Below are 72,089 nucleotides of genomic sequence, written 5' to 3'. Positions count from 1 at the left end.
GCCAGACCTACCACTCGAAGGCTCATTCTTTCGCGATATTTTCTTCCCGATCCTGTTTACCCCTATTGTTTACCATCGTATGGTGTGATATGCTCGTACTTGCTTGTTTTTCGTGGGTAGTGGATTTTATGAGGGTTTTTGTTTTACTCTTTATTGTACAAACCATACACCGTCGAAGATTGTTTTTGGCTTGCCAGCACCGTGCGATGGTATCGTACATGGGCGCCATTTGTAGGATGTGCATGTGGGAGTGTTTCTTCCATTAGTCCGCTGCCGTGAAACCTGTCGTTTGCCGGTGGACCTGGCTTTCAGCGGCTGCTCGCTGCCGGTACGCTGATAGAAAATCCGAAGGGGAAATGAAGCGTAACCAGTGAAGAGTGCCGTTTTTCCAACTGACATTTATACGCATGACTGAATCCGCAGTCAAATCGTGGCGGCGACGCATTCCTTGATACCGCGGGTGCGCCGTCTTGTTCTGACACAGCGATTGTTTGGCCGCGGCGCTGTTCACCACAACCGGGAAGGGAACAACCAAAGGTGGATCCTGTGGGAAGGGAGGGGGGAATAGGACATCACACATGAGCGCAGGGAAGGGGCAAAAACCCGTCGAGAAACACTGGAAAGAAAAGAACTGGCAAACTGTGTAGATAGCGCGACGGACGGAGGGCAAACCCCGATCGACAAGCTGCGGCCTCGATGTATACCCATTGGTCGACGGTTTGGCTACGTTTCCCAGCACGGATACACCCTGTCCCTCCCGCCTGCACACCCGCACCGTCGGGTGAGGATATAAGAATTTTCCAGATTTTTGGTCAGTGCCGCAACTGTTGGCCGAAGGTTGGGGATGGTGCCCGGGCCTTGCGCATGTAGCGTGTACCCGAAAATGATAAGGACGGTTACGGTTGGTTGGAAATATTAGACAAACACGCGCGCACACAGCGAACAGCACGGCGCAGACCATGGAGGTGGTAAAGCACGAGGTATGTACGTGCAATGGGCTGCCGTTGTAGATGAAAACTAAAATGGCGAACGGTTGTTGTTTCTTGCTGCGTATTTTCATGATGCTCCTGCTATTGGGGTGGAGATAAGAAAACACGATATGAAATGGTCGGTACGTTTGCTGCATTGCAGTTTTTGGACTCCTGCACATAACTGGACCATAAATGATAAGAAGATATTTATTAAAAATATCTCAACATATTTTATGCGATTTAAAAGTATGCTGTCCTGAGTTCCTCTTTAAAAGAGTCATGCTAACATAAACAATACCTTATCGACGTTGAAGCATAAGATATTCTTCTATAATACATATTTTAGATACTTCTTTTTGTTGAGCTAAATGAAGCATTATCATAAGTTACCAAAGGTCACTTAGGACTTCATAAATATAATAAATGTAAGAGATGCAATGCAGCGTGCAGAGTTGCAGGCGCTAGAAACATTTAAAAAGTCAATAAGTAATGATAAGAGTACAGTATATAACATAGCTAAAGCGTCTTTAGTTTTAGAAAAAAAAACAGTAAGTAACAGAGAAATTATTATAATTTTTTTCCCATCAAAAATATAAAGAATCAGTTTTTTTTTGTATGTGCGTTTAATTAAGTATATTTTTCGCCAATTGCAACAGTCAGTCCTTGCTACGGGAGTGTGGTCCGGATGGGATTTTGGTCCGGTACATTCGTGTAAAGATCGGCACCATTACCATCATGCCACCGAGGAAAAAATCAATACAATAATTCTTGCAGTTATGCTTGAGACTATATAAAAAAGGAGGAACAAATACTGTTTATCTTGCTCTCCTGTTACAAAAACTTGTTAAATAAGTCAATAAATTTTGCCCCCAATCATTATAATTCGCATATAATCACAGTTGATATAAAGCTATAAAAATAACAAGTAAATTAATCATTCCATCAAGTCAAAGAATAACTAAAAGAGTTACGAAAAAACATTGAAAAGAGATTACGTCCTAGAAAACCTTAAATTTATTCAAAACAAAAGATTTGTTGGATAATTTTCAAGCTGTTCTTTGCTTTTGATCTACACAAACTTACAACAGTTCGCAATAAATTTACAGGTTTTAATCCAATTCTTGCAAAGGTTTCACTGGGAGCGCACTCCCTACACTCAGCTAGCACGTGTGATCAATCGTCGAACGAGAGCAATAATGATTCATTTATTATACATTAAGATATTATCGTCATCGTCATCATCATCGTCAGATTTATCCGTTTTCCTTTTTATCACTTTTATTCATCCTTCCATTCCCTTGAAAAATCCTCCATTTCCCGTACCCTTTGTAGCCCCTTGTAGTGGCTGGATGAATGGGAACAAACAGGGAAAGAGTTTATAGATGGCTCGCTAGGGATGGCAAAAGTAGAACGCACGAAGAAATCGTTAGCACGGTACCAACGGTAGGAAGATCGAAAAATTTCCGCTCCGTGAGCAGTGGGGAAAATTTGTAAATTCAATAACGATTGTCTCGACACGTGACCGCTTTTTTTTTTTTTGTTGGCCCGTCCCGCTTGACGGAAATGCGTACTTGCTGCCATTTCTCGAATGGTCGTCTTTCCGGTCACCCTACCGTTCGAGATTCGGGCCCGGTATCGACGGTGGTTGGTGTCCCTCTTCAGTGTACTCTCATGAGTCTTATCCGCCGAGGTGACGAGGATGCTTTCGGCGAACCGGATTGTGACCGGGGATTTTGTGAGTATTGTCATGTCAGAGAACCAACACGGCACACACAAAAAAATACTGCACACATCCGCCAAAGACAATGAGTTAAAGTACTGGTGTGATGCAATCTTTACTTACAAAGTCCTTCGGCGGGTGGGAATAACTATTGTTTTGCTGCTTTCTTTACGACAATTACAACGTCAGCACACGTCATGTCCGGTTATTGAGTTTACGAAGGGTACGAAGGGCTGTATTTCGTCACCCTAAACGACGCTCGAATAGTTTGTGGTTACGTTACCAAAACGATTTCATTGATTAAAGTTCATTTTACATAAATCATACCCATTGCATAACACTGGTGCATATGAGGGAAATATTTCGCAGCTAATCATCAGAAGAAAAAAATGCAACAACGAGTGCTTTACACCCACTGCACGCTGCATGCCGAACATGCAAATCTATCGGACATGCATAAACCTGTCAGAAACAACAAGATTAATATGCATTAATCCTTCACTGTAGCCGGCCAGCGTTATTCTCGCCCGCGGTTGTCTAGGCACGCGGGCAACGTTCGATGACAAGAAGCGTCCGATAAAGTCGTTACGTTGCAGATGCATAAATTTGCATAACTGGCAAACATGCAGATTCTGATCATCAATTACAGAGTCAACATTCACCGGGAAATGGGTTGGCTTTGCTGGGAACGGGGACGAATATATCCTTAGCAGTGTGGTTACAGGCAGAATGCTTACCACCAATACAAAGTTTCTACGTTTTAATTAGACATGTTTTACCCCAAATTTCAAGTGTTTTAGTTACAGTAGCTTATCAGCACATTTTTATTCATAAACGTAAAATGGTAACATCATTTACAGCTTAAATCGAACTTAAAGGCCCGTTATGGAATTCCTCCATTTCTACATGGAAGTGCCGTTCTGCCAATTTATTACGAACACATGGCTACGCCATGCCTAAATTGTCTCGATGCTCCCTAGAAATAGCGCACATCCGGAAAAAAAAGTTTAATGACGAAAATGGGGACAAAAATTTTCCAAAAAGCCATTACGCAGGGCTGCAAAGTTCTTTCTTCTTACGGAAGATATTAACGACTACGGCAAATTACCTAGTGACGGAATGTTATTTTCGCAGCAAGAGAGAAAACTGCCGTTTCACCACTAATGTGTGTCTGTTCGTTTGGTATCGGTATTGAAGGAAGCATCTTCTACCAACTTTCTTTTAGACGATTTTGGTTCCCTGCAAGTGGCCCTAGTGTATTCGAGTAGAGCTGGATGTTTTATAAAATTATTTATTACAGTTTAAATGTTTACTCATTAACAACTAGAAGGAAATTATCGAGAGTGTTTAGTGCTCCATTACATTAACTTCTCCTTTCGATAGTTGCCTATCTGTTATGTATTACCCTATAACATGTTTTATAACAACTACACAAGAATTCTACAATGATGGAACAGCTACCATATGTGTATTAGTTTTGAACCCTTAAATTACAGCATGATCAGAGCTCAATGAGCTGAATTCCGATGAGATCTTTTCGAATTCTTGAGGCAACATTCCTGCTTGGCAACATGATTCGAGATTCGGATGTGAATATTTCTGGTACTATCTACCGTAAGTCGGTCTTATATCTTGAAATCCGACAATGACAATGACACAATACATCATTGGTGTCTCCTGTGTAGCAGATGTTTAGCAAAGTATTGTTCAAGCAGAGGATATTAAACCAAATGTCTATTAACGTAGGAAGGATAGTACAGAACGATGATTGTACACCTTATGAAGTTATCGTTTGAAATGATTATTCATATTGGGGCTCCAAGAATCTCCACAAAACCAAGTTATTCAGAAGAAGACTAGTTGTAGTACTCTTCAATGCACCTAAACTTCCTCTCTCCTAAGTTGACTCTTAAAACCTGCTGCCCAGGAATTCAAGGACAAGATGAGTATGAATGCCTTACAGTTGAAGAATGACTTATGTTCGTTAGATTCCGTTGAGCTTATCAGCAACCTAACTCTGTAAGTATTCTTTGGTTGAGTAAGTAAGTAGCAGATGGAGTAATAGTAAGGAGCAGAGTAAGTAAAGATCCCAAAGCTGTTTCAGTCCCAAATAGGTATAATTGTACATACTATATTAGAAGGAAAAATTTAGTTTAACTATACTTATAGTATTATTTCTATAAAGTACTATAGTTACATCTACTTCTTATCTACAGAACACCAGCATCATCCACACCCACAAAACAAATGCTAAAATGTCCATCAACACCTCTCACCGAAATCCCTCACCGAAGCCTGACAGCTATCGAATCCATCCTCACCCAATATATGTGCTATTTCTGCATCGCCTTCTGGCACTGTATCTGTACCACTGTCAGATTAGCATTCAGCACCACGGAAGGTAATTAAGGGGAAAAATGTCGTTTTCGATCAAGCACGACAGTCGACCTTCAATCAGGCTCGTGGGAATTCGGCATCATTGAGGTTGCCTGTCCAGGTGCTTCAACCAGACACGACAAGACATCGTGTCCATTCCCATTGTTTTGATGTGGGTTGTGCACCATCAACAAGACAGCTCTCAATTGCTCTAAAAATCGATCTTTTACAAGTTCTTTTTTCCCAGACATCTCTAAAGACATTGGTAATTTACAACGGTTTGTGACTAGTTTTGATAGTATTTGTACTAATTTTGTACACCATTGAAACCTTACAAATATTTTAGATTTCGATTACGTTTAGATATTTTCCTGGATGGCTTATCTCCGTAGTTCTAGCTGCAAATCAACCCTTGAAACCTATATTTATTCCCACCTTCAAACACTGTCGCCGTGAACTTTGCTCGCGATAACTCCGGTGAGGATTTAAAGATTTGGTAGCTGGGATGTGTTGTTGCTTTCCCCGTCAGTCAATCAATCCGTCTGGCATGGCCCGATGAAAGATAAGATTTTTCGCTTGCATACGAATGTAGCGGGTGCGCAATGTCTCTTAAAGCCACTGTACCAAGCAGCTGCATGGTATCCTGCATGTCCACCAGAAAGCAGCAGATTTGTCAAGCAGCGACCGACAAGTTGTTAGTGTTCTTGCCTTTGGGGAGTTTTGTTTACATGCGGTTTAACCACGGAAGACAACTGCTGATGATGATGGTTCTATAAGCAGCGTCGAATTATTCATGAGCCGCTTCGTGAATGGATCACCCAGCAGGACTTGTACGGAGAGGAATGTCACGATCGGAAAAAAAATCGACGACAATACCGGCGGTTCTGATGTTTGTCACGATTGTCAGCATGTACTTGAAGCGCAAAAAGGCGGCTAGTTCGCGTATTAAACTGTGATAATACTTTTTCAAAAATGTCATCAATATAAGTTGTACAAAATAAATTATTTAGCCTCCAATCAAACAAAGTTCAAGTTGCTAGAAGTAAACGTCCTTTAGCTTGGCATCACAGCCAACTCGTACGTACGGCTGTTACAAGCATTGTGCCGCCTTATGTCACACCGTGTATCCCTAGGTGTATCCATTCGTTTGTTCTGTTTCTATCCGTTCGAAACACGAGTACAAGGAATGGCGTAGGAAAAACAGTTCCGCACAGGTTTCCCCATCTGCCAACGGTCAAACCCCGGTGGCCGGGCGGCTCCATCGGTTTATCTCGTCTCGAATCCCCCGTGCCCCGTCAGCATCATTCCAGCTGTCAGCCGATCTCTCCAGCTCACGGTTTGCTCCGAAGACCATCCGAAGGCGTGGTCAAACAAGCGAAACCAAACCCCATTTACATACACAGCAAACAAACAGTGAACAACGCCAACAGCAGCAACAATACCCCCCCCCGAAACAGAAGTTCCACATTTTATGCTCTCTTGCCAGGATCGTGCTCTGTTTTAGTGCTTCCACTCCGAGTTCGGTGGAACACTCAAGGCTTACAGCAGCTCTCGTGCTGGAAAGCCTTCGTCTCACCGTCGGCTAGTGTCCTCTGTGGCTCGCACGACTGGTTGGTCCCTGGAACCTCGCTGGACCCGTGTTTGGTGCGGTACGATGTGTAAACCTGTGGCGCACCTCGACTTTCTATTCCAACACAATCTACACAGCGTTCTGTAGCTATCGTCCGAAAATCGATTTCTTTACTTAGTGTCTACTTAAAGCTTACAGCAACTTGACAATGCTTATGGTTACCTGCAGTTCGTACTACTTGTTTATTTGTTTGTAGTGCATTAGTTAGAGCTTTGCCAATGTAAGTAAGCCATATTGTAGTGCTTTGAATGGATCTGCTTATAAACTTGCAAATGGGGTAAAATTATACATAATAAATCCAGTTGACTTGCACCGTATACCATCCTGTAACCAGTCAGTACTACACATGCATTACACAGTTTACACACTGCTTTCCCTGCCGAAAGTTGGTCCTTCTTCCGCCTGGTAGGACAAGGGAGACGCTAGGTAGTGTACAAAACCTTGCACAAACAAACAAAACCCCATCGTAACATGGGTCTCTTACAGGGATGGTCTGTCTTCATCACGAGCCTGTCAAGGAACGGTGCAATACAAAGTGGGTTTCTCTCTCCCTCTGAAAACAAACTCAGATGATGGTCCTGATGCCGCTTTCAACAGCAACGAACGCACATCACACACAACGGTGGTGGCTTCCTTCTGCCGAGTACACCGTTAGGCAGTGTACCGCAACAGACACCCCGGCAGGTTGTGCAAGGAGCGTTGTTTTATGCCGTTTCTTGTTTGTATGTTTATTTTGGCAGTTACGCGTAGACATGGTTGCCTGTTGCAGGCAAAGGGAGCGCAAGAACCTGTGTTGTCCGTAACACGATCGACGGGAACTCCCTGTATTGGTATTAGCTGATATCTTCTACGCGCCGTGGGATGCAAAGTTAGAGAGTACTGTTAAAGCATCATTTAATCTGATCAGTGTATACAGGGCACTATAAATATTGGCCTCCATTCAACTTGTGTTTAATTCTATATTTTATTAAGAACTCCGTTGTGATAGCACTCCAGAGGTGCATCCATATTGCCCCAAAGAGTGACATCTTGAAATCTATTACGATTGTCTGATTTTGAGGCTATAGCGGATGAGGTCGAGCTCTCAATTTAGGGATGTTTTGATTTATCCATTTACTTCTCTAATTTTTCGACCGTTCTTTATTCTAATAACTATTCTTTTAAGACTCTCTGGAGGTTATGTTAGCTGTTGCCTGTGGACAAAGAAGCTCATAGTACATGATTTCAAGCTGGTCTAATAGACAGGGTCCAATAGACGGATGATTTGTCTTCCGACTATACCAACATACTTTCGAACCTGGAACTTACTCACTTTTACTGGAAGCTCCGTGTATTCCAACCCTTCTACACTGAGCCATGGACTGTTGTTCCGATCCGGATCCGATATTGTAAAATAATGATACTTTCGACGAGAATACTTACTCTTAAAATTTCTAGTTCAAGAGGTTTTGAAATTAACGTGCGTCATTTAAGCCTTAGGAAGATTTTGGTCTATTCAAGTACCTGGATATCCCTATTTGTTTTCCAAGTTAATCTCGGTATCTACTTCTTTTATTCCCTCTTTTTATTCTCCTTGTTCTTCCTAACCTTTTTCTGGTTCTTCTTCTTCTTCAGTAACACCAACTACCAACAACCTCAAGAGATCTAAGGTCTACCGGAAGCCTGTCGGTCTTTCGGAAGATTGTTCCATCTGGGACTTTGAACCGGTCCTGTAGTGTGGAACTTGTGTCGCTACTACACCGGGTCGCTGGTGATCTTTACACCATGAGGTCTAAATCGAAGATCTTCAGAACATGAGTGTCGCATGATTAGACTGTGCTTATTTAGGTTCAAAGACATGGAGATTAAGAATATAATTTGGTAGTCTAAGTATTGATATCTTTGAAGAAACAGTCTACATTAACCCGAATAAGCACATGAAGTTCACACGAACCGAACACGAAGAATTTATGTAGAAAAAATGTCATGCTTAGTAGGCCAGATTTATTGAAAATGACAACCTCGATGGTTGGGAGCGAAGTCTGTCTAGGATACAGGTTGATGCATAGCCCAGATCTAGTTGGTCATTTGATTTGATTTGAGCTTGATTTTGATGAAAAAAAATTTAGATGAAAAAGTGCGGAGGATTCCAACTAAGCAGAAAGCTTATTACAATACATTGAAATTTCATATTTCTTAAAGGCTCTCCAATCGAACATTATTGTCCCCAGAAGAATTCCCTTCGTATTCTACCACGAGTTTTCTGCTCTACAACATCACCCACCATCACACCAAGCACTAATTTTAAACAATAGGGAAAAAAAGCTATACTACAGCACGAAATAACTTTTCAAATCGGCTTAAACTAGTGAATGAACGTGACTTATTTTACGCCTGCCTGCTTCACACACCGGTCGGCAGTTTTAATACGTTCGTTGTGTTAAAAATATTCATTCCCCATATTGCCGCCTCCATTATATTCGTGTTCTGCTTTGCCAGCCTAATCCTGGCTGGTGTGGGCGGCATGAAACGGACGTTTTGTTTTGTTTGATTTGTTTGTTTCACTTTTAAACAGCAGCGTATGTGGATGGCCATTCGGGTGGTCGTTTTGACCGTGCATTGTGCGTGTCTCGTTCGCAACCCGGTACGCAGATGAACATCCAGAAACGCACCGTGTACCATTTTTCTGCACAATTGTTGTCCATCGCAGCAGCCGGTGTACGGAACGAAACGCTGGAAAGGATGGAAAGTTTGGGATAATGATACACATGCCAATGCGATCGGTTTCTTTATTGTTCGATCGCGCCATTGTGTGGTGCCTTTTGCGTGTGCGGCAGGATTTCCGCTCGCGTTTGTGCCGGTGAACTGTGCCGTATGGTTGTTGTGTTGTGCTACCGTGCAACGTGCAAGCGTGTGGGCGGATCAGCGACATATCAGGCGAACGGGCGGGAAAGCCCACAATCAATATCGTGCACCGAACGAACCGACAGAAAGGATTATCTGGAAGGATTTTTTTTTTCGCCCGTGTTTGTGCTTTGTTCCGCACAGCAACTTATGCTGTGTATGGAAATTGTGCATCATTTCCTGTGCCGTAGCTTTCATCGCGTTTCAAATCCCGCTTACTGATTATTTATGTTTTCTTTAGTTATTTTTGTTGTTGCGATAATCGTTTAAAGCGTTTGTTTTCGGTGTGTGTTTCTCTCATTTTTGCCCCGTCGTTAATCGCAAAATCCATATCAGAGACATGAGATATGAGCTGGAAATCAATTTGTTGCGTTATCATTTAAACATGGCGCTTGATGGAATGTTTCGCTTTAAGGCGCTCTTACACTTACTTACTTAAAAAAAAAGAAAATATAATTTAAAACCATATGTTGTAACTTGCTACAGCGTTCTTTTTTATTACATAAAACACTAACTGCTTAAACATAAAAAACACACTGAAAGGACTTCTTTTAGCAAACTTTATTTAGAGGAGCTAAAAAATCACGTCCTCGTTCGCCGGGTCAGCATTTTTAAGTCCCTTTCTCCAGATAATTGATCCTCTTAGTTCGTGCATGATCGCCCCGATCGGTTTCAGCGCTCTAAATAGCGCCCTCTACGACCAAACAGTCGAAGCTCGCAGTCGCATTCGAATCGACCGTTAAATAATATTTAACACCATTTGAAAAATAGATTTTAGTAAAAGCTATAAACTAAACGATTCTTTGACAAATGAACCTCATTCGACTTTAATCGATCGTGATTCATCTGTTTTTTTTAAGTAATCCTGTTACGAACAAACGAAAGAACAACAACACCACCCATTTCTTCCACGGCGCTTCTTGCCTGACAGCACAATTTCGCCTGCAAGCTGGAAGTTTATTGATATTTTTAATTTGTTTTACAACATTTCGTGTTCATTTGAAGCGTAAATTTGTGCTACTGTACTGCTGCTGTTGCTGCTTTGCATCCGTGTCCGTTTATGAAATTTTCTGTGGCCGTGCCGTGCCGATGAGGTCGACGCAAAGCGTCCGGATACGGCCGGGACGGGAGGTCACGGGTGTGTGCGCCGGGCGGAAAAATATTACCAAAGAGATCAAAGGCGAACCGGAAAATCAAAGGCATTTCTCGTTTTATACTGCTCGCTCAAATTGCTCCTTAAGGACCGTACACGCTTGGCAGTGACGATGCCGGCAACCTGTTCCACGGCTGGCGTCCTCCGGCCCCTTCGGTTTTTAGGACTCGTACATCGTACAAGGGCTCTTTTAAACGACCGTACCGTTGCCACAACCCCAATCTGGTCCTTTCGTCTCGGTTGCTACTGTGATGGAGCATGGACTATGATTCATACACCGTGGAGGATCGTTAAATGCGTACAATCTCGTTATGGATGTTCAAAGTTTTCCATACGAACGCGGTGACTATGCTGTTGCTGCTGCTGATGATGTTGCTGTTGATGGTGGTGAGGAATGATCCTTCGCGCTCACGCGGGTGGCTCTTGCTGCCGCTTCACCTTGATCCATGCAATCCATCGAACTGATGAAGAAAGCTTTCGCAAACCTCACCTCCATCCCCTGGTAATGCTTCCCTCCGCCGTGCGCAACTCGTTGAAATGGGACCGACCGGTGTGGCGATGGTATCCTGGCGCTTTGCAGTAGCGTGTGTGCGAGTATGCCCGTTTTGTCCTTTGTGTTGCCCGTTTCCTGTTTATGTTATCCCATTAAATTTTATGATTGATGTTGTCGCTGTTGTCTACACGATGACAGACGCCGTCTTGCGCAGGCCAGGGAGATTCGCCGGTTGGCTACCCGGTACAAACCTTTGCCCGATCTTGTGGATGAAATGTGGAGCGTTCCTCTTACATGGTGGCGAAGATCAATGTGCATGTATGTGGTGTCTTTTTTGCTAACTGAGCAAATAAATGTATTTTATAAAATAAATCGTTCAATTGTATTTTAAAATATTGTTTTACATCATATCGAATAAGTTGAAGATTTCCCATTCTTCACATATCCCGCTTTTGGACTAGTAAATATGTATTAAATATAAATGTTGGGCACTAACACATTCGAACTAGAGAGGAGCACCGTTTAATCGGGTACCGTTGAACTGAGCCGTCCGTTTATCCGTGCCACTTGGAAATAACAGCTCCAAACGCGATTTGACATCTTAACTTCCGATTGACGATGTTACTCAGAGGATCAGAGGATTTAGATTTTCAACCTTTATTACAAGAAACTCTTTAACTTGTGTGTATGTGTTAGTTTCAAAAGTAGTTTCTCGGATAATCGCATCGCACGGACAGCCAGAAGTTAAGTTTATAAGGCCGCGTTCGCTTCTTTCGCATTGTGCGAACACCGGTGAAGGGAAACATAGTAGACTGTCGCTTACGCGTTCGACTAGGAGTCAGTGAATCTATTTTTTTAATCTATACTAGTTTAATATGAGATGCCGATAATGCGCAGAGAAATCCGCGTATCTCGAATATCCGTGTAGCTCGAGTTTCCTTCGAAACATCATTTATATGTCGTATTAAGGGATCGAATACTTATTTCAACGTTACGAAGTACATTCAACATTAATATTTCTACGATTATTTCAAGGTTTACAATAAAGTTTTGTGAACAGTATTTTTTTATAATAATAATAAGTAATGCGTGTTGTTCGGACTATTTGAAATTTGCTTATTCGACATTAAATTTACAAATTTTTTTTCTATATTTTTTCATAAAATCCTCGTATCTCCGAGCTCAGATTTTGACTGTAATGATATTTATTAAGTCTCTAAAAAAGAAAACATAATAATATTCACAATTCACACCGGATTGTGAGTGCAATCCTCTAATAGGATTGTGAAATGTCCTCCAATATATACAGGCACCTAATGTAAAACAAATATCCAAAATTTATTAACTTATTTCATAATTGTGTATGTGTTTGAAAAATTTGCAAAACAGTATCCAAATAAAGCGCACCCCAAGACTAGTCCACACACGCTGTCAATTTAATGACGGTGCCACTTTAATTCCATCTCCATCACATGCACTGCAGCGATGTAACAACCGTTGGAAAAGGGCTCGCCGGGTCGGCTACGGGGCAAACGGTTGCAATCGGATCGGATTAAATTGAAATTCGCCCCTCCCCCCCTCCCTTTTCTCCTTTGATGCACCTCCTTTCGCTGCCACCGGTTCTGTCAGATATGCAACAACGGCAAAATGCCCTCGAACGATGCAAACCCCATCACGCGCATACGCAACCGGGTGCTGATTGCGATCAGAAGTGAAATGAATTACATGGTATTATATTAATAAATCGAGTTGTAAACAAATAACGAAAATATTTATGCCATTTAAATATATTATTCAAATTGCACTACCGCACGACACACCAACCACCACGTGCAAAGTTCCGAAGCAGGTGCGAGTGTGGGGGTTTTGTGGGACCGGTAAGGTACATGCTGGGAGAAAATATTTATCGTACCATTTCGATGCACACCGGCCGATGATAGGATGATACCGCACTATCAGCCACATTTCCAGTCCCGGCACGGCAATGAGCTATACATATTGTTATTTCCCAACCAACATGGACGACCATGCGGGTGCCATGGTGCACCGTAAGGGTAGAAGGTGGAGTTGGAGATTGGTTTTCAAACAAACCAATATCATTAAACGGATGCGCACTGGGCCGCGGAAGCGGGAGCGCGAGGGGGTGAAGAATGCGTTGAGGACACAAATTATGACTGCTTCAACATAATAATGTTGACATTAAAATTTTAAAACGACATAAACATATCTGACAGCTATTACGATTTAATATCGGGTCCGGATTTTACGCATCCATCGGATTCATGATGGAAGGCTGTATTGGGAGGTCCGTGGGGTCTTGCGATCATTAAATGCTGGAGTACGTCTGCCGGTCGAATGGGAGGTGCCCATTGTAGTGGGCCCCCCCCCCCCCCCCGCTGTATTACCGCACCGGGGCAAGTTGATTACTGATGCCCGTGCATAACTTGCCTCCATCAGCGATGTAAATGCACTCCGTCGGGCAGGTGGCCAATGTGCGCTCCATCGTGGTTTATCGAGCCGGGGGATGTTCACTTTTGTACGTTACAGTATAATTAATTCATAAAAGAGTCATTATGATAGAAGTAATTTCTCGTTCAACCCATCCAATCCCGACCAATCGATGTTCGATGTGATGAATAGAATATATTCGGTCTTGTATGGGATGCAATAATTGCACGGGGAGGGTTGGTTTTCGTTTTGTTTCAATCGCAGTACAAAAAGTCATTAATTTGTGTATCATTTTTTGCGAAGGATTGCAGCAAAATTTAAATCCCTTACAATCCAATTATGATGAGTTCGATTAAATTCACATACAATAAACTCCTATTTGTTGTACATTTGTTTGATTGGTCCGGATTGGTCCGTTGATGGGGGTGTTGAGCGTTAAAAACTGGCGAAAACAAGGCGAAAACAAGGCGAAACACACTATGGTCTAATTACGACAGCTCATTATGGTACGCAAACGAGGATGTTTTGAGGGTTGTTGAGCAGTCTTAGTTGAGGTACGTCCCAAAACTACCCGAATTGAAATATGAGCACAAGCCACCGCAAAACAGCTTTTATCAAAAACTACTCTTTCCGGTGTAGTTTTTGTGGTGTAGCGAAGGAATACCTTTGACTATTCGCACCCATCGTGCAGTTGCCCACGACCCTTACCATTATCGTACGCCATCACATGTGTTTCGCAACCCTTCAAAACCCGGAACCAAACGGGACCATCTGTGTGCCACCTTTTATCTAGCCAACCCGGCGGTCCATCCACAGGAATGGAGTTTTTGCAAATGGACGACACGAACAGGGTCGGGTTTATCATCGGTACCTTTATCTACCGGCACCCAAGCGTGGTACTAGTGGGCCCGGAGCGAGCTAAAAACTAAACACACATCCTTTTCATATCCTTGCACGGTACTCCGGGAGATCCTGCCTAGAGAACGTCCCGAACTTGGGGAGCAAGGGGAGATTCATCCTCCCCCCGGGGGGCAGGGTGATAAGGAGCCCGCTTCCATTGGGTCATCTTTCATGCGCATCTCTTTCAAACCGTCGGCCTTCCGCTCCCTGTCGGCACGTGCACATTCTAGCGAGTGTACTGTACCGCTCGTTTATTCCTACTCGCTACAAAAACCGTATGGAATGCCATTTTTTAATATTTTTCCATAACGAGCAACACTGAACAAACTGCCTTTTATGTGCGGCTTGCAGCGTTGCTAACTTTATTGCATGGTCGGGGTCATAAAAAAGTGCTCCCAGTGCTGTTGGATTTCTGCTTTCCAACGCTGGTCTCCTTTGCTTCCCGGGGTGGGGCGTTATTTTCCATACCGGCCAAGCCATTTTTTTTTAAATCCTGTGTTCGGTACGATTGCTCCTTTTTATTTACCGTGGGACCACGGGTTATTTCCATAGTTTGCATCTTTTTCCGAGCGGTGCAGTTCTTTGCCCAACCATTGCCAAGTTCTTTTCTGTTCCTTTGCAGTCAACTAAAAGCAGCTCAACGATGTGGCTGCTACCGACGCCATAGAGTTGATGGGTTTTGTTTGTACGATTCCGATTAGTTTCGCTGGTGTACGAACGTGGTACCGTGCCATCATGGCGTACGCCACCGTGTAATGACACTGGAAGTACGATAGCAAAAAAAAAACGGCCCATGATGATGGCATTCGTTTGGCAAAGGTTACGCACTATTTGCGGCATCCATGAAGTATGTAACGATTAAGCTGCGTGTCCTGAATTTCTTGTTATGTATGATTAATTTTAGTAAAACTATTGGCCATGGAACTGTTACTAAATTCCGAGATGGGTAGGAGACAAATGCAACTAGCACAAAAATAGCTTAAACTTAAGATTGCCTTGATCAGAAGTATTTAGAGTCACCAGAAACAGACTTTAGGTATCTGGACCACTAAGTATCTGGCCACTAAATTCTATCATTGCTCAGGGTTGGGGGTGGAGATAGACGTAAATTTTAATGAGTTATATGAGCTTATATTTACGTCTTATCAGAGAATAAACCGGTCCGAAACGATAGTAAAAAGTTGGCCTTCAAATTCTTGTAGTGAACATCAACTCCAAGTTCTTGGTACCAATTAGACAACCGTGCATTGTGACGCTGCACCATGCAGAGTGCTTAAAGTTCTTGTGCAGGAAGTAATAATAGAAAATAAACAAAGTCGTAAAACTCCGATTCTCCGAAGGGGACATTCCATCCAGCAGACCATAATGTCGAAAAGCATTCAAGGGAACCAATTCTTCCACGTCCAGACAACGACACGTCATGCCATTTTGAAGAGTTAGATAATGCGTTTGACTACACTTACGTTCGTATCTTGCAAGAACACCAAAGGAAATAACGTGACGGATTAACTCGAATCGTTCTTCAGATAGAATAGCTACTCCGGCAGTGATCTTGCCTATATATAAACATTTCGCCAGATGTCTGTCAGCTTCGTCAAACAATTCCTCTTGAAAGTATTTAGCAGTATCAGTTTTTTTTACCTCTTGCCTGTTTGTGAGCTCTCTAATGTCCGAGGCATGATTGTCATTCTACCCGACAACAGCTCGATCCTTGTCATCCAGTTGAATCGCCTGGATCGATGTTTTGAAACTCAATATCGCTCAAAAAACTAGATAATATGCATTAGAACCTTTAGAATATATACCTTTAGAAAAAAAAAACCCGCTCTCCGCATTACGCGAATTTTATCCGAGATTTGAGAATTACCGTCTTGAACTGGTCCATATTGATGTCCAAATTCAGGGAGCTGGGATTCTACAAAGTTTTGCCCAAGAAGTCACTGAAATCGTCCAGAAACCAGGTTTTATACCAAATTCCACTGTGTTCTGGTGCGCCATCCTGCTGGAACCGATAGTGCCAATCGTCGTAGAGGTTTTGAAGGTTAGAGGCAACAAACTACACCAAAAACTAAGTCTAAGAGTATGTCGCCTTAAAATTTTGCCTCGTTAAATTTGTAAACTACTCACCCAAACCGTCATTGACGAAGCCTGTGGGATGCTTGACATGCTCTTATTGGAATGCTGTCCCATTGGAAGCTGCTGTAGAACGAACAGTTGCTCGTCCAAAAAAAAAAAATGAATTTCACACGAGAAAACTCCACAATGCCCTCATACCTCTTTGTACTGACCCCTCCGATAGAACAACAACTGACAGGGGTTCAACACCTTGCCCGTTTCAAAGCTAATCTGTATTTAGGTAGAACTAAATCCGGATGGTAATGTACCAGCCTAAGGATGGCCTGTTAGAACGCCAAGTGCCTTAAGGTGTATGGGCAATTGTAAGGAATTTTTACCAGAAGGATAGCAAAATTTAACTGAGCAAAAGAAGGAAATATCGTATAATTAAAAGAATATCTTACTTAATATTTTTTATCTCACAAATTTGCTGTCGTAATTGATCTGCATTCAAGAACTCTTTAAGCGTTACTCCATAACCGGTACCTGCCCCAATCCCTTTACTGCACAGTTCGATTTTCTCCAATTTCCTCCCAATCCTAACGCCCATTCGTATCAGCAAAATGGAAAACAACCGTCCAACCATCAAAACCGTCGTTACTCGTTTGCGATATTGTGCGCGGCAAAGCGTTCATTGTGCGGTGAAACAATGCGGACAATGCGCTCCACAAGCAGCGCGCTTGCACCACCGCACAAGGGAAAAGTGCATTGTAAAACTTTCCATTCAACTCCGGGTGTCAATCGGCACAAAATTGGCGCGTGCAATAATGTCAACCGAAAGTACACACATTCGGGCTTAACGTTTTACCGGAGGCCATGTTTCTGGCAGGCCAGAAGTGGAGGCGGGTCATTGTTAGTGTTGTCACCATCGTCTCAATAGGACGGTTGGGCGGATTATGGATCATTTTTAACTGCATTACCTTGGTGCCTTTTTTTTGCCGGTGCGCCCATTTAGACGTACCAGAATGTCATCCATTAGGTGAATGAATTGTCAAATTGTGCGGTACATTAATTGTGAAACGATTCTATAGGTCGTCGATGTGTGCAGGCAGACTCGTTTGCTTGTGTTTAATCACCTTCAAAACGGACTCATTATTCAAATAGGTACATGTGTTTTTTTATTATTAAATAATTTCACCTGATTCTGATAAGATATTGCATGTTTTGATTGCTAGTCAATCACTTGAGCATGCGAGCACGCGATCGAGAGGCTGGGCACAAACACTACAGCGACAGAGATATATTTATGTAAATTAAACACATAATGCCCTATCTTCCACTTCACGCTGAAGCACCATTGAATGTACTCAGCACCGAATTACAAGTATTATTTGCCGGCACACAAAACAAAAATTCGCTACAACAGGCCCAAAACAGTTGCAAGGGGGAATAGAGTCAACAAGATGTTTCCCCTTTTTTTGCTGCCTGCCATTTGTAAGACAGAACCGCGTCTGCCGAACTGTTTTCGTTAGCGAAAGGTTAGCAGAAACAATTTTGCTCCCGCACCCTAAACGGGCCAGGCGAACGATTGTGTCCGTTGTGCGGTGGGTGCATGTTTTGGTACACGGTGTAATAAACACATTTGGGTTGAGTTGATTACAGGCCGGAGCCGAGGGGACTGTACGGTCCGGTACGACATTAATAAAGACATTTGTTTCTGTTACCATTCGGGGTTACCCACGCGAGAGTGCTCGCGTGGTGGTCATCGGGTGGGAAAATGTATATACATACCAACGTGCTTGCCCCTTGCTCATCCTCCGGAGCACATGGCTGAGCTTAATTACCATAAATTAAAAATTGATAATTCTTGCGCCTTTTTTGTGGTGTGGCTGCAAGTCTAGCTTGGGACTCTTGGTGGGTGAAAGCATTTATTTATCATCGTGTCGCGTTGCGATGTTTTGATGAGCGAAGATGTTTTGACATCTTGACATTTATATGCATTTTAATGAAGATATGTAAACATTGCGTAAGAGAGCTATATGAGGAAGAATTAGTTAAAATTAGATTAATTGAAATGAAAAACGAGTTTAAATTTACAGAGGTTTTTGTAATACTTTGCTGTAGCTATTCAATAACAATATTTTTCGTAGAATTGAACCGGTAAATTTGATTCAGATTCGAAAACCTTGATGAAGCTTCGAACTGAATGAATCTGAATCTCAATTCTATAGAGCCAGGAATCCTTTAAGATTTATGAATCATCCAGGATTAGTGACCTTCAAGGAGCTTGTCCACTACGGAGTCGCCCCTCCTTGCCTAAGTACCATTTTGGTTAGGGCCTCTAAAGACCACCACTGCTCTGAGGATTCATGAATCTTTTGAGAGTCAATAACTGACTCCAATGACTACTCGATTCATATGAATAATTCTTCTCGAACGACAATCTGGATGATTAGAAATCGAAAATCGGGATGAATCTTCGAACTGAATGAATCTCGAATCTTTATTCTATAGATCCATGAATCCTTCAAGATTCATGAGTCATCCAGGATTAATTAACTCTAAGGAGCTCGTCCGCTACGGAGTCCCTAACTACCATTTCGCTTAGAATCTCTAAAGACCGCCAATTTGAAGAATCTTGAATCTTTTGAGAGTCAATATCTAACTCCAATGACTTCTCGCTTAAGATTCATATGAATAACTCTTCTCAAAAAATTCATTAAGCACAACCCTAGTCAAAAACATAAGACCTACGGTTCCGCGATCAATGTATCATTTATCGGTGTGATCCTCAGACACTTCGTGGATCCTTTAAGCAGAGTAGATAAAACTATTATAATGTTTTAAAGAGCATTAATGTAAATAAAAAACAGTATCCCATACTTCGGTCCGATTGAATCATCTCAAAATAAGAAGATTTCATCAAATTCCATCCCGATGACTCGACGGCCATACGCGAGTTCCCAAATCGCACAATGGGAATCTTCCAATCGGGTTTCAAGTATATTAACCACTCGAGGATGCTAGAAAGGCCAAAAGGAGAGTAAATTAAAAATGAATAATATCATCCAACTGTTTATTTGGCAAAAACAACTCACACTCGGGGGATGAAAAAAATACCCAGTCTCACCCGGTTTGCATAGATCGGACTGCTTCCCACCTTTAGACTACTGTGTCTTGCTTCCCTAAAACCGTTACTAATTGAATTTGCATACGGTTCCGCAGCCACTTCGACATTCGGATGGTACATTCCACACTGCGCACCTCAACGTCCCACCCGCAACCTCAACCTTTTATATTCCGCCCGTGTTTTTGGGAGCAAGCATGTTCTAACGTCGCGCCATCACCCCTCCCACCGTCATTGGTAACCCGGGTCTGGCATCTTTCATTCCAAAAGGGTACACCGGTAGTGTTTTCCCGGGGTTTAGGCATCGCTCAAGCCGTACGCACTCAGTTGCGCTATCCCGCCAGCCAGTTGACGGGGGCCGGTTTGATATCGATTTCGGTGGACATGATGCGTAACGGTTGTTGGTCCTGCGCCGTCGGTCCATCCCGTAGCAGTTCGTTGGGTTAGGGTGCTACCGAGCACCGGGCTGCTAGTGATGCTTAAAGTACACACACACACACACACGTACAATTCTGGCATTCGATTCTGCCGCCTGCGAACTGAGGCTGCGAAATTCGTTTCCGCAAATCATACGACCAACAATCTGCACGCCACAAACGGCAACGCTTGCCACCATAAATTCCACACATTCTCGAAAGGTTGAACCCCGGCATAAGGGGGTAGGATGGACAAAATGTCCTTTCGCGTGGTGTTTTCCCTTTACTGAGGTTTGTTCTTCTTACCGCTGGAAAAATGCTGACTTTAAAACTATTATGACATTTGGGTGAATTATTACCTTCCAACCCTGGTTTTGGTGGTCGATGAAGAATAGCATTGTAAATTTACATGTACTCTACACGCCTGCTATTGCGTATTGCAATTTCTTACCCAACCGTCAGTTCCGAATCGTAGTTCGCTATCTTTCTTGGCATTTTGGGGTTGGGTTTTCGTGTTGCTTGTCTCGCGAAATCCTCGACTTCCTTTCGCGTAACAATTTCGCATCAACACGTTGCAGGCACAAGATTTATCGATTTCCTTAAAGCGAAGAGTGTGCGCGACGCGACCCCCGCGGAAGAAGGTGTCGTCTAAATGAAGGCAATATTTTAACCAACTTTTCTCACTAGTGAGCTCGTGAAGCGAGTGGTTTATTTGTCTACGGGCTAGCTAGTAAATGGTGGATTATTTTAACACATCGATTGGATCAAAACAGATTTTCGGAAAACTCTAGTAAAATGTTTGTTTTTTTTTTGTTCTAAATAATTTCAGGTGTACTCGTTCGATGTTACAGATTTTGAATAGACGGCAGATTGAAGCAGATTTTTGGAAACCATCTCTACTGGTGAAACTGTGAAGTGTACTAACCATCATGGGACATTTGCGAAACAAGCAACGCCGGAATCAGGCAAAGGAGGCAGCATTGCAGCGAGAGGAACGGTTGCGACGGTTGGAAGAAATGGATCTGGAAAATATGGTGAGTTGAAGTTTGATTCATTCATACTTCTTGTTCTTTAATGCTTTAAGTTCTTATTGTTATTTAAGAATTTTATAATATTATAATATGAGCGATTGCTATAATTCTTTATTACAGCCAGAGAGGTCTTATTTAGTACAAATAGTACTAAATGTTAAGCGAATTTAATGTTTCTTTTCACTCTTTTACAATAAGAATTGCTCATTTTCAGCATTATTTCATTTTATTCACACTCATTTACTGTCCTAATTGCATTGAATCCAGAGAGAAATAGTCCCGGCGTGTGAAAACTGACAATGCTAGTACTAAAAACACTTAGTACATACTTTGTGCTTTACTTTTATATTTACCTTTTGGAATTAGTGCTTTACGAGTCACTCACAGTGAGTGGCACAATGACCAACTCACTCATTCATACTGATTCAATGTGCACCTCACCATTCGCCTCGATGGGGTGTACTAAAAATCGATGGACACTCTTACCGAAGAGCTGACAAACATAATTTTAATTTACAATGTCCAATCGTGCTTAAGTGCTTTAGTAAAGTGGTATAACTCACATAGCCTTTATTGATAGCTGCTGTTTCACACAGTCAGCACTGCGGGACACTTGATTTTGTGTGTGTACGGAAAGACGCGGTTCGCTTTGACCTACCGCGCAACAAACGCAAAACAAAAGGATAGGCCACGTGCCCTGTGACGGCTGTAGATTTGTGGCTGTCGTTGCGTTGTTGCAATATGGTTCCCCTTTTTTCGCTAGATAATGCCTTCCGCTGAGATCACAAGAACTGAAACGGTTTAATGGTGAAATTCTAAAGACAGTATCCTATCGTCACCTCACACTTATGCAACACGGTACACGGCGTTTGCCGATTGCTTTGTTATTCACAACACCTTTTCCACCGCGAGATGTGTTGCTAAAGGCGGTGGGTGAAAAGATTTACGATTCTTTTATGCACAGGGTGTTTGAGTTCTTTGGTGCTTTATAGCAAATAGTCGGGACACTCACATAACATAACAGGCGTGTAAGAGATAAGGTAGTAATTATCGCAACAACTAACAACCCAAAGATCGTGTGGGACTAAGATCGTTCATTTTCAATTAGGACGATATTTCAATCTAGTTTCAATCCAACTACCTTCATTTAACTATCTACACCACGTGAATTATCCCGGCACTCAACGGCAATCGGAGTGAGCAAATTAAATCATTTGTTTTTATTGTGCTAACTTATCACATTACACCGGCGGGGCCGTGGTTCGCACACAACCGAGCCCATTAGGACAGACCGTCCCTGACGAACGGGCGGTCCCACTCCTCGAGGCCGCCTCGCCGGGCCGGAAAACTTCCGGAAAACAGGGAACAGAGGTTTGCGCTACGCGGTAAAGGCGTTCAACGCCTACTTTCCCCCCCCCCCTTCCCCCCGCCCACACCCACAAGTCAAGTGCTGCAACCCGAGAATCTTTCACACCGTGTGGCGTGGGCACTTCTCGGATTTCATCGGATTGGTGTTTTTGTTTGTGCTCGCAAGGGTATCAAACCTTCAGCAATCCGATCGGCACGCTAGCGCGCGCGCGGGTGGTTTTTGCGGTGTACATCGGCAACCCCAGCAAACCCTCCCCGAGCAAAACCCCCCAGCAGGAATCACGCACCCGTCTCAATGTGCTCGTCCGTAATACGAGCAGTACCTTTCGAGGTTTTCTTTTGTTTTTCCCTGCCGTGCACAAATTGAAAATAGCTGTTTCCACAGGTGATTTTTGTACGGCCCCTCTTTTGTTGCCGGGATGTGTGTGCGTGTGTGTGTGTGTGTGTGGGATAGGTTGTGGTTCTCCGTTGTCGTAAGTCGAGGGGTTGAAACGGTGTGCGCCACTTTTTAGTACAAGCAATTTGTTGAGACATTTGCTGTACAAGGACGATGGGATAAAGTTCTCAAATAACACTCAGCTTGGTGTGTAATGCTAGGTGGTGTGGACTCGGGAGTACGCCACAATCGTTCGTGGTGGTAATGGATTCCCATTTGAATTCGATTACTTACGCCTAGTGGGTGGGGATGGATTTGTTTATACACGCATAGCAGAAAAATGATTACTTTTCACTAAAATCTGCGATTAAGTTTGAGTAGAATAACTGAAGATTTTTGGACGATACCTCCCACCGATGTTACTTTCGTCCTACCGCGATAACCAACCGAACTCGACTCGGTTAACGTTAGTCAATGTGAGGGGACAGTCCCAAAAAGCCTGCTACCATGGCGATGCTTAGAAACGGTGCAGACGCACAGGAACAATTTCTTTCTGCTACCCAAACCAGGGGACACCAACCAGAAGGACGCAAGCGAAATCGGATAAATGTGTGCATTGATCTAATCTTGATTGTGCCGCCAATTGACAGGAAGGGCGGCAAATGAGCGATGTGAAATGGGTGCCGCACACTACCGAAGGGGATGGCCGCAGGGCTGGTATCAATTTGCGTTAATACGATTTATCAGCGGACAGCGCTGCGGGAGGGAACAGCCAACAGCACGGTAACGGCCGCAGGCGATGGCCGTTTTTGGATAGTGTCAGAAAAGCCGTCAGCAGACGCGGAACAATGCGGATGATCCTGAAGGACCGATAAGCGGATGGTTTCCGGCAGGAGCACATTGTTACAAATGGTTTAGATAAAAAAAGGATAGATAGAAGAGTGCCTCATGTTCGATGAATTTGCTACTTGTATTCTTGTAAAATATGTGTGCGAGATAGTTTGCTATAAAAATTGTTGTACTAAAATACTACTGCTGTACTATGTACTCTGTTTTCAACACGTTCCAATACGCCCGAAGCATCAAACTTCAAAAGTGTGTCCGTCTGCTGCTGGAAGTTCCCGCAATCGTCCATGACAGTGGTTTCCCAAGATCGTATGGCTACGACACAGAATAAACAAGTACTGCAGGTAAAATAGCGGTCCCTTCCCGGCTAACCTCACCCAATTGCGTGTTACTGACAGATAACTCTGAACGGTTTACACAAGTTTTCTTTGGTGAAAACCTCACACGCATGCAAAAGGATGCCATGACTTTTGCAGGGTTACCAGGCTCGACCAGGTTTGAGGTTATCCGTATGAAACCACGTGGCACCCGAGGGGTCACGTGCCGACGATCAACACCTTCAGCCAAGAATCAGATATCCAAGCTGTGCATGTCGGTGCTGACAGGAACACAGCTAACTTACCCCGGTGGTGTATCACTCATTCAAGCGGCCCTTTTTTTCTGCTGGTGCCCTTTTTGTTCCCAACAGCGCCCATGTCCGATGCTGATTCGGCAGATCTAAGTAAGTCACACGAACAAAAGGAACACGAACGACCGACATTTGCCGTCAAAGTTGCTTTCGGGGATGTAATGTTTTCGACTTTATTTAATTAGTTTCATCGACGAAATCTGCCCGGCTCTCAGGCTATTGTCGATTCTTTCATGTTCTACGTTTGTCTATGTGCTCAGTACTCTTTGTGCGAGTGTAAAACATGAGGAACCGGCATTGTAACGGCAATTGGGTAGATCTGTTCCCTTAGTGAGGCTGCAGTGATTATGGTATTTGTTTGTGTTTCTTTTCTGTTGCGAATGTTTTGTGATACTAATTGGATTGGGGCAAAGAACAGCTTCCATCTTTAACTTAGTTCATCTGTATCATGTACTTGTGTGTGAGCTGGTATCAGTTTTAGTTCGTCTTATCTGGAATATCATACAAACGAAATCAAAAGCCAACAAGAGTGAAACACTACAGATGTGCGCACACAAACTACTATCGAGTGTGTGTGTGTGTGTGTGTGTGTGTGTGTGGAAAACATTCCATCGGGGCTGGAAATGGATAACGGAAGCATTCCTTGGATTCCCAGTTGCTTAACACGACCAGTGTCAATATTGAAAGCCACACACTCGCTCTCTGTGCGGCTCACCAGGGGCGAAGCACCACATCCAGCGTGTGTGTGTGTGTGATGTTAGACGAGCAAAGGTTTGGAAGGTATTGAATTCCACACTAATGCGAATATTTCAGCTTTGCTCAGGCAGAACGTTTTAGTCGGCCCCCTTTTTCCGATAATTGGCATTGGCATCGTGTAATGCATTTACTATTTAAATGGCGGCTTGTGCAATGTGATGGAGTCATGGAGGAAGCACCTTTTGATGGCTACATACGAACGATACGAACCTTAAGGTTGATTGCATCTGCATACTGACCTGAGACTATCGACAGTTTTGTTACGTGATGTATTGAACGTCAAGCTATTGAGGTTTGATGGCAAAGGAAAATATTGCTTCATAATTGTAGAGCTTATTTTTGTTCCAAGAGAGTCTGAATCTGAATCTCTATTTGAAAGATTCGTGAATTATCCCAGATATATGACCTCCATGTAGGAGTTTGTTCCTCCACCTCCAACTAGTTTAATACCATTCCACTGTAGACCTCCAAGGGACATGATCCGCCACAGCTCTGAGGATTCATGAGGAATCTTTCGACAGTCGATTCCTGATTTAAATGACTCCTCACTAAAGATTCATAAGAATGACTCTTCTCAAAAGATTCTTTAAGCACAACACTACAGTAGACCACCTCTTAGCAGGATCAATTCTGATTGTTTGGAGGATATATACAAATTTGTAGAGCGAAATGATTCTTGCTGTACGTCTCATGCATTGCCAAGGAGTGATTGGACTCCTCTGTCTTTCAGAGTCTTACCACAAAGACTTATTTGATTTAAGACTTGCAAGACCAGGATGAGATTTACTATTGGACTTCAAAACCTTAATTAATGGCAAGAAGATATAGCTAAACTTGACAGTTTACTTAAATTTTGCCCAGAATGTTATCCAGAAGTTCCAGAAAACCTTTGTACCTGTTGGGTAATGTTGACATTGCTATTATTTCTCTATTTACAACATTGAATTTTGTTAAAACGATAAGAACTCAATAGGTTTCACAAAGAACAAGAATTCATATTAGCAAAAAGGATACGATCTTAACCAACTTCATTGCCTGTTGCAACTTTAAACTTGGCGCAACGTCACCTATCAGACCCACAGGCGCCACACACCACCTTTAATACATTAAACACACCCGAACAACAATGGAACCACCAGCACCGAGTCGCGCTGTCCTTGCCCAAAATTACATTATTAAACAATCTTAAACCCTTCCTCCCCAGCGGGTCCAACGTCCAAACACACCTTTTCGAGTACGAGAGTTTCGCACTGCACCTGTCAACAATGTGGCAAACTTACCGCACTGCCCTCAGGGTACATTGGACAGCTACTGCGCGACAGTGCGGGTGTAGCATTCATTGTCGTTCGCAAAGAAGCTCAGGCTGCATTTGCACCGGGTACGCCCGAAAGCACCGGGTGAAGGGTTTTGTTACCCATTATGTTCCCGGGGCGAACAATGTAAAATCGATTATGCTGCAGCAACATTGTTACGCCGGTGGTTGCGAAACGTACCGTGCCGGCAAGCGAGTTTTGCAAATTTAACAATGCCATTGTCGTTCATTGGTCCGACTTCTTCCCTGGTGCCCACAGCACTCAGCCATCCGCTGCTGGTTCGGGAGTCAGTGTATGTTTTTTTTCTCTCTCTCTTTGTTAGTTCTTTGTCAATCCACGCTATTCAACCCGGGAGCCCGTTTCTACCGAAAACCGGAACGCAAAGCGCCCGCGAAGAATTGAGCGACAAGGATCCTCAAGTGTCAACACTTGAACGGGGTTTTTTACAGTGTACAGCAAAGCACGAAAGCACCATCAAACAACCGAAACAACACGGACACGCTTAGCACGCTGCTCACAATTCGTGAAAAGCGTTCCCTGGTACCGCTTCGCAGTCCGCGAAGTTTGCGTTCGTGCGAGGTAGAATTTGGTTTGGCCCTACCCATTGGACCATCCGGCATGGCCCTTAACCGGAAGTTGCCGTGTGGCGGCTTTTAACAAGCTGCTTAATTGGAAAAGTTCCAACAAAATCGGGCGAAAGTCGTATATTCCGTTTTGCCGCCACTTGCCACCTTTACCTTTTAGCAAAACACTGATCTTTCCATCCGATTCTGGGGGGATATAAAAGCGGCAAGCAGTAAAGTTTCCGTGTCTACGCCAAGATGCTCCATCTTTCTTCGTTCTTTTTGCTGGCGTTTTTTTTTGTTGTAATGGATGCATTCAGGCGCTGGTTTGGCGCTGGCAGCAACGCCAAATGGTCGATACTTTAACGGTAAATGGCGATAAATTTCATTAAAGTGACACTAAATTACCGGACGGTGGCCGGAAAAATCTGAAGTACCTCCACGTCCTGAGTGACTTTAGTTGGTTTGGTGATGCCGTTTATAATGGAGTTGCAAAAAATATTTTTTTTAAATACATTAAAATTAACGATGGGTTACAAAGCCCGGCCGGTTAGATGTGGTGTGCCCGATAGAAGCGTAAACATGTGCTCTGGTGATTCTAGATGCTACCACCTAGAACTTTACCTGAGGAGAACAGCATCGAAAGTAAGTGAAGTAATTCTCCAACTGTTCCAAAGTTTGAATGTTAAAAGCAGCTATTTAAAACCATCGTATAACACCACCTACTCGCTGTTTCGTAAAAGATCACATAACAATCAACTCCAAACCGACCAGATCACCGGCGTAATGGAGTAAATGTTTCGGAATTCGTGCAAGTCGCAGCATCCATTGCCACCTGCAGCGTTGCAGTACTGCAGCTGTACCAACGTTTATCCCGCTGGGTCGTCAGCAAGGGCCTTTATCGTTCGGTGGTGTTCTTTCTTTCCTCTCAGGCCTTTTAAACGTACTTTGAATGGGGTGCACAAGCAATACAAAGGAGGAACGCACAGAATGGACAGTAAAAGATACAATTAAGCAAAAATCTCTCATAAGCCGTAGGAGAACGCGTTCCAGCCAACGTCGCCTGTCAACGTGTCAATTTTGCACCGAGAGGTAAAGGAAGAGGAACAAAAACATCATGAAAAACAGTATTATTTTGATATCGTATAAAAACCTGCCACCAAAAAAAAAACCTGTCCTCTCCCAGGGAGAGACACACAACGCATCAGTAGGTGCAGCAGAACGGATTATTTCTTTCCTTCATTTACTGTCCCATTTTTGATTTAATAAATTATGTTGCATTTATCCCGTCTCTTATTAGCGAAGAATATTTATAATTACTACAAAACGTAATGAAAATGAACATGTTGCAGAATAGCACATCAACAATGATTAGAACGCAGGTACGACTTTGCTCTAATGATCAGTTGTCGGTTGTCAACACCGGCCCAACCGATTTGGCTGACAGAGTGTCAGAGCCTCCAGCAGGAGACACCTCCTTGTCGCGGTCCATAGTTCGGTTTATTACGGGCGGGACACACGAGAACCTTTCAATTCCCATGATGTTGCCCTCGATCCAACGCCTCCAACCAATGTCCAGTGTCTCCATCAGCCTCCATGTCTCCATCTTCTGGCTGACAGGCACGGTACGAGTGGTCGCAAACGAATGTACAGCACGCAGAGATATCAAATAACCGTTCGCCGTAATGTCTTGTTATTTGCCTGAGGTCTTCAAACGAAAGCGAATTTTGACGTCAGTTATGGGTATTGCCAGTGTCAGTACCACCCAACGTGACAATTGATACGTACTCGGACAGCTTCTAAAACGTCTTGCGTTAACATTCTTGCAGGCATTATGAAGGTTTTTTGCCGTTATGCAAGCATTGGCCTAATTACAAAGAATGGAACACTAGAGATTCGAGAAACGATCGTATCGGTGAATGGTACAGCAAATAAGACTCATTAAAGAATAAGATATAATGAAATTTAATTATATTAATATTTTCAGAATTACAATCTTCACAAAATTCCCCCAAAACACCAGCGTCATTGCTTTGAGACATGATGCACTCAGGTTTTACACTCCTTTTGTCTCTGGATTTGTGTGGATTTTAGTAATTTTAATTTTAATTCCTATTAAAATAATTCTTTGTAACATTTTAGAGAGTAGTTAACATACTAAAAAGTCTTTTACTCTTACCATTCGGCCTTAAATTCCCATTTGATCCACTAGTAACGAGCTTTTATTCCGTTACAAATTCAAATTCAAATAATGTTCGAACTTCGAACAGCAGTACCGAGAAAAAAGAAGGCGGAGTCAAGTCGATCGAAAACCCATACTACGGGCGAATAAGTTCCACTTTTGGCCAAAATGCACTTTGGGAGTGCTGCTTGGCCAAAACCGGGAGAATCTTCCGCACTGACATATGTCAAATCGTCATTCTTCGTAATGTCATTCATAGATGTCATCATACCTAGCCACGTCGAAACCGTGTTTTCATGTTGGTGCTGAATTTTGGGAAAAATCCTGTGTTAAACTGTTCGTGAACGTAGTACAATTATCCGAAAATGGTTAGTAAGCTTCTAGCGGATCGATTGTTGCACGATTTGCAAATGCTGTTCGTGCGCATTTGGCGTGTTTCTTTTAATATGATACTCCAACCCAACCCAACCCGGTGACTTACACAATGAAAGAGGCCGAAATGGATGGCTGCAAAAGTGGCAAAGATTGCTTCGTTGATGCAATGTACTCATACGTGTGATTTGTGTGAAAATCTGCCTATATTTGCTACTAACACGACCAATCTAATGGGCCGTAATGCCAAAACCGTTTAGTGACCGTCTGTACCACTCCATCCGAATCAAAAATTGACCTCAAAAGTGAAGACATCGTCATCACTTTTGCCGGAACATGCTCCCTGAATGATGTTGTTGTCGAGTGTGATAAGTGATGTGGAAATATGTTGGATTCCGTCAACCATCCGATGGACTGTTTTTCGATGCTGTTTATATGCTAGTGCTTCTCTGTATGTTTACGGTGTATGGTTGCACGGATGGTGATGGGTGATGAGAAGCACACAAACATACAGTGTGACAGTGAAAATCATAATTACGTGGTCACTATTAGAATCGTTCCAATTTATCGCAGCGTCTAGGATGGTTGTGAAATCTTTTCTTATTCTTGTTAAAATGACTATGCCACTAATTTTATGGTTGTTAAATCTTTACTCCATGTAAAAAACATTCGTAATTCGGACTGCATCAATGACGTGTTGTCGTTGTGAGTAAATGCACCGTCGGCACTTTTCTTATTGAACTCGTCCTGACTGAATATGTGGCATGTTTCTTTCCAATCATACGTGCATTGCACTATAGATGATTACTTTGATCAAGAAAACTATTAATTCTTATTTACCCATAAGTTATTACACTGATGAGTTAAAATACACAGCCGGACTTCCCGGAGTTTGCAAAACACGCACTCATAAATTTAGCTTTTGATTAAACATTCTTTTTCTGTTTTCCTTCTCTTCCACACAAACGCACACAGCCACTAAGGTTGGACATCAAAAGAAGGCTAACGTCGCGGTCGGACCGAGTAAAATCGGTTGATCTGCACCCGACGGAACCATGGATGCTATGCGCCTTGTACAATGGCCACGTGCACGTGATGAACTACGAAAACCAACAGCTGGTAAAAGATTTCGAAGTCTGTGATCTGCCGGTACGGTGCGCCCGTTTTGTAGCCCGCAAGAACTGGATCCTTACCGGTTCCGACGACATGCAGGTGCGCGTGTTCAATTACAACACCCTCGAGAAGGTGCACTCGTTCGAGGCGCACACTGATTACGTCCGATGCATTGCGGTCCACCCAACGCAGCCGCTTATTCTTACGTGCAGTGGTAAGTGCAATTACAACTCCCTTCGAGCTAAAACCGGTGTGAAAGAATCCCGGTAAAAGAATGTGTTATAATACGCGTCGGGTTTCGTTTTTGCAGATGACATGTTGGTGAAGCTGTGGAACTGGGAAAAGATGTGGGCGGTACAGCGCGTCTTCGAGGGCCACACGCACTACGTCATGCAGGTCGTGTTTAATCCGAAAGATAACAACACATTCGCCAGTGCATCGCTTGACCGTACGGTGAAAGTGTGGCAGCTGGGATCGAACGTTCCCAACTTCACGCTCGAAGGCCACGAGAAGGGTGTAAACTGTGTGGATTATTATCATGGCGGTGACAAACCGTACCTCATTTCGGGGGCTGACGATCGGCTGGTGAAAATCTGGGACTACCAGAACAAAACCTGTGTCCAAACGCTCGAAGGGCACGCACAGAACGTTTCAGCCGTTTACTTCCATCCGGAGCTTCCGATTCTGCTCACGGGTTCGGAGGATGGTACAATCCGGATTTGGCATTCGGGCACTTACCGACTGGAAACGTCGCTAAATTATGGTTTTGAACGGGTGTGGACGATTGCTTGCATGCGTGGCACAAACAACGTGGCGTTAGGGTATGTTGTAATGCTTTTCATTTTTTGTTTTTGTCAATCTGCCCTTGTGTGTGCATTTAAACTATGCATCGCAATGCAAAATCTGGTTGTAACACTGCTGGCATCATTCTCTCTTCCCATGCTGCTGTATAGCTACGACGAAGGTTCCATCATTATAAAGGTTGGCCGCGAGGAACCCGCCATGTCGATGGATGTGAACGGAGGCAAAATCGTATGGGCTAGACACTCCGAAATGCAGCAAGTTAATCTGAAAGCACTCCCAGAAGGTAAGTGGTGAAAGGTTGAGCGTGAGGGCAAACGTTTCCCGTCCGCACGGTGTTGCCGTACAAATCACGGGGTCCAAGGGTAAAAGTGAAATAACGCATAACGATAAAAGATTCCAGCAACATTTATTTGTACCATTCTTCATCATGTACGACGTAGAAAATGCACTTTTGTGTTTTATTTTCCGTACAGATGATATCCGGAAGTAACAATCAGACATCAGAACTGAGAATATGTCGCCTTTAGCATTCCCTCTCCCTATCCTAAAAACGGAACTCATCTCCATTAGAATGATTAAACACCCAACTCTCCCCTCTATCCTTGTGATGTACGCGAATCGAGTGCAAAAGGGTTGAACCTGAGTGCGAGAGGTCAGAACGACAGGCCTTTTTCCGTATTTATCAGTGCACACCAGGCATTCCCAGGCACCAGGCTCTGACACTCCTATGTTGCCCCCTACATACCCTTTATGTTGCCATTGTGTTTCGAGCGGAAGTGCAAGTGCAAGTGCATTTTAGAAGTTAAATTCCCGAATGCTTCACATCTCATTAGCGTAATTGATGTGGGATATTATGTGTTTTTTTTGCATTTGTTAGCATTTTGGAAACAAGGAACTACTGTATTGTTATGGAAATGTTTTTATATTCAACCAAGATAGCCAAGATTTTGTTTTTGCAAGGCTTGAATTTAGAAAAATGAACTGATTTTTGAGATTTGTCATACGAGTTCCTGGGCAACTAGTGGTAAATCAAGAATTGTTATGTATTTATTAGTCTTATTTCCAACAGTTAACTACACAAACAGTAAGGCTTCTCCTTTAACAGCTATATTCGTAATGCAGTCGCATCGCAGGGAAGAAGTTTTACACGGGGAGATATATTATGTGTCCGTCGGATATAATTGATCTGGGATCTATTATATCTTCTACCCTCTGGTAGTGTCAAACGGAAGTCCTGTGTGTCCAACAGTTAACATCGCATTTTCGAATCTAAAGATGAAGATCGATTGAAAATCGATTGGTCTCTTCGCTTCCATTTAAAATTGAGGCAATTAGTCAAACAGTGACTTTACTATGTAGAAGTATTAGTAAATTCCGGTCGCATATGATCAACAGGCAATTACCTCAAAGACTGTCACCCCGTCGTAAAGGCACTCAGATGCAATGCAATATACTGTTTAGGGCAATCGCCCTAATAGGTCACGAAAAAGTTTAGCTAATATTTTTTTTCGTTGGCCTGTGCTACAGTTCTGGCCAATCTGTTTTCATGAACTAAATTGCCTGCTTTCTAACATTAATAGACTTGTTAACCAGATTGCATGGAAAGTGGTTTGCAGGAGGAAACAAAAGTGCAGTCAAAACCGTGGTGCGATATCTAGAACAATCACAGTTCGATGCTAATGTTGCAAATGAATAATTCAAAATACAGTCTTTGCCTAACAAACGTCCAAACATCAGACAAAAAGCGTTGGCTTTAATCGATTACGTTGAGTATATTTTCATTCTCCCATTTTCCTTCTTCACTAACACAGGAACAGAAATCAAGGACGGTGAACGGCTGCCGGTAGCGGTTAAGGACATGGGTGCATGCGAAATTTATCCACAAACAATTGCCCACAACCCTAACGGAAGGTAAGGTTTCGGGATTTCTCTCCCCCCTTCTGATTAGCACGCATATTTCGGTACCTCAAGTGCGGGAACTTCACAACTCAACCGCACCGTTTGGTGTCTGTCTGCTTCATTCGTTCAACAGGTTTGTGGTGGTGTGCGGTGACGGTGAATACATCATCTACACGTCGATGGCCCTACGCAATAAAGCATTCGGTTCCGCGCAGGAGTTTGTGTGGGCATCGGAAAACAGCGAGTATGCAGTGCGTGAATCGAGCGGCACGGTGAAGCTGTTCCGTAACTTTAAGGAACGCAAAAGCTTCACCCCGGACTACGGTGCAGAAGGTAAGCCACGGGGACCGGTTTCACGGTAAAAAAATCCACTAAATTCAACGCTGTCGGGGACGATAACACATTGAAATTTGAGAGTAAAGAATGTCCTTTATAGTAGATAACATCAAAAACAAAACAAAAAAAAGCCATAAATTCTCCGCTTGCCGTTTGTCTAAAGCGATCTATTTTCTACTCTTTCCCCCCTTTTCATCGCTGCGAATGCGCTCTGTGTGTTGTACTATGCTACTGTTGTAAAAAAAACCCCGTATTTAACTGTTCCACAGAAGGTACATTCATATATGAGATTCTTTTAATTCTAAAAAGAGCAAATTCTTTGTTGTTACTTGCATGGTTTATGTTGTTGCTTATCGTCAGTAGTTTTGTTTTCATCGTTTTGTTACAACCATATAACTTTTTTTTTGTTATTATTCCTCCCCTTAAACTCGTTTAGGTATCTTTGGTGGGCAGTTGCTTGGTGTGAAAACTTCGTCCGGATTAACGTTTTACGATTGGGAAAATTTGGAGCTAATCAGACGAATCGAAGTGCAGCCAAGGTATGTGTGCAAAGGAAAGCCTTAACAAACAACTACGTCTGGTGACATCTTGTAAACATCTTTTTATCAACTAATCTTCAGGCACGTATTTTGGAATGAAGCCGGCACGCTGGTGTGCTTGGCCACCGAGGATTCATATTTCATACTGAAGGTTGACATCGGCATGATTCAAAATGCTCTTGCTACGAAGCAACAGTTAAATGAAGATGGTATCGAAGAAGCTTTCGATGTACGTATTGCGTGTATGAGCTTGTTCAAATAGTAGTGGGATGAAATATGTTACTAACTGAACCTCTCCTCCCCAAAAGGTTCTGGGCGAAGTGAACGAACTGGTGCGTACCGGTCTCTGGGTGGGCGATTGTTTCATCTACACCAACTCTGTAAACCGAATCAACTACTACGTTGGCGGTGAAATCGTCACTGTTTCGCATCTCGATCGGACCATGTATCTGCTTGGTTACGTGCCGAAAGATAACAGGTAATTTGGAGGGGTTTTTAACTACTCATTATACATGTTTCAATAATTTTTTGCTTATTAATTTCTCTTACCACCAGGCTATATTTGGGCGACAAAGAATTGAACGTGACCAGCTTTGCCCTGCTGCTGTCCGTGCTCGAATACCAGACAGCTGTTATGCGACGCGACTTTGATACGGCGGACCGTGTATTGCCGACCATCCCGAAGGAGCATCGTACCCGGGTGGCCCACTTCCTGGAGATGCAAGGATTCCGCCAGCAGGCGCTACAAGTCTCGATCGATCCGGAGCATCGGTTCGAGCTGGCACTGAAGATAGGCGATCTGGATACGGCCCTAGTGCTGGCCCGTGAATCCGACAGCCCACAGAAATGGAGTCAGCTTGCCGGTATTGCCACCAGCAAGAACAAGTTCGATCTCGTAAAGGAATGCCTGACGAATGCAAACGATTACGGTGGTCTCCTGCTGCTGGCAACCAGCACGGGTAAGCATTTTCATTGCAAATCAAACAGTCGGGCTTTCAAAATAATTGTATTCATTAGCACCCCAAAAACGGGAGAATAACTTTGCGGCCCCGGCAATGGTTCCAAGCGTGCAATAAATTGTCCTGATGAGAAATCAAGCAGTGGTGGCAAGATAAAAGGATAAAACATTGTCACTCCATATTGCATGCTTTGGTGCGCTCGCGAAAGCGATAATGCTAATAATATACAGCACATAAACTGTAATCAAGTTGGACGGTGGGACATTGTTGTGTCGATTGTTTCTAATGCGGAACCAAACGGCGTGCCAATCGCTGGCCGATATTTAGCACTGACAGTGGATTGTATATATATGTGTTTAACATTCCCCTTTCTTGTTTTGCTCCCATTTAATACACGCAGGCGATTCGGACATGTTGCGGAATCTGGGCGAAAATGGTGTCACACAGGGCAAGTTTAACATTTCCTTCCTGTCCATGTTTTTGCTGGGTGATTTAGAGAAATGTCTAGAAATTCTGATTCAAACCAATCGGATACCGGAAGCTGCATTCTTTGCTCGGTGAGTAATGCGACGGTTTCGTGCGTAAAACGGAATTATTCAACATTTCATCCCGTCTTCATAACTGCAGGACGTACTTACCAAGCAAAATTTCACACGTGCTCGACATTTGGCGTACCGAGTTGGCCAAAATCAATGAAAAGGCCGGCCAAAGCTTAGCTGATCCGCAGCAGTATGAGAATCTGTTTCCCGGATTTTACGATTCGGTTAAAACACAGCAATTTCTGCTACCGGAACGAAGCACCCTGCTACCCGCCAATGTCGCTACCAAAGTAATTATTAAATTTTTGACTTTTGGATCATGTTCGGGAGCTTTTTTTTAATGTATATTCATCATTTCAGGTACCACTTAACATTGACCGCACGCCTATCGATGAGATGAAAATGGCGGAAAATGAGGGAAAGTTTGATTACAATCCAAGTGCAAGCAGCGAAGCAATCGTAACGTTAACGAATGGAAACGTTAGCGATAGTGTAAGTAACGCCGTTTGGTTATCGTTACTGTTGTGTTGAATGAATCTTTTGAGCAGAGCCATTCAATGTTTGTCTCTTTCTATAACATTTGTACAGGCCCCATCGGTTTCAAAACATCCCGAACCAACCATCGCGAACAGCGTCAACTCCTCGGACAGCAGTACCACGCAGCTACCACCTGTAAGTGTACCGCCGACGATAAATACCGGTGCGACGGTTGGCAATGTATCGGCAGCGCAAGTCAAACGGAAAAGTTCGCTCGATGATTTCGAGTCGGAAATAGAAGCGTTGATGGATGATAATATTGACACTTCGGTAAGTACGATCGTGATCGTGTCGATGGGGGAGGGGACACCGGACGGAATATGTATAATGATCACGCTTTTCCTTATATCATAGGATGTAAATATAGACGACGTGGAGTTGAGCGATGATTGAGCGTACGGAGCCGGACATTCGCCAATCTCAATAGCCAAGCGGCGGTCACACTGAGACAAGGAAGGTTTAGCAAAAGTATTGTTTTTTTTTTGTTTTTTTTTTACTTCACCCGCGCATCCATAACGTGCAGCAGGAGATGCACTAGTTTGGTGACGTTAAGTCACTGGTAACTAAAAGGTACTAGAACGGCAGAACCACAGGCCACAGCAGCAGCACTATTCTCCGTTATATCTCGAGTTAACGAGGGTATAAACGATTATTATATTCCATTATAAAGCATTGGTACATTTATGTTGTGAGTTGAATCGATCGAAGCCTCGATTAGGATAAAAAGGATGGAAATAAAACCAACAGATCATTGTTCGGGCATAATAGTTATCGGAACAAACCACACGACTTTTCAGGGTAGTTAAACAAGAAACAAGACGACAAGAAGTATGATTTAATTATAAAAATGTTCTCTTTCTTTTCTAGTAAAGTATTCGCCAATGTCTCGTAATGCAATAACAGAAGACATAGTTGAATAGTTTTGCATGTTTGTTTATCAGACATTCTTTATCTGCCACAAAAGCGATAATTTTATAAAACAGTTGTATAGCTTGTCTCAATTAGAGCTTTGTTTTTAGTTCTCAAGCCCGAAAGGAAAAGTTTTGTTTCATTTTGAAGAAACTGTTTGAAGAGAATTGCTGCTTTTGGTGAACATAAGTTCATTGCAACCCAACAATCCACCCATGGCAAGTCGCTTTTGGAAAGTTTCTATCATTCGAAGACGATGTCGGTGGTCAACGCATTTCATCTTGTCACTGTCCATAATTGCGAAACAAAACAATGCAAGGAATGTGGAAGAATTCATATATTTTGCTCAGCGCTAACAGTTCTGCTTACAGTTGCAACATTCCTGAGAAATTAAGTTTGTGAATGGTAGCATTTTGGATTTATCCTTTGTCTGAAAATCTTCCGCATACCCATGAGAGAAGTGGTCCCGAAATAGTTTTTTTCCTTCTTATTTTTGAATTGTTAAGGCTAAAAGGGATGAAAATGTTATACTTTTTCTCGAGGGACTTTATGTAACCGGAACACACACAAACCACTGCAAGTATGTTTGTTCAACACCCTCACTATATCGATATATATAAATAATAACAATTAATTATAAGTAAATATTATAAAACAGGTGGTTTAATTGCAGCTTTTTTGAAAGAAATTTATATCTGATGTATGGTTCTAAAGCGCCTTAAGTATTAAAACCTCCCTAAAAAAAATTAATTCCTTCTTGAAAATTACTCATCTGGAATTCATAAACAGTTTACAAGTCATAAAATGTTCCGCAAACTAGACAGGTGTTTTCTTTCTTATTTATGTACTTATTGTATGTTGCTTACAAAAAAAACTTGTTCGAACTTTTTGCCGCACGCTTTTCCATATGTATTGGTTTATCTGTTTATATCACTCATTAAAAAAACACTGAACAGCTGATACATTCATAGAACGAGAGAGAATATTGCTTTTCTTTCTCTTCCGTATTGCAATTCTATCTCGCGCACGCACACATCCCCATCCAACCTCGCTGAACTGTGCGCAAATGAGCAAAGAGAGAGAGACACACACACACACATGCATCACTCGATTCCTTGTTGTGTGTGTTTTTAACGGTTTATGTTTTCCTTTGTCAAGCGAAGTTAATAAATATCGTTTAGCCTGATAATTAGCCTTGCAAATCTATTTAAACAAACTTTGCTAATTGGACGACACATTCATGCAAAATTGCATACGTTGAGCCTTTTCTGTATTATGCGTGTGGTGGAAAATTAACGACCAGCCGTACATTTAACGAAACAACTGTCAAATTCACCCGCGAATCGACTGACGTTTCGACACACGCACACAACTGCGAACCGATCAACAAAAACATTGGTGTCGATTTTTTCTACGGCCAGAAAAAAAGTGGTTCTACCTAGAATGACTTGCTGTGTATGCATGCAAATTGTTAGTTTTACAACTTAGATAGTTTTAACAATTAAACTGCCGTGTAGCAACATCGCATGGATTGGCGAACAAAGGTCTTTGCACACATTGAAACGTAAAAACAATGGTAAGTTTGGCAAAAGCACGAATGTAATGTGCGATTTGGTGGCAATGTTGGCAATCCCATGTTTTATTTCGGCCTTTGTAGACACAACCCAGAAGCACCGGTGAGAAGACGACACCCACCGAAAAGGAGACGGGCAAAAGCAACCTTAATCTTACGGCGGATGAACTGAAGCAGGAAGGCAACCGGTGTGTTAAAGCGGGCAGTTTTACGGAAGCGATCCTGCACTACACCCATGCCATCAAGCTCAGTCCAGCCGATGCCATACTGTACAGCAATCGATCGTTGGCGTTCTGTAAGCTGCAACAGTTCTACTACGCAAATGAGGACGCCGATAAGGCGATCGCGTTGAATCCGGCCTGGGCGAAAGGGTATTACCGGAAGGCGGAAGTCAGCATGGGTGTGGGCCAGTACGAAACGGCGCTGCTTTCGTACGGGAAGGCACTACAGCTACAACCGCAAGACATGGGTATCATTCAGGCCGCCCGGAAAGCTGCCACATTAGGCAATGCCGAACGGGAGAAGGAGAAACGGTCGCCCTTCATTGGTAGCGCCATCGGTTGTGCTGTCGGGTTGTGCATCGTGTTGGCCGACATGTTACTAACGGAAAATCCGACCATTAAGGTAGGGGGAGTTGATTGCGCTGGCGCTACAAATCATCCAACAAATTTACGTTAATTTTTCTGCAATGTTTCTTCCAGTACACTTCGTTAATGGTGTTCATCATAATGGTAATCACTAGCATGGGGTTCGGAATAGCAAAACTAGTTTGGTACTACAAAAAACTGCAACGGAAAGGTCTGCTTGATCCGCCCATCGATTTACTAGAAGGTAACCATCAACTAAATACATCAAAACTTTGTTATATTTGTTATACTGTTCATGTGTTGAATGTTGTGTATTTATTCTAGATTTTCAAAAGCAAAAGGAAACTGAAGATGCACCACCAACGGGAGAACAACGCCACGAACGAAACCGATACACAAAAGCACAAGCAAGACAGCGCCTGAAAAAGGCGAAAACATAAGTGACCTTTTTATTATTGCGGACATTCGCTGGTGTGGAATGGTGAACGGTTTTTCATTATTATTTCTATTTTCATATCTTTGTGAGTTTGCTTATCGTACCGCGCTACAAGACATACCATACCATTTGTTGTAAGGTTTCCGATTGTACATTGTAGTATGGTGATTGGAACATATAATCGAACAACTGAGTTATCAGACGCAGGAACATTCTTTCGTGCATGAGGATACGAGTCTTTTGAGTTGTGGCAGGCGGGAGTTTTAAGCTGTTAAAGGTTACTTCAGATCTAGTAGATTAAAGTTGCTTATGAGGCCTAATTTTTACATAATTGACGGTTAGAAACGTTTCCATCACGATGACCGGTCGTATTGCTGAGTTGTGGATTACCAACGATACTGTTTAATTTGGGGGTATTGAGGCTTAATTAGAATACCACATTTGGTCGCTGTTGGAATATTAAAATTCCATTTTTGTTGCAGTTCCAACAATACACCAAAATGCATCTTCTGTTACTATTTCTACCGCTAGGTGCGAATATATGCAGTGCTAGTTCAAACATCTGCATTCGTTTAGGCCTTTTTCGCTCTAGAACCGAAGTCAACCGTTCCGATCCGATACATCGATGGAACATTTCTGTACAATTTATGGCGTATATGATTTTAGCAGTTTAATTAACGAAAACACATTCTAGAAACATTACGTCGACGCATATAAATCAAAATAAAATAACTGAACTTATCATTAGTGGGAAATTAGTGGTTTATTATCACATCGAGAAGAAATATTGTTGCTTCGTTTAAATTTGACACGGATTAACCAGAAAATAGAACAATGTCATTACATAAAACTAGTTCATCATTACTTATTCATCCGGCGCTACAACTACTTCGTCATCTTGGCCTGTTGCATGAGTCCTCTAACTGCTCACTAGTCAGTTAATCTAATATACCGACCTTTCCGACGGACGTATCTACGACATCACTCTATTTGGGGCTACCACGTTTCCTCTGTCCCAGTGAACGATTTAAAAGGATTTTACGGGCAGAGTCGTCCGGTGTCATTCTCATAACGTGACCAGCCCACCGGAGCCCGGCAAGTTGTCAGCACCCTAGTGCGTATCTCAATTTCAATGCTGTTGTCGGTGATGACTTTTGGGATAGGTAAAATATAGAATGACTTAAATCTACCGGAACACCTCCGCAGCGAAATAACGATACATTATTTGTTCAACCGAAGCATCGCATTTCAATTTGAACAGCGACCGGAACGAATATGTCAAATGTGACATTTCGATACACGCACACACCGTTGCGTTTTGTTGTGGCGGCTATATGCATACAGATGTGCTAAAAAAAAATCGAGCCTGATATGAATTATTTGAACATACTTCATTAGTTTTTGTTAATATAAATGCATAGGAATTTCATTTTTACTAAGCCTCTCGGCTTAATATGTAAAAGAAATTCTAAAATAATATAACATACTACATTGTGCATATAAAAAAAGATTTTTTTATGATCGCGCATTGATAGGTGACATAGAGTTTTGATATGAACGTGCAATGGTTTTGCGTCCGGCACTGTACTTGTCAAGTGACAAGGTGTCAAAAAAGTTTTATTTTAAAATTGTTTTCACAGGAAGTTTTGTGAACACTTCCAAGGTACATTACCATTAGGTATCACCTGCAAAGCAACAAACGCAGCGTACACAATTTAACCCACAGGAATTAAGTTATCACGAATACGAAAAGAAAGGGGAAAACATTTTCGTGAAAAAAAAACCCAGAAGATAATTCATTTTGAAAGGTGTCTACCGAAGGTATGTAGGTGAGTTTGGACGGCAGTGTCAGGATCGCTCTCACCTTTTTCGACGTATTCGTTCGCTGTTGCTTAGCCAACGTCGTCGTCACCAGAAAAGCGAGAAAGTGTGTGTGGCCTCATTGTGTGTAGCGGAGTGGATTCGAGTGCGCGAAAGCAGTGAACCAGCAGTGGCGTAAAAATCCATTACAAAACCTTATCAGGAAGGGTTAGTGTGGCATTTTTCCTTTTGCATAGTGTGGCCCATTCTGCATCCCATCTGCCCCAACCCAATTCGAGTGAGTTTGCATGGGACAAATGGGCAAGTTGCAAATTGTCATAGCAGTGGAGTGGTGTGTGGTGAGCTATAGCTCCCCCCCTCCTGATGGATAAGATTAACAGCCATCCTTCAACAGGCTGCCGTAGAGTTATGGGGCCGTGTAAAATGGACAAAGAGTGGCAGCAAAGCCAACAGCTAGTGGAACGCACTGCCAACTTTGGTACAAGGGAAATTAGTAGCTAGACACGTTTCTGCTGTCATTGGCCCTTGGATTGCAGCAGAGTTTTTGGGCCAGTCTGGTTGCGAAGGGAACTAGCATGAGGGCGAAGTGTGTGTGATGTAAGAGTGACAGAGAGAAAGGAGGCGGACAGAGTGAAGTGATCGCGAAGGACGGTGTTACGGTGTCGCGGGGGCCGTACCAGAAACACGGAGCGGGGATCTCTAGACAGTGAAGAGTTTTCGTGGCAGACGGTTCACACACACACACACGCGCGTATAGACGTACAGACACATTAGGAAGTTTAATTGGAAAAGCGAGGAAATCCGTCAGGTATCGTTTATTTGTGTCGTCCCATTAGATCTCAGTGTGCCTTGTCGCCAACTGGTTCCGAAACAAGGCGAGAGAGATTTTTTTTGCTAGTCCATTTTTTTCCTTCGCCCGCCCGCTCATGTGTGCGTGCGTGTCCGATGGAAGTCCACTGGGGTTTTTTTTGTCCTATCGTTGTCGTAGTCACGCTGTCGTTTGCTTTTGGGTCGGTCGGTTTCGGTCCGTTGGTTTGGTGTTGTTTAGTACGTATGGCTTGTAGAGTGTCTGTTTTTTCCGTTCATGCATTTAAACGAATGCGCAAATATGAGAGCTCAACATGTGTGTGCACACACCAAGGAGGATCGCCCGTGTGCGCGCTTGTGTGTAGTTGTGCATCACAGCACGGTGTACTACCACACTGCCAGCCTCAATCAGTGTGACCTGCAGGTTACATTATTTTTTCCCCCTTTTTTTTTGCTGTATCGCAATTCTATTCTTGCGTTGGTCCCGGCAGAGTCACAAAGATTACAAAAAAAAAAAAACAATAAAGGGAATATAAAAGCAAAAAAGGTACATCTATTTCACCCATATGGATGCGGAGCAAATTCTCGTTCACGGGGATTCGCTGACAGCATGTGCCTGCAGTGGATGTGTGTGTGTGTGTTTGTGTGAACACAATGAACTGACCCCTAAAATATACACAAACCGACCATCAAAACGGACAGTTTTCGGGTTCTTGCCCAAGGCTGGATTTTCATTTGAAGAAAAAAAAACACAAAACGACTTTGCTTTCCAATTTATCGGAAGATGGGCCGACAAGTAGAAGAAGCGTTAAAAGTACCTTGCCTGTAGCCCCCTGTGAGCATGTGTGGCAAAATGCAAACGCTTTGCATGTGTGTGCGCGCACCGCGTTTGATTATGCGACGTAATGTTTCGACATACCGCTGCAGCGCCCTTGTGACGAGAGTGCGCCTTCGATCAACAAAGGGAAGAAAAATATTGACGTTTGAACTTCGTCGGAAAATTGTTTTCCCAGCCAGCTGGGGCACAGTTTTGGGGGAGAGGGGGGGATGGTCTGGTGATGTTCTTGAAAATCTTCTTACATCTCCATGGAAGATCTACGGAGGTGGGGGTATTTTGTTTATTTGCACAGCAAAATCTGACCGATCATATATTTACCCTTACGTACATCTGGTTCAATATATAAAGCGCAGTTCAGAAAATATTCTACAGTACGCCCCGATGCCGGTATTCTACCACGTTCAAAAACGGAGTAGGTCAAGGTGAGATGGTTGCCTTTTTTCTTGCTTTCTGTGCGTGCAGAATGCAATAGTTTGCTACGATGTCGCTTACAAGTGGTTTAAATTTAAACTCGTGCATCCATTCGCACGACTTCTAGGTGTGCGAAAAATGAAACTCATAACTGACAATGAAAAATGTGTTGGGGAATTCTTTGTTTCGAAAGCCGAATTTTATGGTTTAATCGAAATTGTTTTTGATAGGCGAACTCATTTTCCTGCAAGATTTGCTGGTCCGCAGAGAAGCACTGTCTAATGAATCTTTTGAGAAGAATCATTCATGTGAATCTTTCGATCACGAATCGCCTATTATTGTCGAGTCGATCGATTAATGAATTTTCGAAGGTTGGGGAAACCCTTAAATATTAACAATATCTCATCTCACCCTCTCTTCTGGTGGTGTATTGGTAGCGGCGCCGATCTTTACACGACAGCACCGGTCCAAAATCCCATCCGGACCAATCCTCCGTACGCAGCACTATCTAGTTACGGGTAAATTAAGTCAAAGAAAGCCAGAAATAGCAGACCTAGACCTCTTGAGGTTTGTTGTGCCGATAAAGAAAAGAAGTTCAGAATTTATTATTCTCTTGGAGATTCTTGAATCTTTACAGATTCATGAATACATGATTGATCCTTTGAGGATTCATCAATCGTAGAGGATTAAAGATTATTCCGAATAGAGATTCGGAGTTATTCGTTCAGTTAAAAGAGTCATGAATCTGATTCGGATTCATCCAACTCTTGTACTCTGATTCACCGAATTTGTAGCAATCAAGCAAAGGGATCCTGCAACGTAGAGCGACTCAACCATATGAACGTAATCAAATTGCAATTGCAACATATTGAACCACCGCCAACTCGACGACTTGAACTGACAGTTCAGCAAATGGCAACCGATATCAACAGGGAGAAAGTGGTCAAATAGCTTCAGAGAAAATAGCCTGCACATAAGAATTCAAAACCCTCCAGACGAAGAGACCTGTTCATTTGCTCTGCTGCTTGCTGATGCTCATCTATTGCGAAACATTAATGGTGGCCACACAATAATATGGCCAACAGTAAGAATTCCCCACCCCACCTCCCCCTTCAAACTCCCTTACCCCTTCCTAATACCATCTCTCTTTACCTTAACGGGATTGATCACAGGAGGCATTGGTGTGTGTGTGTGTGTGTGTGGTTTTTCGTAGTTGTTTCATAGGAAGGAGGAAAACCGGATTCAGTTAGTGCATTCCGTCTGCGTAGTAGTAGTCCGAGAGTGAGAGACCCCCCGATAGCACTCGACTGTGGGTCGTCAGTTGTTGGTTGGTTGTGCCGTCCTCTACTGAAGGGTAGGACCGTGCTTGTGTATCGCTAAAGGATAGTTGCCCGCACTGACCGTTTGCATGTGAAGTCAAATAATAGAACTAGATAAAAAAACGTGTTGCATATATATGTCAATTTGATAAAGCTTTTTTGGGGCCAACTGTGAATTATATTTAGTCGCGGGTCGGAAAATCGGTCTTGGTGTGTGTGTGTGTGTAAGGAAACGTCATCGATAGAAGGAAATAATAAGCGCAAAATAGAGTGTGTGTATGTCCCCCTCCCCGTGTGTCCGTTAGGTGTTGAAGAAATCTTGTTTTTGCGTACGCCGTGCAGCTTTTACGTATATGCATACGCCACCATACCACCGGAGTGTAGGTGCGCGCACGCGCTTTGCTTTGTAAGTGTGTGTGCGCGCGCGGTGCGCGTGCTGTCTCGCGTGGTGGGATTGGTGTGCGTACGCGCGGGTACGTGCGGGGTTGCGTGCGTGCACACGGGCGAACGAGCGCGGTGCTGTTGTTTTTTTTTGCGTGCCTCTCCGGTGGCGCCCCCGGGCGCGCGTGTGTGTAAACGAGAGCCACGACGGTGCGAGCGTGTGAGCGAGAGCGTACGATAAAGGAGCAACCGAAGCGTGTTGGAGGGGAATAGAAAAAAAAGATAAAGAGAAGAAATATTTCATTGAAAATTTAACGTGGCAAAATCGGCTCCAAACCTAGAGAGGGAGAGAGAGAGAGTAGGAAAGAAAAAAGAGTGTGGTTTTGTGATCGAGTGTTTGGTTGGGTATTTGCGGACGGGATTGGAGAAGGGGAATACCAGAACCACTAGAAGCAAAAACAGCACCACCACTCTGTTCTCTCTCTCTCTTTCTCTCTCTCACTCCTGTCCCCCATTTCTACGTGCAGGCTCTCTTGTGAAGGTGGCCCAGTAAAATTGATCTAAATAACGACGAATAATCGGAGGCGCAATATTGGCGAATGCCACAGGCTGCTGCATCAGAACGAAACGCGGGGCCTCCCGAATGTGTATGGTGTGTGTGAGTGAGTGATTGGCAAAAAAACACATCCATCGGGGCAGCAGAAAAGAAAGTGAAAAGAAGTTGTGACCCAACGTGTGTGATCGAAAAACGGGGCAGCGCCAGTGCAAACGCATCGCGGTAGAATACAGATTGCTGCTGCTGTGTGGCCCGCCACTGAGGTTGTCACGTAGCCGCTTTCCGTTGCGTGTACGTGCGACGACGGTATCCACACAGAGCACGACACGCAGGGGCGACAAGTGAATTTCGCTGCGAAGTAACAGCGCGTGCCACAGTGTGTGCCGCCCGTGACTGCAGTGTGTGCCGCTTGTGTGTTTGTGTGGTTTTTTTTTTCGCTCTGTTGCTAAAAAGTGTATGTGTGTGCATGTGGCGTTGTGAGAGCAGCAGTGTTACACTACCAATTGTTGTTGTTGTTTGGCTGTGCCAGTGTGCGTGTGTGTTGCTCCAACCAAGTGGAAGGGGTGGTGTGGAGACTGAAGGTTTTGGCTGCTTCTCGACATAAACGGTGGTTGTTTTGCAACAACAACAACAAAACAGTAGCAGCAACAACAGTGATTGCTGCTACCTTGCATTGCTCCCTCTATATATACACACACACGTGCGCGCAAGCACTCATACATACACGTGCGCGTATTCACCGTTCTCTTTCGCGTGCCTGCAAGGTTGTTCAAGTGTGCGGTGCGGCGAGGTAGTGCAACAATTTGACTGCAGAAGGTGCAGAACGGCGGTGGAGTCTGGCAGTGCCACGAGCCGTACCCTAGTCTCGCGCTCCTGCCTTCAAACACCTCCGAAACGCACACCGGTGTGTGCCGACCAGTGCCATCTCGACCGCCCGCACCAACACCATTTGGTTCCATCTGGTTATCAGTAGGGCCCAGAGCGCAAGCAGCAACACGCTCCCCTGCCTCACTGCGTTGCCAAGATGGCTGCTCTGTGTGCTGGGAGCTACGGATTGTCACAGCAAGGCAGCCTGAACGATGAGAACAAGGAGCTGATTTTCGTCAAGCTGACCGATTCGGCGCTGCGAGCGATCGAGGAATTTCAACGCACCCAGGTAAGTGTTCGGGTTTATCATGTTGCTGGTGCAACTGCATGCCAAACGACGGCTCTATCTGTTGCGTGCCTATTGTGATCCCCAATGAGTCAGCGGTGCAGAGTGGGTAAAGACTGGGATAGAATTATGTTATCAGTTATCCCTAATCTAAGCACTTTTTGCTTCAAATTATAAACTCAATCATTAAGCTACCTAAAAATTGAGGCCTCAAAACCTCCGAATTCTGAAGAGATTAAATTTCAAAAATTCCATATTCCCCGTAGAGTTTGGACCAATCCAAGGGACACCTTTGAGCGATAAATTTTCTTCAAGTACTCCGCTGTGATTTCAACATTGTTTAAAACCCATATTTTTCTGAAGCTCTATTAATGTATTTTCGGGACAGTAAAGAGTCGACTCATGATAAACTCCAAACAGGATGCCGGAGACTAGACTGAACTTGGGATTCGATTTCGGATTTAACTCTAGGTTCGACATCGACTTGGGTTAACTTAGGAACTCCAGAGATGAGTCCGGAGTATAAGTAATATAAGTTTTGCGCTCGAATGCGGGCTCTGATCGAATCCTATATCGAAAATTTGTTAGAATTTTGAGAGAAAGTATAAATTCTCCACATATCTCTCTATTTTTGACATGCGTAAATGTAAAGATGTGCTTACAGTTGTGTAGCTGCTTCTATTGTTATATTTACAAGTTGTCTAATAACTCATTATAAAGCTTATATTTCAAATCCTGTTGCACTATTCAGAACCTTAGAAGTTACGACATTTTTTTTGGGAAAATATTAGCTGATAACCTGATGTTTATTCTGCAACTCCAAACATAACTTCAAAAACACTTTTTTATTGAGCATACTGAAAAAGAATTTATAGTTTTAAACAAAAATTTTATAGTTTTTTATAGGGTTTTCATGAGTGAAATGTATTAAAGAGGTTGTAATAATAAGAAAACACGTTTAAAATTGTCCGTTAATATCTCCTTGCTACGAGAGTTTCGTCAAGAACTCCAAATGTTTTTAGTTCTCTTTGGATTATGGAATATGTATCTTCATCCTGAAAACCACCTAAATGTATTGTAACTATACATATTTGAGGTACAATAGTCGCAAGTTGTGTAACAATCACACAACCCATCGCGTCAACGCGACGGAACTTGATTCTTGGTGGAATGAGCATGAAACAAATGCGATATGAAATTGTTTACCCAAAAACCAAGAAAAAGCACCCAAAAAGTGTGATTTGCTAAACGTTCTTCGCGTAGTACGGCCAAAGCCGTATTACGATCGGTTCTGGTTTTGCGATACGAGACCTGCTGTGAGGAGGTCTCGATCGTGCCACTGATCCCGTCGCGGATAGTCGTCGATCAGGTTTTGGTGTTTTGACATTTTAAAGCCAGTTTCGTCGTTAGTTAATTCAGGTCCGCGATGGGCTGCGCCAAGACGCGCGCCTGTAGAAGATGCTGTGGCTATTTGTTTTTCTTTCCTCCTCTCGCAGGCAGAGTTCTTGCTTTGAGTGATTAAATCATCCAAGAAAACAACACTCGAAGAGCCTTCACGCCGGAGCATTGGTAGTGGTGTGTGCGCAGTTTTGTTTAGCCCTGTGACGGAATCTCTAAACCCTTGAATGGTTTAGCGCATTCATCTGTGTGCACTAGATCATTACATTATTGGTTTGTTGGTAGCACACGGTAATTTGGTAAGAACGTTTATTGATGACCTGTTTTGTTGTAAAGTCTATCTATGTTTTACTACTATTTCCCTAGTTATCTTGGGATTTTCAAAGTTTGTTTTATTTATTTAGATTTGTTTGTGGATTAGTTTTTTTTACATATACACGAATTACGTGTCCAACATTGGGGTAGATCATATCAAAAGTTAGAAAGCTTAAGCTTTAAGTCTGTATCTGCCAAATAATCCAGGTACCGGGATGTATCATTCTGTACAGATTCGTAAAGGACATAGCATTTTGACATAAAGAATGACACAAGGGATCATTTTTGTGAAACTACAATTTGAGAAAAATCGATTAAAGTTTAGAAATTTAATTTTAATTTCAATTCATTTGAAATAATATACAAGCCTCATTATTAAAATAATCCTTTTTGATTACCTTTTTCGCACACGGGAAACATGGCCTAACCTGGCGCTAGACCAGCTAGCAAAATTCTTCGTTTTGACATTTGTCGAGCTTGGGTTTTGGGTACTTGGGTACTTTCATTGAGAAACCAATCTAATCCTTCTTTCCTAGGCTTAACTTGGCTTACCGTTTGTATGGCGAGCTGTAAGCGGATAAGCCTGGAAACGTCAAAACGCCTACAAAAAAACTGGCTTAGCGTATGATTCCGCCCATTATTCTACGAAACTGTTATTATACGCATTATAAGCGTATGTTGCAAGTTTGACAGCTGAATTAGTCTAAGCAAAAATGTGGAAAAATCGCTCGAAAATGTATTCCTTTGTCATGTAGAACATTTGTTCTTAATTTATTCCAATGTTTGCTGAATGATTGCTGAATAAATTAGGTGCCGAGAAGGAAGTCAACTATGTAACTTTGAAATATAAACAAATTTACTCCCGAATTTGACTTAAATAGCGTCTCTCGGGGACTGCCTGACTGACTCATGAATCCTTAGAGTAGTGGGCGGATCATGTCCCTTGGAGGTCGTAAAGGTATGGTAGTTGGGTAATGGTAGTTGGGTCCATTTTTGACAACTGAAGCTCGGAAAGGGGGGAATCATAGGTGGAGGTTGTAAATCTTGGATGATTGATGGATCCTCTAAGATTAATTCTTATTTCAAATAAAAATTCAAATCCATTCCTTCAGCTCAAAGATTCATTCAGATTCATGAATCCTGAATCAGATTAACCCAACGCTAGTTGACAAATACTTGTACTAATTGCTTTTGATTGGAGTTTTCTTCGGAAAAGTCGCCTAAAATGCTGATTGCATTATGATTCGTGTATAAGCGATATTTTGGACCCGACTATTGCAAACTTTCGAGATATGCGGAACACTCCCCGGCTCGCTATAATAGTGCTATTTGGAGACGCTACCAGTCCTCCAGGTACTGGAACAAGATGCAACCGATGCACAGAGGACGTATTTACATTATTCCTATACACATATTAATCAGCGCCCCAAGATCCACCCTTGGGCACCTGAAGGGTTTAGGTTTGGATGTGGCACTAGTGTGGCGTAGTTTGTTTTTTTGACATTCACCGCTGACCGAACCATCGGAATCTGACGGATTGTGAGGAAAATGAAAGTATACGAACCCAAGGCAAAGTGTGCACTGAAACCCATTCGCCGGGAGGGGGAGTTTCGATTGAATACATGGCTGTTGTGCAGCTGACAGGTTCCGGGTTTCTTTTTTCTCTCACTCTCCGCTTCTTCGTCATAGGGTGCGGTACTACCCGGTGCAGCTGCCCTTGGGGGTGATAGTAGTATGCATTTCGAGACGGGCTTCACATGGCACGGTTGCGTAACGAAGCTGCACACAATACACGCATTCTCCTTCCCTCCGGTGACCTAAAGGTTTTTTTTTTGGTATTGGTTTATTATAATCGGATAATAGGAGATCAATCAGACGTGGAGTCGGGCTGATTATGGTTTAGTTCATCGTTAGTACATTGTATAACAGTATGAAAAGTTTGAAACTTCCTAACAAAGGTGTGAGAACGATGCCAGTCCACCCTTTATGAAGGGTTGTCCTTAGAGCACTTTCCAACTTGTGGGCCACGGGAAGGATTGCCATAGAACGGTAATACATTTTTATTGATCTGCTTTATGTACTGGAACTTAATTTCATTACGTGTGGCGCACAGTGTGCCGCCAGCACTGCGAGCAGGTTGGTCAGATGTTGCGCTCGAACCACACCGATTGAAAGGAAAGTTTGTTGTTTTTTTTTTTGTTTTCGCCACCCCAGAGCAGCGTAGCGTTTGTGGAAGATGATGTGATTGAGGTGTTGCTCCTTCTGTGCTGGGTCGCTTGGTTGGTGGCCTAAATATTTGACACCGTTAGACACCGTTGCCTGCTTCGCTTCTTTCGATGGTCAGCCGCACACAAAACGAGTCCATTGTAGCGCATGCACACGGACGTGCCTGTAGCGGGGGGTGGTAAATGCTATACCGTGTACCGTGCACTGGGCGTATTTGGGCGTCACGGCGCCGACGGTGGTAGTGTGTGTGGCCGGTGCGTTGTCGACTGCTGGCCAACAAAACGATACAACCTCGCATCACCAGCAAGGACCAGCGCTTCAGCATTATCGTCACCATCATCGCCTTCATCGTTCATTACACACAGACGATGGTCGAAGACCGAAGACTGGCTGACCCGAAAGAGTTCTTTGCGTCCCACACCATCCTGGGATTAATGCATTTTGTTTTTATTTAGTACATGATGTCTATTAGTGTCCTGCGTTGTTACAGTATCAGTAATCGATCGTTGGGGTAGATCATACCTTTAGTTGGAAAGCTTAAGCTTTCGGTCTGTATCTGTCAAATAATGGGGTAGATCACGCTCTAAGCCAGTTTTTTGTATGCGTTTTGACGTTTCCAGGCTTATCCGCTTACAGCTCGCCATACAAATGGCAAGCCAAGTTAAGCCTGGGAAAGAAGGATTAGATTGGTTTCTCAATAAAAGTACCACAGTACCCAAAACCTAAACTCGACAAATGTCAAAACAAAGAATTCTGCTAGCTGGTCTAGCGCCAGGTTAGGCCATGTTTCCCTTGTGTGAGAAATGTAATCAAAAAGGATTATTTTAATAATCAGACATGTATATTATTTCAAATGAATCGAAATTAAAATTAAATTTCTAAACTTTAATCGATTTTTCTCAATTTGTAGAATACAAAAATGATCCCTTGTGTGTTATTCTTTATGTCAAAATGCTATGTCCTTTACGAATCTGTACAGAATGATACAGCCCGCTACCTGGATTATTTGACAGATACAGGCTTAAAGCTTAAGCTTTCTAACTTTTGGGATGATCTACCCCAATCCTGGTACCGGGCTGTATCATTCTGTATCATTTGAGAGAAAATGATAAAAGTTTAGAAATTTAACTTAAAATTTAAAATAACAAAACTAATGTTAGACGGCTCTTTTGATAAGAATAAAGTAATTGAATTCTGAAGAGGTAATTTCTATCAGTAGTCTAACTTATGGTAACTTATCGTTAAGGTGCTACAAGGTTTGCAAACAATTAACAGTATTTTTTTTCTATTCAAGAAGAATTATTGATTATAACTATTGGTAACTTAATCTTTGGTACAATTCACATTAGTTTGAAGACATTTCTTTCTCCACACAGTTAAATGGCACCTTATGCCGAGTATGCTCGGGCGATATTGCAGTATTTGCACGTGTTTGCAACTAAACAGCAACATCTTTCTAGCAGACAAGACTTCAGCTGTTGGTAGTATAACCCGTCAACATTCGCAGGTTTCCTTAGAAAATATTACGATAGTTGGGCAAATATTGTCTATATTCTCGTTTTATTTGCATAGTGTGCTCTTATTTAGTGATTCTTCAACCTTGTAGAAGTTCTCTTCCCATAGAGGATATGCTCAAGTACTCAAGTCTAACAATTGGGCAAACTTGAATTCTTCTTGGATTCAATATTGCCTTTGGATATTGACCAATTCGGAAAGATTTCTCACTGAATCGAACTACAATGTTTGAATTGCAACCAAAGATGATAAGTGGAAAGGTGAAAATATTAACTTTTGCATAGTTTTACCAGCTGAAACTAATAATATAACCTAAAATATCAGCTTTTTCAATCTATAAATTTAGTGAGGTTATTCTATTTTTTATTCTTGGAATTTTATCACAAAATGTGATGAAATAATTTTTAAGATCAGAGTTGGAAAAAAATCTAAATATTCATTCGGAGTTTGATCTCCCAGGTTTCACCTTCAGTACCTTCATTTTCTTATCAGACCTCAGTTTCAGATTCTTTTTATGGTTTTTTGACAGATAATGTATAAAGATTAAACTTTCCTAAAACCAACTTAAGGTATCATAGACAATATTTATTTTCCTAGGATTTTCTCAAATTTTCAATGAGAAAAGATTTTCATACGGGAAGGATCATCAACTCTCAGAAAAGAAACATTCATCTACCTAAACAGTGATATATTTAATACAAAACCTTGCACTTCGCTTTAGAAAAATTAATCCCAAATTAATTGCGATAAATCTAATCGGTTTCGGTAGAACACTGACAATTATATTCACTTGTGGGTTTGCAGAAATACCTTCAAAATCCTGTCATTGTATGCCGTAGGCTGTCATGTCACGTCATGCAAAATGAAAGTTCTGTGCCCTCCTCCAAACAGGTTCTTTCGCTAAAGTAGTACGATGGCGGCTTTGCCCTGCCACCCGCGAGTCCAATCGCTTCGCGAGATGGTTTGTGGCTGGCTGGACATGTGAAGTTTGCTTCTCCGTCATGCGTACTTTTTTTATTAGCAAACGAGCACTCAGAAGTCGTTGTGCTGCGGTGCGTGTTGGCAATCGGACCGGGGCGCACTTGCCAATGCAACAATGGCCGTGGGTGAGGTAGAAGCGCACGGGTCGTATCCGTTGGAATTTTGTCTCTGTGTGAAGGACGCAGCACTGTTGGCCGAGGGACACATATCAGCGCTACGGCAGCATACAAATGCACGGGCTCGGGCTCTCGCCCGTGTGTTGCATACTGCATTGTAATGGTAAAGCCACCGCACCGCTTTTAGCTGTGTGGGTTATCAGCTGTGTGTAATAGTGCCGCTGGTGTACGTACTTCGGCCGTACAAAACGCAAACACACGAAACCATCGGTTCGGTAGGTGACACTCGACGTTGATCTGCGCTGGACGCGCTGATGTACCGAGTCTGGATGACAAACCGACCCCTTCCCCCCCTACGGCCATTATGCATTAGATTGTTTGTGCGCGGTTTTATTTACGTGCAATTTGTGTGTCACATTGTGACAGTGCGCATTTATTCCGGCGCATTTATTGCCGGAAACGTGTCGCTTGTTGAACAATTTTTGATGTTTTATGGTTTGCAATTTCCAAAAAACGTTGCCAAAACATTAGTTGGAATGGTGATCTTCAATTTATTTTATTATTTCGCAACAAAGTTCGGAAACAATTTAGTAAACAAAATAAACATCTTACATTTAATAAAATTGTAGTTCAACTTATTGATTAAATTTGTGACAAAATCATTAAAGACAAGCTTTACAGTATATTTTTGAACAAAATGCATAGAAAAATAGCGTAAAGCTTAAACTTTTGTATAGGAAAATTGAATCATATTTCCACAGACATCTCGTTCCATCAGTTCCTCAGACTTGTCAAATTCTGAAGATGGGCAAATGAAAATAATGTCCTAGCGTCCCCCATTTTGTTTTCATTTCTGGAAGGACCGCGACGTTTTATGCTATTTTAATTAACATTTAAGTATTTTTTTGCATACTTTACCAATATGTTTTTTATTTTAATGTCTATTGATTTCTCCTTTGCAGTTAGGCTGGGGTTTTTCGTTGTGAATTTTTGCCAATTTTAGATTTCTAAATATTAAACTAATATGTTATAACTTTAAAAGTATTTTTATTGTGCTTAATAACTTCTGTTTTATTTTACTCATCAACTTAATATTATACTCCCGAAGAACTAGTAGTTTAAAGTTATGGTACGAACTGTACAAACAATGTGATATCGCAAAACACTTGAAGACTGATTGCTTAAGAATGTTGATGTTAACTGATGCACGCAATATTGGCAGAATCTGGCTCTATTAAACCTCTCGTGTTTAACTCTTGGAGACGTCTTGTGATTCGCGACACTATAAACACCTCCAGAAATTGGTTGATGGAGCATTTCTCTAGTAAATGAGCTGCACCAGAAGTGTTCGGTCCGTTGCGGGATGAACCGAACACGAGGCGATGCTCGACGATTTCTGCATCGCAACAATAGCCACAAGCTTTGCGTTTGCGTAACACGTTCATCCAACGGTGCAGCATAAAAGCATAAGGGGCATATTGGTTTTGGACGAATTGAAAGCCTGCACGTTTATCTCTCCTACTATCGGTTTCGATCGAACGGGTTTTTTTTCTGTTGTTGTTGTTGTTTTGGAATGACGACAGGAGAAAAAAAGTCCCCTCCCCTCCCCATGTCCATTCTGATGTAGCGAGAGAATGAGGGAGAAAGACAGAGGGAAGCAATTCCGAGGATGAGAGGGAACATCTCACATTGCAACGCGCTGTTACACTGCAACACCCCTCCCCGATGGGTGGAAAGGGGCGGAAAATGTGGCCAGGGCACCGGGGCGGTACACACAATAGGGTTATGCTCTGTGCTGCAGGAGTTTGGTGCATTTCGGGCCGGCGACGTCGGCCGAGCAGCAGCACCACTTACGTGTACGCTTCATTTGCTTCAGCGTCTCGTCGTGACGTAAGACGGTTGATTGTGCCGAAACGTGCTAGACGGTAACATTTCCACCTGAAAACATTTTACAAAAATCCAACAAAACCCACACGTGGTTCGCTCCCAATTGAAGTTATGTGTAGGTAAGTTATGCTTAGTAACTTATGCTGGAAATCGCAGAAACATACTCAAGCATAGCAACAAGTCGGGTTTTACCGAGAGAGGGATTCTTGTCATGCGTCATGGCGCTACGACACCCCCATCATCACCCGGTGTGAGGCCGGATGAATGTGATGACGTATGGGATAATGGTGACGCATATGTTGTTTTTTCCTTCTTCATTCTGCCACATGCTGCTGGAGAGAAGATTTATTACGTATCATCATCCCACACAGTGATTTATTTGGATTAGTGTTGGACTTTGTCTGTGGGTGGGTGGGTGTGTGTGCGGACATATGTGTGCGAAAATGTTGGCTCTCAAAGGAAGGAAGCTACAGTAGAGAAAAAGGGATTCCTTTGTCAAATGGCTAATTGTTTCAAATAGACTTGGATATAATAGTGATTTCGTATCGATTAATGATGCTATTTATTAGACGAAATATTCAACAGGTCGGAACTCTCTAACGAGTCGTTATAGAGACCGCATCATTGTCATCGTATGTAGAATTTTTTTGTATTATATTAAAAACTGCAACATTGACAAAGTTTTGCGAACAAGAACATCAACAATTCGGAGTCTAAAACGGAGATGTAAGTTTGTAACAAAGAGTGATCTTAAAGATAAAGAAAAATTAAAGTAATACTCTGACAGCAAAGCTTGTTTACAACATGAAACTAGTAAAAACCTTGACAATACTGTAGCGAGATTGAAAGTTTGAATTTGGAGTTTTGCGTCTTCGCTCCGGAGTATTCTAACTTTTCACCCTGTAACATTGGACCTTTTGAGTGAAGTTCACAATCATGTACGACAAAACATGTTTTGAAACTTGCCGAGAATATGTCTTAATATAGTTTATTTGTTATTAGAACAATTTGCTTTAAGATAAGTGGTTTATATAACATTTTATAAGCAACGGAAAACACCACGTTAAGGAAGTGTACTGTGTGGTTGCTGGAGTTTAGAAAACAACTAAGAAAGCGTATTGTACTTTCTCCGGCATTAGAGAGAGAGTGAGCGTGTGTGTGTGCTTCATTTATAGTTCCGTCCCACCTGACTTTCCAACGTGTTTTTGATAGCTAATTTCATTCATGACGCAACTGGACATATTTGAATCGATAATTCAGTTCGGAGTGTGACGAGAATAGGGACAATAAAGAGATTCGTATGGGTGTACGGTGATAGCTTAGTTAATAACCTATTCAGCAAAACCACCGACTACGTTCGTGTGTTAGCCATTGTACCACGAATCACAGCATTCAGACGCTTTTAAAATGAAGTTTAACTTTGATTTGTTCGTCAACGTGCACAGCTTAGCGGTGGACTTTCTTTTTGTGAATTATCTTACGATAGTCATGTCCCAATCGAGTTTTGAACACGTGCCGGGCGTTTTCGAGTCGATTGCTTACTAAAAATTGACTATAAATTTAGGAACTCCTCAACTTCAATTAAAGAAAATATCGTACTAAGTTCAAAATTAAGGAGTAAGTTTAGGAAGACTAAAGTATATTCATATTAGTGCTGGGAACTCGGATTCCGATTCTAGAACCGATTCCAAAACCGATTCTGGAACCGATTCCAGAAAAATTCGAAGCTGGCCGGTACCGATTCTGGTCAAAACTTCATTTTTCCCATCACTAATTCACACCATATCATCTGTTGGAGATGGATTTTGCGCATCCACCACCACTGAGTTCGTGGCATTTCAACGTTAATAATGCCAAATAATCTCAACATATTGACATCTTCCAGTCCAGAGGGTGACAGAGTAAAAAATGGTACCATCACGACACGGTGGTACGCTTGGTGCAGGAAAAGAAAGCTTAGCACCAATTAGCACGGTGCTTTCAATTTCATTTGACCCGGTTTATTGGGTGTGGTATGCGAATGGAAAGTGATGCTGACGTTGGTGCATTAAGTAACAAATGTTCGCTATCTGTCAATCCAGCATTGCTCGATAGTGTTGGGGACCTTTCCTTCCCTTTAAAGATCTGCCTAATGTGCACGGCTATATGGAGTGTGAAATAATAGCAAAAAAAAAACTGAATATACTATCAGAGCAGGCCAACTGTTTTGCGTACAGGGTGACTCAAGCGGAACGCCATAATTCGCAACATCGAACAAATCAACATTGCATGCACGCGTCGACGTATGGGAAGTTTGCTTCGGGTTTGCTCTGAATGTCGGAAATAGGGCAAACTCAAACATCCCACTCTCCCCCTTTGCTTGTTTGTTTTGCACTGATCATACTTTTTGCCCAATGAATATCGATGGTTGTGCTACTTTTTGTTTACCAGCCTTGCTCGGTGAGCTTATCGGCGTACAGTTGTGTGGCTGTGCGCGTGATTTTCTAACTGCAGGGTAGCGCATCGTATCGATAAGTGGGCAGCGTTTATTATATTTAACAATAACTTAACCCCAAAACGATAACGATAACAGGGCCGGCACACTGGGCGTCTTATCAGTGGAACGGGCACGGCTACCACGCGACGCCCGGACATTGGTTAGGCTTAAGATAAAAACTGTAAATTTATGCAGCTTCGCACTACATCTTGGAAGATTGTGGTCGGAAATCGTTAATCGTTTAAAATGTTGTTATTAAATAAAATTTAACTTTTATTAGACCGATGCATAGTGGGCAGTTCCGAACAAATGTCGGGCAAAAACTATCGCTCAAGGTGGATTTGTTTTGTTTACGTTGGAAAATATTTTATAACATTATTTTGATTTTTTCTGCAAGAGGGCACGTCTATTTTTGAAAAGTGGTCTTTGGATTTAAAAAAAGCGATATTATCGCATTGGTCGATTGTAGATGAAATACCCAAATCATATGCATTGTACAATTTGTATTTATGTTCTTCTTACTAAACGCTTTGTTTATTTATTCTCTATTGCAGGCAAAATTAGGCACTTCCCACAACCCATCGATACAGTTTCTGCAGAATGGGCAAGGCTTTCTATCGTTTCCATCCGGCGGCAACAATGTGCAGAAGTTTAACTTCTCCATCACCGACATCGACACCGGTTCGATTGAGTGCATTCAGCAGGCCCAGGGCCAGCTACAAAATATGGGCCATATTCCGCACAAAATGCGGATACACGCGAACGACGATGTGTACGAAACGACGAGGCATCGACTGGCGGCCGCCGAGGAAAATCAAAAGAACAAATGGTATGTGCGCTGTTGCTGCTTTGCCCCGTTCATTGTGTATGTTAAAATTAGCGTAAACAGAGCCAATCCTTACTTACTGTTGAATGCTTTGCATTTTTTTGCATACATTTTGTTTCGTTAAAATATGTGGAAAAAAGGGTTTTAGGAGGGAAGAGTTGTGTTTGTTGAAGGCTAATGATAGCCCCACATCCGGCTTAAATTCACAATTTGCGATGAGGTTCCGCGAATAGTCGAGCTAATTTCAATTTCAAATAAACATGTGGTTAAAACTGGTGAGCATCCATCTTGGTGCGAAGTTTTTATTCCAATGATTAAGTTTGAGCCATTTGTGGATTCTTTTCAAGATTTAGAAATTCTCGTTTATTTGTTAGTTCGAAGATAAGCTACGAACGGTGGTCTTATTGGAGTAGCAGCAATTAGACACATTCTCCACTAAAAGTTGTTGTGAAAGCATGTAGATTTGTAATTGGAAAACCCTGTTTACAAAATATTAACAAACGATGTATAAAATGATTCACACTGAATGATTGATTTAAATCTTTCCAGAGAGTGAATCAATTCAAATCTCCCGGAAGAGTAATTCTTTTGCGATTAAACTTCTTCCTAGAGAAATAAATCCTTCCAAACAATAAAGATTTATCTCGTCACGGTGATCTTAAACGTAATGATTTAAATCTTGAGTTATCGCATGTGTGAGTTAACTCAGGATTTAAGTCGTGAGTTGAAGGTCGTTGCGAAAAGCTAAATCCTCAGTTAACTCACACATGGGTTACGCTCACGATTTAAATCGTGCGGTGAAGGTCGTTGTGACGAGTTAATTCCTGAGTAGTCACGCCACTCCGCTTTATTCTAACTATTTGTCTATTTGACTCTAAATCCTTCAAATGAATCGAAATTCCCATCTCAAATACAGGCAACTTACTGACACGGGTTGTTGTCCCAATTGTAAGCATTTGTATTTGACTACTTCTAGTCAATCCTCATGAATTAAGGTTCACCTGTTGCCAGCGTCGGTTAGAATGAGGTTTTAACTTGCTTTTGCGTCCCCGGTGTTTGATGCCCACGCAACCTTACAGAACGGCTCTCACTCGCTGGTGTTTTATTATGCAACGTGCATTACGTAAAATGTCGCTAAGGTAAAATAACTTTCGCCGTTCGGAACGCGCCGGCTGGTTGTGTGGGGGCATCCATACGGGGAGGGACCATTTTGCTCCACCCGGTCGGTTCCTTCCTGCACCATCGTGCGCTGCATGCAGTACGCTTGCCTGAACTGTCTGAAATATAATGTATAATGTTGAGTAGTTTTTCAAAGTGTGAAAACACAGGAGGGAACTACGGTAAAAGGAAAAATGAACTAAAGTACCTTTCACCGTGCTATTCGTTGCAGAGCTTGTTCGGGGCTTCTCTGCATCAAAGGGTGTGGTGTTTGGTGGTGGTGGAGTTTCTTCGCCGTGTTCGACACTCAACATCAAACAACAGTTCGCGGGAGTATTTCGAAAGCTCTTTCGACCGAATGAAACAGCGAAACATACGCTTTTCCATTTCTTGTTTTGTTTTCCTCTCGTACATGGATGGCAGTTCCAGCTTAGGTGGTACGGTAGATGATCGGTGTTTCAGCAGCATGCTTCTTCTGCCTGTATGTGCTTTCGAACCGGAAACGTTTTGGATGTGGACCATTCAGTATTGATGATGGTTTAATGTTGGATTTGTAGATGGAGATAGAAAAAACAAGATTGTGAAGATAGGGACTAGTAAAGCGATGATGTGATATTACTGTTCATCAACTATGTTGCATTTACTGCGAAGCTGCATTTTCAATCTGAAAGTTTTAAATTAGTAGCATTTTCCTATCGACAAATTGACAATGCTGATAAAGTTACGTGAATTGTATGTTTCGGTTGTCCCAACTTTAATGCAATATTCGAACAATTCGGATCCGTTGACCCCTTTTCAAAACTGGATTCCAACTCTGTAAAATCTCAACTCAACTGTGGAAAATGATCTTTCAACTAAGATGTTAGTAAGGAAGTTTATACTGCGTGTTTTGATGTTCCATTGCTATATTTGTACATATTTTAATTATTGTACATATTTTACAACAACTATTACAAAAGTTATGATAAATATAACTCAATGAAAGTAATTTAATTAGATCGATTGCAATGATCCGAGCATAAAAAGTATCGAAACACGCGTCGGTGACTATACCTAAACGAATGAATTATTTTACGCTGTTGTTGAGTTAAGGATGTAAGAAATCATGCTCATATGCCTATGCCTTAGTTCAACTACAGTCATATGATATTATTGTTTACATTATAAACAATTTAATCGAAATTCCAGTACTGTAAAAAAATACAATTAATTATTTATTTTCATCTATGTTACGCAATGTTTTTGTTTTTTTTTTGCTAAATCGTTGTTTCGATTCGAGGTTACTGTGAAAGACTCTCGTTTTGTGTTCCTGCTCTCTACCCTGGGTGAAACAGTATTGGCATGAAGCTTAACATAATGCGGTCGTCCTTCAGGTGCGATGAACGCGCGCACCAAGTTTCGGCGATGGGAAAGTAGCAAAAAAAACGCAAACCTCGCCAAAGTTTCTGCGAAGTAGGTCAATGCTAAAACGGGACTGGTTTAGTTGAATATTGCACGCCAGTTTTTTTTTTACTTCTGTGCAGCACAACCGCAAAAAAACTACATCAAAATAAAATAATCGCTGCCGAAAACGTAATGTTCGGGTATGAAAGCATAATGTTTTACTGACCTTGCCTATTGATGGATAAGTAAGCGTGTTCTGGATGGTGAAGCTTTTTTAGTTGCTTTATTTTTGGATTAGTTTTAAGATAAATTTGTTAGTGAAATTGGAAAAGCATCTTTCTTGATATGATCCCATTTTGTTCCTTGTTGAGCATGTAATTAATTTTATATTTCTTCTTGTTCTCTCATTACAGCACTAGGGAAATCAAACCTAATCAAACCGATATTGGGCGCAAAGTGAAGTTAAAAAACCCAGCCATCCGTAACATTCCTAGTAGTAATGCAGCAGTTGTAAACAAACGTGATTCTATCTATAGCAACAATACTGTGAATAAGTCATCCTCCGTAGCAGCAAGCCAGCTATCATCTAATAATAGTGTTAATAATTATAACAACTTAGCAACATCACCAAAACTAGTTAAAACGAACGGTCTGCACCAGTCGTCCCAACAGCAACAGCCGCCTCAGCAGCAACAGCAACCGCAACAACAGCAGCAACCGCAACAGAATAATCAATCGCAACAACCAACTCAGTTGCTTCCGGTGCAGCCAAAGCCCGGCTATCAGCATACCGTGCACGATCCACCTCATACGCAGCAGCAGCAACCCCAGCAGCAGAAGCTGTCGGAAAATGGGAACGTCCAAAATAGGGTAGCTAATGGGCGCAAGACTGCAAATGCCGATTACATGAAGTGTAACATAAAGTAAGTGACTAACGACCCACACCCCGCGCTTGTGGCGGTACCAATCCGACGGCATCGATCATTGCGTTTCTTCCCTTGTTTTCACACAGAGAGCGTCTCATCCATATGCTAGCATTGAAGCCATACAAGCGGCCGGAGTTGGTTGTGAAATTGCAGCAAGGTATGTTGTTAGTTGTAGGATCACAAAGCGTGGATGAATTCTAGTAACTATAACTTACTTACTACTCCTCACTAGATGGTGTGCGCAAGGAAGAGATGAAATGTACTCAGCAAATACTAAAAACCATATCCAGCAGTCGAGATGGTGTGCTTATACTGCATCGGAATATTTGGAACGAGGTGCAGGACGATTGGCCTTTTTACTCGGAACAGGACCGACAGGCCGTCAAGCGGTACGGGCATAACTTAATGTCACGTGTGTGGCAGACAAAACGGTGGAGCAACGATACAATAACATGCTTGTCGGTTATCTTGCAGGAGAAGGCCTCAAAATTTGACGCCTCCGCTTAGCTCCGATGGTGGCTCGTCGACTTCCGGTCAGAGCCCTTCCAGTACACACAACGGGAACAGTCCACAATCGGGTACCAAACGAACTGTTCTGGCCGGTAGTGAAGAAATCGGCTCAACACCCACATCCAAAAAGCAACGCATCAGTCATTACAAGAAAGATACCAATTCGGATCATACGAGGTAGGTGAAGGTTACAGACAAAATAATTCGCATTCAGGGGGTCTATGATGACTTTAAGTTCGGAATCTTAATAAGCTATTCGTCAAATAATCGGGTTAAAATCAAACAGTGAGGTTGTAAAATTGGGGTTGAATTATGCTCGAAGCTTTTCGAAGCCAAACGTCAAAACGGATACAATAATAAGACCAGGTTCATGATATCATAGACCCCTTTATTAGTTAATTATAATGCGATAACTATCATTTCATCGTTCCTGCTCCCTGCCATGTTTTCTGTTGTTCACAACGTATGGGGATTTTTTCGTTCTATTTTGCTACAAATTGTGTGTACGGATAAAGTGAAATTGTACAATTCTACTATTGAAAAAAATTTCCAAGAAAAACGCATAAGCTATACATTGGGATTTTCTTTCTTTTTTTTCTCTTCTGCTTCACTGCTGATACAATGCGTATGTGTAACGATGTGGTCTGTCGTCTCTACATGATCACCACGTCCCCCTGCCTACTGTCTACTATCTTCCTCTTGCTGTCTCTTACACTGGGATCTTCTTGAACGTATCCAATTGGTCTGTGTAGTAGGCGCGGCATTACAGATTCCAGAGACAGTAGTAATATGAATCCACGATCGAGGGAACAAGATGATCACAACAACCACCACCACCACAACCACCACCAACATCATCATCATTCCATACGTTCGTCGCACTATTACGGGTAATTATTGGTGTTGTACGACGGAGGAAAAGGGATCTCTTATCTCTTCTCTTGATCTGCGTACACTGATCCTGACGGTCATTTCGAAACCGTTTGATTGTGTTCTTTTTTTATTATTATTCATATAATTTGTGCTGAATACCTTTTATTTGTTGGTCTTTTGTTTTGGTGGTTTTGTGTTAAGTATGACAGTTTTATTGGGTGATTTCTACTCACACAAATGATGCTTTTTCATTTTTTTTTTTGCGTTTATCCAAAATATTTCGTTAACGGTTTGGTTTAATAAAACATTATGAAGGTGTAAGGGGCTTACTTACTGATCGGAGGCGTTTTGCAACTTTGCAGGGGTTATTCAAAGTCGCAGTTATTCGTAATTTAAGAGATCTAAAGTTTAAAATAGTTTTAATCCACGTATTCCACGCGTGTTCCGTGCTCGATCATTGGTTGAGACCGCTTCTAACATTCTGCAATCGTAGGTGAACGACAGTTCGCAATGTGATTTTAAGCTTTTTGGGGCATTTTGGTGTATTTTTGTTGTGCATGTAGAAATTTCGTTCGAAATATTTCTACATTTAACGTTCCGGTTTCAAACTAGTTTAATATTTTTTTTTTATTATTTTCGGTCGTTTCATAGACGATAAAGTACTTTCCATAAAGCACAGTTAACATTTAATGTTCACCCATTGGGCTGTTCTATTTCATATAGTTAACGATATGAAAATGAGACATTAACCTGTTTCTGACATTACAGTTCATTATCACCCTTCGACAGTCGTTCTCGACACAATCTTAGCGTTAAGATTGATATGTATATGCTTTTGTTTCTTCTTTTTCTTCTATTTATCCCTTTGGAAATAAACACAACGGTTCGTTTCTCCTAGACCTAATCTAACGCCTAATGCCCAGGAATCGGAAGATGGTGTTAGTTTGAGTTACTCACTCGTATCGAACGATGTTGCCAAACGGATAGAATCGTCAGTGTGTGAGACGGAAGCAGAACGGGAACCATTCGATACCGGCTATCTGGACGGTGCGCAGCAGATGAACGGCGGGGGAGAAGATGATTTTGTGTAAGGCTTGTTCATTGGTGTCCTTCTCCCACTTTTGTCCAATTAAAATAAACACTTTTCAACTTCTTTCGAGTAAAAGCGAAAATAATGCTATTAGCTATGTTTTGTATCGCCTTCCAAACACTTTACATCTTTGACCTTCAGCTGTTGTTTGTTGTTTTCCTTTCACTGTTGATAAAACTCTCGTTACCATCTACATACAATACAAATTAAGCTTTATCTAAAATTGCTTAATACGGTGCAGCTTTATTGTAATTGTTATTAACTAACTAACAAAGCTTCGGCAGTAACAGTATTGTGTTTTAATACATGTTTTGGATAAATTTAGGAAATTAACATGTTTTCAATTTTACTGTAATATATTGGTAGTTGTCCGATAAAGCTTTTGTTACCGGTCAGCTAATAATCCGCTTTCTGTTTTTGATGGATTGCGTGCGACTATGTCCGAAGTTGTGTGATGGGGGTTATAAAACTAATGTGTGCTTCTCTGCTATTATTTTTTAGGAACCAATTCACAAGGATAACATCAGTTGAGCAACGGCGTAGATACAAGACTGAATTTGACAACGAATACAAGGAATACCGGCGACTGCATGAAGTGTTAGAGAATGCTTCAAGGAAATTTGCTCAGTACGAAGATGATCTGCTTCACGAACCGAAAGATACGCAACGATACAAGGTACGTTAGTGGCACGAAACGGTCAAAATACCGAGTGGAGAGAAGTCGTTTTAATGAATTTAATTTCTTCATTTACAGGAAATTCAAATGAAAATTTTGAAAGAATACGAGAAAAGTATTAAAAATGTTAAATTTCAACAGGACAAAGAGCGGTACGTAAAGATACATATGCATAAGGCGATGCATTGCATAACGATACAGCTTTTGTCGTGTTTTGTAGCTTTGATTTCGTGGAATTAATTCAATACTTTTACGTGCCATTGCAGGTTTAACTATCTACACAAGAAATTGTCCCATATCAAGCTACTCGTTCGTGATTACGATACTTCGTTAACCAACGGTTCGGGCAGGCCGCAGGAGAATTACTGACGATTGTTGAAACACATGAAGCGTTTGTATTTTATATGTTGAAAAAAAGACATTATTTATTTCGACGGGAACCAATCAGTCAATCTTCACCGCGTACTGTACCGCTAACCACACCTACTCGTGAATCTTCCGGAAGAGCAACCAGTCAACCATTCATACAACATCGGTTTTTTTTTTTCATAGCTTAGAGGCGTTAGATAAAACCACACGTTCGTTGGATTTGAAACCTTGTACTGCGAGTGTTCCGACCAATAATCCAAAATCCTCTTCATCAAATTTAGAACAGCATGTGCACTGTTCATAAGGAGTTTTCATAACACGTGAATTGGTGCTAAAAACCTTTGAATTTGGAACCTGTTGTGCGTGAACTGTTTAAGCATTTACGACTTAGCAGCTGCTTAATTCCACTTCAAGCAGTCATCCGTATGTCGACATATTGTCCCAATATGTCAACTGATATGAGTGCGTTATATTTTTGTAATAGTTTTTTTTTATAATGTTTTTGGTTTAATCAGGCACAAAACCCTTTTTTTAATCACTTTAGTACTGATGCCCAATGATGGATGAGTGAAGAATCACAAGAACGTAAACGTTTGATGGCTCATGGAACACACATTTTCACTCTCATTGTCCGCAGTGAGAAAAGCTATTGTAACGGGAACGACCTTTGTTTCGTATCGGTGGTATCTCTTTGTGGTGTGTGGTCTGTTACGTTTAGCATACCGAGCAGCAAGACAATGTTTGCCATAATATACTTCTTGGCTTATATGCTCGGTAGCCAGTACTTTCCACGTGTCCGTTTTTCCTTATCATGGAACCTGGAATGCATAATTCATGAAATAAATCACGCCTAGTTAAACTACGTAAACCTTTTGCCAAAATCTCGGAATCATCCATGTCATGAATATAAATGCATATTGCTTTTAATGTGCAAATACTGCGTGTGGGATGTCGCCACAAGGAAAGCAGTTCGTATGAAATGGGATCGGAACGTTAGTAATGTTTGAACACTACCCCGACCTGAAGTTAGTGTGGCTTCAGGTGTTGGTGCGATCGTATAGGCCGGATCCGTATCTAGCTAGTGTCGGAGATTGTCACTGGAACAAACAACCTCAGTGTGTGTATGTTGGTATGCACTGATCCACGTAGAGTTACGTATGAAGCTATATAGTTATTACGCTCGATTGAGGTTGATCCTGTTTTGTGCAGTGTACGCCGTGGTCGTAACTGCAGGAAGTGTTTAAAAGTAACGTAATTTATCAAATAAGTTCACCACATGCTAAAAAGTGGGGAGTGTTAGAAAACAAAGGTAGGAAACAAAAAAGTATCTTAAATCTGCTGCGCAGCGGCGCTCATAAACAGGCTTGGGAATGTGTAAAAGGTTATTTAGTTAACTAGTGTTCCTTTTTGTTTGTTCCGTTAGTTAATTGGTTATTGATTGTTTAGCTGTAAGGATATAAAGCAACAAAATGTGAACCGTTCATGAGGAACGAGTCAGATAAAGTGTACTCTACTACATAGTGAAGCGACAGTTTGCCACCATCCGTGTTAGCAAAAGCACACACACACACACACAGTTACAGTTAGCAAATATTGATTTAGTGTAGTGCAGATTAAGCTGAAGGCATCGTAAACAAAACATTGTACATATTCAATGGCAGACACACGATAAGTGGAGTATGCATATGTGCATCAGTAATACTTCTGGTAGTGATTACAATGAGTAAAATATCATGTGCGCAACACTATTGGCAAGTGGTGTGTGAGCAGAAGGAACTTATTGTCTACCAAAAATCATAAAAAAGAAGGAAACAATAATCTGCATATAAAGCTGCCTCAAGTGCGCGCGCCATCCGTTCAATTTAATTCTAGTTTTGTTTCTTTTGTTTGTTTTTCTTGTTGTACATAAATAGAAACTGAATTGTAGGGAGAAATGCTGAGGAATTTCAAAAAAAAAAAAAAATTAAAACTGAAAAGAGATATTAGTGCCACACTCTGTAAACGAGGAAAAAATAATACGCATTACATGTAATTACACATCGACCCGCAATACATCGTTTCTATAAAACACACGAAGCAACACCCGTGCGCGCCAAACTCACGTTGAGAGTAATGTTTTGCATTAGATTGCCACAAGGAGGGGATTGTTTAACACATATTGCAGAAACTCTCCTCTTTCACCACAAAAAAATGGCAAGAATAAGACCAGTAGTTGGCAAAATTCTCTGGGCGTAGCAAAATTACTGGCAAAATGTGTGTGTGCCATGGTTGGTGTTGTGGCCAGAATCGGTTTAGAAGCGATAAGACATATTTAACGTACATTGTTTTTGTTACGGAGGAGACCAAAATTGTGAATCAAACCCGGGGGGTTTTGAAAAGAAAAGAAGGCTGCATCCAAAATTTTCAAACAATATCTTTCATCTCAACTTGGTAAACAACCGCCTACGAATTAACGCACCGACCATTATTATATTATCGGATAATTAGGTTATCAGCACACTTTGTTACCAACAGTTTTTGAATTTAATTATAGTTCATTATACGTTCAAAATTTTGTTGCTTTCTTCTTGTTTCACTCAAACGCGCATGGTGGCGATCGGCATACGTTTCTTTAGTGGTTGGTGAAGCCAAGTAAGTAAAGCTTAAAGACAGTAAAAGGTGAACCACCACTTCATGACTCAACTGTGCAATGGTTAAATAATACGTATTACTGCTTTCTACTTGCCTTTTTGGTTCGTGTTATACGACAATTTTATTGAAACTGGCTAATTGTTTAATATTTTATTGTTCCGAAGGTTTTAATGTGCGTTTTTATTAGGCTGTCTTTCATTTTCGTTTACATGATTCTGCCATTTTATTGCACAAAAATAGTTGTTGAACATTTTCCTTTTTATCCCTTTGTTTCCGGATAAGCGGAAGCGTATTGCTTTGGGCGATTTGAAAACACTAACGACACTAGTTACACTAAAATGTTGCGTGCCACGTACAGTCAGCGAATGTTAGACTAGAAAGACTTTGTCCTCCGTGTAAGGAATGAAGCACGGAACACAACACTACAGTTTGTTTTATATAGAAACGAAATTAAGCTATGATATGGCAACGACTGAAAGACGAAAACAATGAATAGCTAATAAGAGGGGAGAGAGGCGTGTGTGCATGTGAGAGAAAAAAGGAGGAGCGTTGCTAAAACGGTACGAAAAAACGGCAATCAAACAATGCAAAACGTTTCAATCAAAATGTAGCCACAATCTCACCGTTGTAAGCACCGATCAAACTAAAGTGATGTGGCGAAAGTTGCAATACAAAATTGGCAAATGGTTTTTTTTTTTTTAATTTGGGTTTCGGTTAAAATTTCGTTAAAATATAATGGGTGAAAAAACATTTAGCATAAATTTGCAACGTAAAAGAAAAACACTACAACTATTATACACAAAGTGCCAAGAATGCTTGATTCTGGTTGGTAGCAAGACATTCCCTCCTTTCTATTTGTTCCGTCAGCTGTAACACGCGGTCGTTGCAGCGTTAAATAAGGAAAACAATTGCCACAGTTAAAAACATACATAATTTGCAACGATATACGAAGTGTTTGAAAACAAAACATGTGTGTGCGGACTGCAAAAGTTACATAACACAGAACAAAAGAGACAAGACAACGGATAAAGAAGAAACATACCGTGAGCGTCCACTACTTCAGTCTTCGTGAAAATCCTTCTCGTCATGCGTCCGTATGTGTTGACTGTAGGAGGTTGGTAGTACTTTTAATACAATCACATAAAAAAATAACTTCCTCCGTCTATGAATGCAAAAGGCAAACGATATACGATTTACAAGCAGAAAAGCAAATGGCAGATTTTACTAATCCGGCTCAAACGTCATGACACACCGCTTAGCTGCAGCATTATGGTCCATGCGAGCAGGAGATTTTACTTTCAGCGAAGTGAATATAATTTGTTAACGCATTTAGTCCTTCCTAGTTATCCGCCCGTTTGAATACATCCGTGAACCGAGAACCGATCATGAAGCCGATAGAAACGTAGCTCGTCCAGAACAGCGTAATACATTTAATGTCCACAACAACAACACCAGCTGTACAATTGTACACAAAGAAAAAACGTACACTTGCGGAGTGCAACGTATGGAATAGACTGTCAACAGTAAGCGAGTAGCACGGTTAGGCTTCAATTCAAACTGCAAACACACAGACTGATGATGATGGAAGAGTACGGCGGGAAATGGCACGCGTGCGATCAATAACAGGCATACAAAAGCGAAGCAAAGTGCAAAATCTGTTATCATCCGCGTTAGTACGCGTAGAGCGTGAAACAAAAAAAAAAAACAAGTTGTGCCGAAAATTTGGAAATAACAAATCTTATTTAATCTTTCCTTCCAGTGCCGTGTGTTGAAGTGAAACAAATGGTGAAGTAATTGCCACAAAATTTAAACGTACGTACGAGGAAAATCTGCTCACAATTAGCTGTGGCTTTTGGACGCATCAGGAAGATTACCTAGCAGAAATCCCCGTGAGGGTATTTTGAAGCGCATAAAAGCGTTCGTGCAAACACACACGCTAGAGTAGTAAACTCAGCTTGTGGTCCTTTAACAAATATGGGACGACTGTTAGATGAAGGACAAATAGAGCTGTTTAGCAACGGAAATTATGGATATCTTGCCAAAGATAGCAAAAGAAGAGAGCAATTTTACTGTACAGTGATTTGTGAGGTGGAAAAAACTGAACGTTGGGATGTGGTAAGAGCATTTCAAAAATTTTACTTGATAAGCCATACCGACGACAGTACCAATTTTTATGTGGCTATGAGTTGTAGATGAGTGTAAAAGCATTAACGATTTATAACTCGCAACGACCAGTTTGTGACTTTCTTCATTTCTATTGGATAACTCCTGCTCCGGAGCATTAACTACATTTGGAACTTCCTTACTACTAAAGAAACATGTTACTTGCAGTGACAATAATGCAAAAAAAGGATCGAAAAATGTTCAACTGTCTTCGAAAGTGATGCGTGATGTACGAACTTATGTTGTGAAACATTATAACAACTTCTTAAACACGCAACGCCCGCTAACGCAAGAGAAATCAGTTGTGCTTCCCTACATTTTTTTTTTTTGGCCAAAATTGCAATCGACTTCCAAAGTTGCGCTACCGAATGAAACGAACAAGAAAAAATCTCCTTTTCCCGCTTACCACACGTGTTGGACATGGTGATCATTCAAACCATAAACTGATGAGTGCGCCTACAAATATCATGTATATTACGCAAAGTGCGGTACATTTTTACACCTAGCCTTTGATAGACTTGCTTAGAACCATAAACCATACGCTAACCATTAGGACCGAAACACGAAGCATGAGCAATAGAAAGCAATCGTAGTGCTTGGCGGAATTATATAGACAAACACACGCGTGTGGAACAAGAAAGAGAAAAAGAGAGGAACTATATTTAAAGCAAAACCCGCTTCTTGATGTATACATGCATGCCTTTAACAAAACAAAACACAAAACGTCGGTGAATCTTGCAACAAAATAGCGCAACGAGAAGGAAAACCAAAACAAGTAAAGAACTGATGCTGCTTCTCATAAAACCGCGACTGTATCTAAAGTAAATGAAAACTGCGACCATAATGAACTGTTCAGAGGATCAGAAAAGGTGGCAAAACGGTTTATCACTCGAGGCTTTGTGTAAATACTTCCAGTCAACTCTCCAGAAAATTGCCATCGCCTGTAGACACCACAAGCATATATGGAATGGAAGATTGTGGAGCACACAGAAGCGTGGTGCGCGAGCCATTATAAATCATTTTTATTGCTTATTACACAACCACACTGCGAGATAGGTTTTTTGCAGCTATTACGGGGACCAAAAATTGGCTAAAAGTTACCAAAATTAGAAGGACGGCGACACGTACGAACAGGAAGTATGGCATTAAAACAGCAGAATAACCCTATCAACGAGAAGGTTTAAGATTTCATTCGAGCTGGTTCTCCAATGATGTTTGCTCTGTTACTCATAACAAAAGGCGACGTTAATGTTTACCATTAGTATGTGTTTGGTTAAAAGTGTATGAGTTTCCTTGTTTTTGTTTTGTTTTACTCTAACCGTGTCTTGTCATTCATTCGTGCGAAAGGAAGTTCCGTGTTATATTCTAATTTTAGTTCGTTTAATTCGATGCAAACCAGTTTACCGTCAGGTTGGTGATTTGTGTGAAGTTGACTAAATGTGAAAC

The 72,089-nt window shown here is 42.0% G+C and overlaps 3 protein-coding genes across 3 annotated transcripts; all 3 read left to right on the top strand.

Moving 5' to 3' along the window:
* Positions 1 to 21,101: 21,101 nt before the first annotated feature.
* On the top strand, positions 21,102 to 36,726 carry LOC128716210 (coatomer subunit beta'). Its single transcript, XM_053811130.1, has 15 exons — positions 21,102 to 21,206; positions 30,583 to 30,934; positions 31,031 to 31,541; positions 31,674 to 31,807; positions 33,336 to 33,435; positions 33,557 to 33,756; positions 34,196 to 34,298; positions 34,380 to 34,527; positions 34,607 to 34,776; positions 34,854 to 35,257; positions 35,658 to 35,814; positions 35,885 to 36,086; positions 36,157 to 36,288; positions 36,385 to 36,603; positions 36,688 to 36,726. Exons 1-15 carry the CDS (start codon positions 21,102 to 21,104, stop codon positions 36,724 to 36,726), a joined length of 2,976 nt encoding a protein of 991 aa, XP_053667105.1.
* Positions 36,727 to 38,685: 1,959 nt separating this feature from the next.
* Positions 38,686 to 39,842, top strand: LOC128713086 (uncharacterized). Its single transcript, XM_053807949.1, has 4 exons — positions 38,686 to 38,712; positions 38,900 to 39,439; positions 39,517 to 39,646; positions 39,727 to 39,842. The coding sequence occupies exons 1-4, from the start codon at positions 38,686 to 38,688 to the stop codon at positions 39,840 to 39,842; spliced, it is 813 nt and encodes a 270-aa protein (XP_053663924.1).
* A 7,153-nt stretch (positions 39,843 to 46,995) lies between these two features.
* Positions 46,996 to 65,849, top strand: LOC128711801 (RNA polymerase II elongation factor Ell). The gene is made up of 11 exons (XM_053806687.1): positions 46,996 to 47,127; positions 58,593 to 58,867; positions 61,819 to 62,328; positions 62,418 to 62,488; positions 62,564 to 62,720; positions 62,806 to 63,018; positions 63,594 to 63,731; positions 64,613 to 64,801; positions 65,306 to 65,480; positions 65,559 to 65,632; positions 65,747 to 65,849. Exons 1-11 carry the CDS (start codon positions 46,996 to 46,998, stop codon positions 65,847 to 65,849), a joined length of 2,037 nt encoding a protein of 678 aa, XP_053662662.1.
* The last annotated feature ends 6,240 nt before the right edge of the window (positions 65,850 to 72,089 follow it).

This window comes from Anopheles marshallii, chromosome 3 (assembly GCF_943734725.1).
Source record: "Anopheles marshallii chromosome 3, idAnoMarsDA_429_01, whole genome shotgun sequence".
In the NCBI taxonomy this organism is placed as follows: domain Eukaryota; kingdom Metazoa; phylum Arthropoda; class Insecta; order Diptera; family Culicidae; genus Anopheles; species Anopheles marshallii.
This window is presented reverse-complemented; position numbering and strand designations above follow the sequence as displayed.

What these genes read in the sequence shown, in the direction of transcription:
- LOC128713086 (XM_053807949.1), top strand. Translation starts at nt 38,686, where the DNA reads ATGACTTGCTGTGTATGCATGCAAATT. An exon ending in CGGAAAATCCGACCATTAAG is followed by an intron (nt 39,440 to 39,516) that starts GTAGGGGGAGTT and finishes TGTTTCTTCCAG; the next exon opens with TACACTTCGTTAATGGTGTT. An exon ending in GCCCATCGATTTACTAGAAG is followed by an intron (nt 39,647 to 39,726) that starts GTAACCATCAAC and finishes TATTTATTCTAG; the next exon opens with ATTTTCAAAAGCAAAAGGAA.
- LOC128716210 (XM_053811130.1), top strand. Translation starts at nt 21,102, where the DNA reads ATGGGACATTTGCGAAACAAGCAACGCCGGAATCAGGCAAAGGAGGCA. An exon ending in TCTGAAAGCACTCCCAGAAG is followed by an intron (nt 31,808 to 33,335) that starts GTAAGTGGTGAA and finishes TCACTAACACAG; the next exon opens with GAACAGAAATCAAGGACGGT. An exon ending in GCTGCTGGCAACCAGCACGG is followed by an intron (nt 35,258 to 35,657) that starts GTAAGCATTTTC and finishes TAATACACGCAG; the next exon opens with GCGATTCGGACATGTTGCGG.
- LOC128711801 (XM_053806687.1), top strand. Translation starts at nt 46,996, where the DNA reads ATGGCTGCTCTGTGTGCTGGGAGCTACGGATTGTCACAGCAAGGCAGC. An exon ending in GGTTGTGAAATTGCAGCAAG is followed by an intron (nt 62,489 to 62,563) that starts GTATGTTGTTAG and finishes ACTCCTCACTAG; the next exon opens with ATGGTGTGCGCAAGGAAGAG. An exon ending in AAGATACGCAACGATACAAG is followed by an intron (nt 65,481 to 65,558) that starts GTACGTTAGTGG and finishes CTTCATTTACAG; the next exon opens with GAAATTCAAATGAAAATTTT.